This window comes from Loxodonta africana, chromosome X (genome assembly GCF_030014295.1).
Source record: "Loxodonta africana isolate mLoxAfr1 chromosome X, mLoxAfr1.hap2, whole genome shotgun sequence".
In the NCBI taxonomy this organism is placed as follows: Eukaryota; Metazoa; Chordata; class Mammalia; order Proboscidea; family Elephantidae; genus Loxodonta; species Loxodonta africana.
This window is the reverse complement of record NC_087369.1, coordinates 93554672-93626760: the sequence shown is the minus strand read 5'-3', so window position 1 is coordinate 93626760 and position 72089 is coordinate 93554672.

Below are 72089 nucleotides of genomic sequence, written 5' to 3'. Positions count from 1 at the left end.
CTTGACGCTGAGCGTGGGGCTGGAAGCGGAGGATCTGACCTTGACTCCAGTGGGCCAGACCCCCCGGGGGCAATCTCCACACAGCCAGCACACATAGGCGATGCGCCCGCGGGAATCTCAGATATAATAGTCATTCCAAGCAAGACAAGCAACTCTGGCTATATTCTGAGGTGCTACTCCCTATCTCTCTGTTCCCTCCCCCACCATCCCCAGGCGGCTTCATTAACATCCGAATAGCCTGAGCCAGAGGGAGAACTCTGATAGGGGTCTGACTGCATTTTTTTTTTAGCGGATTTTCTGGAAAAACTAGTTTCCCAGTGATGGCTCGGAGAAAACAATCCATATCAAACCACTTAAAGAAGCAGACCATGACAGCTTCTCCAACCCCCCAAACAAAAGAATCAAAATCTTTCCCAAATGAAGATACAATCTTGCAATTATCAGATACAGAATATAAAAAACTAATTTACAGAATGCTTAATGATATCACAAATTAAATTAGGATAACTGCAGAAAAAGCCAAGGAACACACCGATAAAACTGTTGAAGAACTCAAAAAGATTATTCAAGAACATACTGGAAAAATTAATAAGTTGCAAGAATCCATAGAGAGACAACATGTAGAAATCCAAAAGATTAACAATAAAATAACAGAATTAGACAACGCACTAGGAAGTCAGAGGAGCAGACTCGAGCAATTAGAATGCAGACTGGGACATCTGGAGGACCAGGGAATCAACACCATCATAGCTGAAAAAAAATCAGACAAAAGAATTTAAAAAAATGAAGAAACCCTAAGAATTATGTGGGACTCTATCAAGAAGGATAACCTGCAGGTGATTGGAGTCCCAGAACGGGGAGGGAGGACAGAAAACACAGAGAAAATAGTTGAAGAACTCCTGACAGAAAACTTCCCTGACATCATGAAAGACGAAAGGATATCTATCCAAGATGCTCATCGAACCCCATTTAAGACTGATCCAAAAAGAAAAACACCAAGACATATTATCATCAAACTCACCAAAACCAAAGATAAACAGAAAATTTTAAAAGCAGCCAGGGAGAAAAGAAAGGTTTCCTTCAAGGGAGAATCAAAAAGAATATGTTCTGACTACTCAGCAGAAACCATGCAGGCAAGAAGGGAATGGGACAACATATACAGAACACTGAAGGAGAAAAACTGCCAGCCAAGGATCATATACCCAGCAAAACTCTCTCTGAAATATGAAGGCGAAATTATGATATTTACAGATAAACACAAGTTTAGAGAATTTGCAAAAACCAAACCAAAGTTACAAGAAATACTAAAGGATATTGTTTGGTCAGAGAACCAATAATATCAGACACCAGCACAACACAAGGTCACAAAACAGAACGTCCTGATATCAACTCAAATAGGGAAATCACAAAAACAAACAAATTAAGATTAATTAAAAAAAAATACACATAACAGGGAATCATGGAAGTCAATAGGTAAAAGATCACAATAATCAAAAAGAGGGACTAAATACAGGAGGCATTGAACTGCCAGATGGACAGTGATAGAGGGCGATATAAAACGATACAAGTTAGGTTTTTACTTAGAAAAATAGGGGTAAATAATAAGGTAACCACAAAAAGGTATAACAACTCTATAACTCAAGATAAAAACCAAGAAAAACGTAACGACTCAACTAACATAAAGTCAAACACTGTGAAAATGAGGATCTCACAATTTACTAAGAAAAACGCCTCAGCACAAAAAAGTATGTGGAAAAATGAAATTGTCAACAACACACATAAAAAGGCATCAAAATGACAGCAGTAAAAACTTATTTATCTATAATTACGCTGAATGTAAATGGACTAAATGCACCAATAAAGAGACAGAGAGTCACAGACTGGATAAAGAAACACGATCCATCTATATGCTGCCTACAAGAGACACACCTTAGACTTAGAGACACAAACAAACTAAAACTCAAAGGATGGAAAAAAGTATATCAAGCAAACAACAAGAAAAAAGAAGAGGAGTAGCAATATTAATTTCTGACAAAATAGACTTTAGACTTAAATCCACCACAAAGGATAAAGAAGGACACTATATAATGATAAAAGGGACAATTGATCAGGAAGACATAACCATATTAAATATTTATGCACCCAATGACAGGGCTGCAAGATACATAAATCAAATTTCAACACAATTGAAAAGCGAGATAGATACCTCCACAATTATAGTAGGAGACTTCAACACACCACTTTCGGAGAAGGACAGGACATCCAGTAAGAAGCTCAACAGAGACACGGAAGATCTAATTACAACAATCAACCAACTTGACCTCATTGACTTATACAGAACTCTACACCCAACTGCTCCGAAGTATACTTTTTTTTCTAGCGCACATGGAACATTCTCTAGAATAGACCACATATTAGGTCATAAAACAAACCTTTGCAGAGTCCAAAACATGGAAATATTACAAAGCATCTTCTCAGACCACAAGGCAATAAAACTAGAGATCAATAACAGAAAAACTAGGGAAAAGAAATCAAATACTTGGAAAATGAACAATACCCTCCTGAAAAAAGACTGGGTTATAGAAGACATTAAGGAGGGAATAAGGAAATTCATAGAAAGCAACGAGAATGAAAATACTTCCTATCAAAACCTCTGGGACACAGCAAAAGCAGTGCTCAGAGGCCAATTTATATTGATAAATGCACACATACAAAAAGAAGAAAGAGCCAAAATCAGAGAACTGTCCCTACAACTTGAACAAATAGAAAGTGAGCAACAAAAGAACCCATCAGGCACCAGAAGAAAACAAATAATAAAAATTAGAGCTGAACTAAATGAATTAGAGAACAGAAAAACAATTGAAAGAATTAAGAAAGCCAAAAGCTGGTTCTTTGAAAAAATTAACAAAATTGATAAACCATTGGCTAGACTGACTAAAGAAATACAGGAAAGGAAACAAATAACCCGAATAAGAAATGAGAAGGACCACATCACAACAGAACCAAATGAAATTAAAAGAATCATTTCAGATTATTATGAAAAATTGTACTCTAACAAATTTGAAAACCTAGAAGAAATGGATGAATTCCTGGAAAAACACTACCTACCTAAACTAACATATTCAGAAGTAGAACAACTAAATAGACCCATAACAAAAAAAGAGATTGAAACGGTAATCAAAAAACTCCCAACAAAAAAAAGCCCTGGCCCGGACGGCTTCACTGCAGAGTTCTACCAAACTTTCAGAGAAGAGTTAACACCACTACTACTAAAGGTATTCCAAAGCATAGAAAATGACGGAATACTACCCAACTCATTCTATGAAGCCACCATCTCCCTGATACCAAAACCAGGTAAAGACATTACAAAAAAAGAAAATTATAGACCTATATCCCTCATGAACATTGATGCAAAAATCCTCAACAAAATTCTAGCCAATAGAATCCAACAACACATCAAAAAAATAATTCACCCTGATCAAGTGGGATTTATACCAGGTATGCAAGGCTGGTTTAATATCAGAAAAACCATTAATGTAATCCATCACATAAATAAAACAAAAGACAAAAACCACATGATCTTATCAATTGATGCAGAAAAGGCATTTGACAAAGTCCAACACCCATTCATGATAAAAACTCTTACCAAAATAGGAATTGAAGGAAAATTCCTCAACATAATAAAGGGCATCTATGTGCAAAGCCAACAGCCAATATCACTCTAAATGGAGAGAACCTGAAAGCATTTCCCTTGAGAACGGGAACCAGACAAGGATGCCCTTTATCACTGCTCTTATTCAACATCGTGTTGGAAGTCTTAGCCAGGGCAATTAGGCTAGACAAAGAAATAAAAGGTATCCGGATTGGCAAGGAAGAAGTAAAGTTATCACTATTTGCAGATGACATGATTATATACACAGAAAACCCTAAGGAATCCTCCAGAAAACTACTGAAACTGATAGAAGAGTTTGGCAGAGTCTCAGGTTTTAAAATAAACATACAAAAATCACTTGGATGCCTCTACATCAACAAAAAGAACACCGAAGAGGAAATAACCAAATCAATACCATTCACAGTAGCCCCCAAGAAGATAAGATACTTAGGAATAAATCTTACCAAGGATGTAAAAGACCTATACAAAGAAAACTACAAAGCTCTACTACAAGAAATTCAAAAGGACATGCTTAAGTGGAAAAACATACCTTGCTCATGGATAGGAAGACTTAACATAGTAAAAATGTCTATTCTTCCAAAAGCCATCTATACATTTAATGCACTTCCGATCCAAATTCCAATGTCATATTTTAAGGGGATAGAGAAACAAATCACCAATTTCATACGGAAGGGAAAGAAGCCCCGGATAAGCAAAGCACTACTGAAAAAGAAGAAGAAAGTGGGAGGCCTCACCTTACCTGACTTCAGAACGTATTATACAGCCACAGTAGTCAAAACAGCCTGGTATTGGTACAACAACAGACACATAGACCAATGGAACAAAATTGAGAACCCAGACATAGATCCATCCACGTATGAGCAGCCGATATTTGACAAAGGACCAGTGTCAATTAACTGGGGAAAAGATAGCCTTTTTAACAAATGGTGCTGGCATAACTGGATATCCATTTGCAAAAAAATGAAACAGGACCCATACCTCACACCATGCACAAAAACTAACTCCAAGTGGATCAAAAACCTAAACATAAAGAGTAAAACGATACAGATCATGGAAGAAAAAATTGGGACAACCCTAGGAGCCCTAATACAAGGTATAAACAGAATACAAAACATTACCAAAAATGATGAAGAGAAACCCGATAACTGGGAGCTCCTAAAAATCAAACACCTATGCTCATCTAAAGACTTCTCCAAAAGAGTAAAAAGACCACCTACAGATTGGGAAAGAATTTTCAGCTATGACATCTCCGACCAGCAACTGATCTCTAAAATCTACATGATTCTGTCAAAACTCGACCACAAAAAGACAAACAACCCAATCAAGAAGAGGGCAAAGGATATGAACACACATTTCACTAAAGAAGATATTCAGGCAGCCAACAGATGCATGAGAAAATGCTCTTGATCATTAGCCATTAGAGAAATGCAAATTAAAACTACGATGAGATTCCATCTCACACCAGCAAGGCTGGCATTAATCCAAAAAACACAAAATAATAAATGTTGGAGGGGCTGCGGAGAGATTGGAACTCTCATACACTGCTGGTGGGAATGTAAAATCGTACAACCACTTTGGAAATCTATCTGGCGTTATCTTAAACAGAAATAGAACTACCATACAACCCAGAAATCCCACTCCTGGGAATATACCCTAGAGATACAAGAGCCTTCACACAAACAGATACATGCACACCCATGTTTATTGCAGCTCTGTTTACAATAGCAAAAAGTTGGAAGCAACCAAGGTGTCCATCAACGGATGAATGGGTAAATAAATTGTGGTATATTCACACAATGGAATACTACGCATCGATAAAGAACAGTGACGAATCTGTGAAACATTTCATAACATGGAGGAACCTGGAAGGCATTATGCTGAGCGAAATGAGTCAGAGGCAAAAGGACAAATATTGTATAAGACCACTATTATAAGATCTTGAGAAATAGTAAAAACTGAGAAGAACACATACTTTTGTGGTTACGAAGGGGGGAGAGAGGGAGGGAGGGAGAGGGATTTTTATTGATTAATCAGTAGATAAGAACTGCTTTGGGTGAAGGGAAAGACAACACTCAATACATGGAAGGTCAGCTCAATTGGACTGGACCAAAAGCAAAGAAGTTTCCGGGATAAAATGAATCTTCAAAGGTCAGCGGAGCAAGCGCGGGGGTCTGGGGAACATGGTTTGCGGGGACTTCTAAGTCAATTGGCAAAATAATTCTATTATGAAATCATTCTGCATCCCACTTTGAAATGTGGCGTCTGGGGTCTTAAATGCTAACAAGCGGCCATCTAAGATGCAGCAATTGTTCTCAACCCACCTGGATCAAAGGAGAATGAACACTAAGGACACAAGGCAATTATGAGCCCAAGAGACAGAAAGGGCCACATGAACCAGAGACCTACATCATCCTGAGACCAGAAGAACTAGTTGGTGCCCAGCCACAATCGATGACTGCCCTGACAGGGAGCACAGCAGAGGACCCCTGAGGGAGCAGGAGATCAGTGGGATACAGACCCCAAATTCTCATAAAAAGACCAAACTTAATGGTCTGACTGAGACTGGAGGAATCCCGGCGGCCATGCTCCCCAGACCTTCTGTTGACACAGGACAGGAACCATCCCCGAAGACAACTCATCAGAAATGAAAGGGACTGGTCAGCGGGTGGGAGAGAGACGCTGATGAAGAGTGAGCTAATTATATCAGGTGGACACTTGAGATTGTGTTGGCAACTCTTGTCTGGAGGGGGGATGGGAGGATAGAGAGAGAGGGAAGCAGGCAAAATTGTCAAGAATGGAGAGACTGAAAGGGCTGACTCAAGAGGGGGAGAGCAAGTGGGAGTAGGGAGTGAGATGTATGTAAACTTATATGTGACAGACTGATTGGATTTGTAAACGTTCACTTGAAGCTTAATAAAAGTTATTAAAAAAAAAAAAAAAGAACATCAACCAACTTGACATCTTAAGGGCTTCCAGTGCCTGTGCTGTAGTGGAAGGATATGATTCCAGGGAAAGATATTGAAGAAACTCAGTGCACAACCAACAGAACACAGAGGTACGTTGAAAACACATAGCCATTGAATTTACTCCTGAAGACATATAAAATATTCTTTGGGAACCCAAAAACAATGCAAAGGTGTTTTGCATTGATGGAGGTCCAATGTGAGTTGATAGGGAAGAAACCCTGTAGAATCTGAGTTATTGTTAGCATAACCCACAGGCTGGTGAGTTTAAGGAAGACTCAATTATTACCAAATCCTTTCCTTTAGTCTCAGAGGAAGATATGATATTTTTCCCCACTAGAGTCATATTTTTTGACAATGATCTTGATCTGATTTCCTCCTCTCTTCTCCTGAACCTTATTCCAATAATTCATTCGTGTATATCCAACCTCTCCGTCGCTATTGGCTCTTTCTCCTTTTATTCTTAGCAAATAAGTCCATTGAAGTATGCATTAATCTCTTCCATTAAGAAAAGAAAGAAAACAAAAATACCTCCCATGACCCTACATAACTTTTCAGCTACTGCCCTATTTGCTCAGCTTCAACCACTGATCTATGAATTTGGTTTACTTGGCTACCACGCCACTGAAAAAATTTTTGCAAATATGAATGTACTTCAGATTGACACATTCAATTATTTATTTTCCATTGTAGTATCCTTGACTTTCTTCTGGTGTTTGATGTGCTGTTCATCTGAAATGCTTTTCTTCGTTAACTCCACTGAGAAAGATCACTATCTATCTCCCCATTCCTTATTTACTTATTCATCTTCTTTTGTTCACATATTAAATGCTGAGATTTCCTAAAGTTCTGTGTTTGATCCTATTCTCTCCTCATTCCATGTGGTTATATTGAGGATCTCATTAACTTTTATGACTTCAAAATGCTTTACATTTTGATAACTTCTAAATATCTCTACCTTAAACCTGTTTCATGAGCTCCAGACCTATAACAAACTTCTTACTGAATATTTCTACCTGATGTCCTATGAGAATTTCAAAAGCAACATATTAAATTCTATCTAACTTTGCCATCAAACTCACTCCTCCTATGCCCCATGTCTTCCTTAAAGTACATAATACTATCAATAAACAGTCCTCAAGCCAGAAAACTGTACCTAACTCATCCTTATCCACATCCAGTGGATATCACTATATCCATTAGGATTCTACCTGTAATTTCATGAATCCATATTTTTCAGTACATTATCATTGCTAACAATAGTGCATAGAAGGGCTGTTAGGAACACTTTGTTTCAATGCTATTGCTAAAATAATCTGAAGTCTTGCCGTCAACATCTGTCAATTGAAATTACTACAGTAGTTTATTAACTGGTCTCCTTATCCTTAATTTAGTGCCTTTGCCATTGATTGTTCATATTATTTCAAGAATTTACTTACTGAAAAATTAATTCTAATTATACTGTTCTTCAGCTTCACACTCTTTAATGGCTCAGTAATAGCAAAATGAAAAAGCCCAAACTCTTTAACTTGATATATTAAAGTCTTTCATTTTTTGAATTGTACTTAGTTTGGCAGACTCATCTGCCATCAGCTTTGCATACATTTTATCCAGTCATACTATGTAAAAATTTCCAGTTTCCAGAATGTACCCTGAAGGATATCTAGAATATGATAGTTACTAAATAAATATTTGCTGACTGATTAAATATTATCACATTGTGAACACATAATGTTAGCTGCAATGATAACGAGTTTAAATCAATGTTAAGCCTTAATTAAAAGAGGGCAATGTAATTTTTTCCCTTTAGGACCTCAGGTGCACAGATGCAAATTATTAATAATTCTTGCAATGTAACACACTCTAATTATTGGCCTATATGTGGACTCTTTATTTGTTTATTTTTTTTAATATGGAATGAATACCTGAGAATTTACCACCCCACGTAGAAACTAGAGAAATGACAATAACTAACACTACAATTAAATTATTTTTCCACTTTATCTCAACATGCATTTTATCAATGTTTTCAGCAGGTCTTTTATCAAAATTAACTTCATTTTTAAGTGTGTAATTTTCTGTCATAAAAGCTACCCACTTTAATCTGTAATTAGAATATCGTTCCATCAGGTTATTGAGAAGAGATAATTATTATAATATGAATGAGAAAAAAGTTACTTGTCTTTCACTTTACAGTAGAAGTGTATAATTTTATAGCTAACAGCAAGGGATGGTCATTAGCTTATATCCTAGAGTCTATGATGCCACTCCTAATATGTATTCCCCTTTTTAATAATGAAGAAATAAATACTGCAGAGAGGTATTTTTCAAGATGTTTAAGTTGTGTGGTGAAAATGATATCTACATTCATTACATTTAAAAATAAGTACCGGTTTATCCAACAAGCTTAGGGAATTAGAGAGTATGGCTAATAAAATATTTATATTATAGACAATCTCCACTTACATCACTCATTTTGTTGTTGTCAGGTGCCATCGAGTCAGTTCCGACTCATAGCAACCCCATGAACAACAGAAAGAAACACTACCTGGTCCTGAGCCATCCTTACAATAGTTATGCTTGAGCCTATTGTTGCAGCCACTGTGTCAATCCACCTCATTGAGGGTCTTCCTTTTTTCCACTGATGCTGTACTTTACCAAGCATGATGTCCTTCTCCAGGTATATCACTCACAGAGTGTAAATTATTTAAAAAAGAAATAGAATTCAGTAAAATGTATATCTCTAATTGCACTCAATAACACTGTGATTACAGAGCACTTAGTGAGCCACCATCTCATTTATATTAAAATAACCCTTCACTATATTGCCCCACTTTAGAGGTGAGAAATCTCAGGCTCAGAAATAATAAATGATTTCTCCAAAATGAATCATATAGCATTGGTGTCCGGGTGGGACTCGAAGTTCATAACATCTATGAACATAGTCTACTTCTTTGATGATTAAGAAGACACTCCAGGACCTTTCAGAGTTTCTTTTATTCATTCATTCATTCATTCAATACACACTGACTAAGTAAGCGCTTTATATTCATCAGCCCCTGTGATAAGCTCTGGATATATACCGGTGAAGAAAACAGACATGATGCCATGGCAAGTATGGAAGTATAGAAAACAAATAGCAGGTGAAGCTGAACAGCACTTGAATAATAGCTTGAATAAGCTAAAACCTGAATGATGAAAAAGAGTTTACTATGTGAAGGGAGATGGGAAAGACATCTACCTGGCCAGCTCACTGGAAGACATCCACATTGGTATTCATTTCAAAGAAAGGTGATGCAATGGAACCTGAAATTATCGAACAATATCATCACTATCTCATACAAGTAAAATTTTGCAGAAAATAATCCAAAAACAGTATCAGCCATAGATTTACAGGGAACTGCTAGAAATTTAAAGCTGGATTCAGAGAACGACATAACACAAAGGACATCATTGCTGATGTCAGATGGATCTGGGCTGAAAGCAGAGAATGCCAGAAAGATGTTTACCTGTGTTTTAGTGACAACGCAGATCATTACAAATTATGAATAATATTGTGAAGAATGGGAATTCCAGACCACTTAATTGTGCTCATGCATTTGAATTATGCTGTTGGTGAAGAATATTGACTATACCATGGACTTCCAGAAGAATGAACAAATCTCTCTCAGAAGAAGTACAGCCAGAATGCTCCTTAGAAGTGAGATATTCGTCTTCCTTACTTTGGACATGTTATCAGGGAGGACCAATTCTTGGTAAAATACAGGGTCAGAGAAAAAAGAAGACATTCAACGAGATGGATTGACACAGTGGTTGCACCTTGGGCATAAATATAGCAAGGATTGTGAGGGTGGTGGAGGACCAGGCAATGTTTCATTCTGTTGTGTGTGGAGTCGCTGTAAGTTGGAACTGACTCGGTGGCACTTAACAACTACAGCTTCTTTTGAAACAGCAGACATGCAACAGCCTTTGCCTCTACCCACCCCCATGCTCCCAGGCTACAAATGGCTATAGTCCAATCTTTCATTTGTATGTTGGTTGCACTATGACTTATAATGCTTGTTATTATACACACTATAAAGGCAGTTAGGTCCTTAAGTCAGGCCACAAAAGCATCTTTAATCCACATGCAGCTGAGTTAAGGTATTTGAAAATCTCACCACCACTTTTCCTTTGGTTCAATCTCCTAGTATTTGTTTGTGCCAGTTGTATGGTTGGAGCCCTGGTAGCAGAGTGGTTAAGAGCTATGGCTGCTAACCAAAAGGTCAGCAGTTCAAATCCACCAGCTGCTCTTTGGAAATCCTATGGGATAGTTTTACTTTGTCCTACAGGGCTGCTATGAGTTGGAATTGACTCGACAGTAATGGGTAGTTGTATGGTATTTAACAATGTCTTGCCTTGTTTATAGTTACGATTAAGTCTGAGGAAATAAAACATGTTTTATTCACCTCTCTCTCCTTAATTGAACCTGGCACAGTGCCCTTATATTTAAAGGTGGGAATAATGTATGGTAAATAAGATAATTTAGTAAAAATAGCACAGTGCCTAGTACACTGTATATTAATGAATATCATTGATAGTTATTAATAAATATTATTATTTCATTCCTCCTTCCTGAAAAACTACATACATATGCACATGAGGAGTCTTTGCAGCACAATGGTTAAGCACTTGGCTGCTAACCAAAAGGCTGGCAGTTTCAACCTACCAGTGGCTCTGCAGGAGAAAAGACCTCACAATCTGCTCTCAGAAAGATTATAGCCTAGAAAAACTTATGGGCAGTTCTACTCTGTTCTATAGGGTCACTATGAATCAGAATTGATTTGACGGCACACAACTACAACAGTATGTATGTATGTATATAAAGTATATATTTGTTGAATTTAATCAAATGCATCAAATATTTTACACAAAACTCTCCACAAAGTTCTCCACAAACAGGCAGTCAGCTGTCTGTTCCTATTGCATAACACCTTTTTTATTCCTAGGGTGTGTGGTTATGGAATAAAAGACTTCTTTAGCCACCACCATCTTTCTTTTTTTTTTTTTTAACATATAACCTATAACAAAATAATAGAATAATATTGTTGTTGTTGTTGTTAGGTGCTGTTGAGCCAACTTCTACTCATAGAAACCGCATGTGTTACAGAGTAGAACGGCCCATAAGGTTTTTTAGACTGTAATCTTTACTGGAGCAGATTTCCAGGTCTTTCTTCCATGGAGGTGCTGGGTGGATTTGAACCACTAACCTTTCAGTTAGCAGTTGAGCTGTTAACCATTGCACCACCAGGGCTCCTTAGAATAATAATAATTAATATTCATTGAGTGACTACCATGTGTTGGCACAATGCCAGGCACTATGCATACATAATCTCATTTAATGCACACAGCAATTCTGAAAAGAGGAATGCTATGAATTCCATTTTAAAGAAAAGGGAGTTGAAGATCAAAGACATTTAGAAAATTCCTCATTTTCAGTTTGTAGATGGAGAATCTCTGTTCAGCTTGTTTCTTAGGTTGTAAAGCTCATGCTAATTCTACTACATCCAGTGACCAATTGTGTTCATGGGCATTAATCATGAATCTTTGTGTGCCTAAAGAAATAAAGCAATATTGATTCACATTTCAGAAAAATAATCCATACTCATAAGTATTCATTTTTGAAATTTTTTTTTTCCAGAAAGAAGCTAAGAGTTTAAAGGATGAGCATAAAAATATCCTAAGCGTGGAATGATGGTACATGAGTGAGACAGGTGCTTCAGTTGGTATAAAACAAACTGTTGGTAATGTTATAAGGGAGACAGTCTTGGGTTTCCCTCTCCTATTTTAATCCCCAGGATCTGCCATGGCAGAATAAGGCCAGTTTTTAGGGATGGAGCATATGGATGCAGGTTCAGACCACAAGGAAAAGAGGGAAAGAAGACTGGAGGCTACTTCCAAATTGTGGAAGCAAAAGAAAAATGAGAGCTTCTATAAAGTGATATAATATTTAATTACAAGTGTTTTGTAGTCAGACAACCTGTGTTTCAATCCTTGCTTTGCCACTTTTTAGTTGAATGAATTTGAAGAAATTGCTTTATTTATCCGAACCCAGTTTTCTCAACTGTAAAATATGAAAACCAGTGGTACCTACTACATAGGATTATTGTGAGGAATTAAATGAGATAGTGAATGCAAATAATTTAGACAGAAGCTGGCACAGAATAAGCACTCAATAAATGGTAGCCATTATAATGATGATCATTACCATTATTATCACAATACAGTTTATTACAATGGCAGTCTAGGATATTTGGAAGTCATTTATATGTAAGGGGCACAAGTCTGGTGTACGCAATATAAACCATAGGGATTGCTTAAATGAGGCTTTTATATCATATTTTCTGTGTTTACATTCTCTGAGTATACAGAATGCTGGGAAGAATGGAAAGACAAGAAGGAGGAAAGCTAGAATGGGGCCCTAAATTTGTCCGTGGATGTTCCATAAAGTGAATAATTAATTGACAGTGAATTTAGATGCTCTTTTCAGCATTAACAATAAATTTTCTAAAGATCTAAAAAAGAAGGCTCTAATTTTTTGTAAAACGCTAAAAAGAACAAATATTTCACATAATAAAAAATGTGGTAATAGAAGAGGTACAGTTATTTGAATGAAAGAAAAGCTCACAGGAGGTGATACCAGGAGATGAATTTCAACACTGCTACTGTGTGATATATTATTTGCCTCTCACCTCAGTTATAAACATATTCTGACATACTGCTCATAATAACAGAACTTGGAATACAATCTTGTAATAACTTCCATGAATTATACTGTAGCAATGTATTCATTAATATGAGAAGTGTCATTTTAGGTTGCTTAATGTCTAACAAATGACAAAAATGTCAGGGCAAAGAAGTCACTTAGAAAGAGGGAGGAGCCAAGATGGTGACTAAGTCAGACATGCCATACTGTCCCTTCACAGAAAAGACCAGGGAAACCAAGTGAAACAGGTGCACATACCAATCCTGGAAACCTGACCCTCAAAAAGGAAGAATTGAATTGAACACCAATTGGAAATAAAAATTGAACAAACACAGTGAAAAAGGAATAACAAGGAGGGAATGAGCTCTGTTAGCTAACCCAGCACAATGTGGCCATCTTAAGACAAAGCCAATGGTGACCCTGGGTTAGGAGCACAGGAAGGCAACTTCATGGCATTCCCATAACAAACAGAGAAACTGTATAAACACACCCAGAGAGAAGCAAGGTGAGCAGATCATGATCCGGATCTAAGGAAGGAAAAGGAGGCAAAAATTCCAGAGATCCTGCCATCCACAGAGCAGATCTTGCCTACCCACACAAATAGTGGTAATAAGCACTCACCCCCCTGAGCTAGCAAGTGGTGGTGACCTCGTGACCTCACATATGCCCATCTACCACCCACTCATACCTCCCTGAACCAACAAGCATTGGTGAATGTGTGTGTGCATGCCTGCCACTCACTCCTTGTCCCAGACGCAATGAGCAGCAACAATCATGTGACTATGCAAGCACATGCTCAACACCCACTCTTCCCTTCCAACTAGCAAGTGAAGGAAACCGTGCACCTGCACACACACCTGTATGCCACCCACCCCTTGTCCCATACCTAGCAAGCTATGACAACTGCATGACTGTGCAACAGCAAATGCACACCTGCAAACCACCCACCCCTCCTCTCAACATGGCAAGAGGCGATGACCACACCATCCACCCACCCACCACACCCAGCACACCTAACACCCCATCCACTTGGAGAGTAACACCACCCACTCCTGCACCACTGAACCAATGACAGATGGCAGCCAATGTCTGCCCCCTTGCACAGCCAGAGAATAGAGACCTGCTGCTCACACTGCAGCCACTGACCCACCCACCTGGAAACAGGTGGTGAGCGCTTCAGTGTTGTCAGACTAGTGACCAGAGTAGCACACCAATCCTACCTGCCTGGATATATCAAAATAAAACAAAAGTACAAATCAAACAAACAATCAATAAAATATAACACTTTAATATCTCAGAGACAACAGACAATATCAAGTCACCTGAAGAAATGGGACAAAATAGCTCAAGCAAGTGACCAAAATAAAGGTCCAGACAAACTTCCTGACTAAGAAATGGTAATAGAACTGATAAGGAATTCAAACGGCTTATATATGGGACCCTCCAAGGGATCAAGAAAGAGATCATGAAAAACCAAGACAAAAACAAGAAAAAACACAGATGAAACTCAAGAAGCATTCAGGAAAAGAATACAAAAGCAAAATGATAAAATAGACAATTAGAAATCTTTACAAAAACAGCAACTAGAAATGCAGAAGATTGACAATAAAATTTCAGAAATAGATAACTCAAAGGAAGAATATACGAGTAGAATTGAATCAATGGAAGACAGAATCAGTGAAATAGAGGGCAAATTTCTTGGTACTAATTTGTTTGAGGAACATTCAGAGGAAAAAAGTGAAGAAAGACTAAGAATTATGTGGGGCACTATCAAGAGGAGTAATTTACACATGATAGGGATTCCAGAACAGGAGGAGACAAAAAAAGCACACAGAAAATTTTTGAAGTTTTGCCAGCAGAAAACATCCCTAATATCATGAAAGATGAAAAGATGTCCATCCAAGAAGCTCAACTGACCCTACACAGGACAGACCCAAAAAGAAAGTCACCAAAACATATCATAATCAAACTTTCCAAAACCAAAGACAAAGACAGAATCCTGAGAGCAGCTCCAGAAAAATAAACTGTCACCTACAAAAGGGACCCAATAAGACTAAACTCTGATTTCTAGGCAGAAACCCTGCTGGCAAGAAGGAAATGGAATGACATATATAAAACCCTGAAAGAAAAAAAAAATTGCTGACCAGGAATTATCCAGCAAAACTGTCTCCCAAATATGATGGTGAAACTAAGACATTTCCAGATAAATAGAAATTAAAGGAATTTATAAAAACCAGACCAACCCTACAAGAAATATTAAAGGGAGTCCTTCAGACAGAGTGCCAATAATATCAGACAATAACCTGAGATTAAGACACATGACAACATCACCCAGATACCAATCAAGACAAATAATTCTCAAAAATAAAATAAAGCAACCAGACTGAAAACAGAACCAGACATGCCAATCTGTAAAAATGGCAACAACTTCAAAATAAAAAGGGGGAAGATGTGTTGTAGCTACAGAACTTCCATATGGAGAGAAAGCCAAAGCAATATCAATATACAGCAGAATGCTTTAAACTTATGAAGATGAAGGTAAATTTCAGGGTAGCCACAGAGAAAATTAATGAACCTGGTCACCGAAATAAAAAGAAGAAAATAGTAAGACTCAGAAAACACAAAATCAACAATAATGAAGGAAATGAAAATAAAATCCATAAACAAAAAGAAATCAGTGCAGAAAAGCAAGTGGAACAAAAAAACTGCCAACACCACAAAAAAGTACAACAAAATGACAGCAGTAAATTCATATTTATCAATAATCACCGAAAATGTAAATGGCTTAAATGCACCAGTGAAGAGACAGGTAGTAACAGAATGGGTATAAAAACATGACTCATTATTATGTTGCCTACAAGGGACACACCTTAGACACAAAGATAAAAATAAGCTAAAAATTAAAGGTTGGAAAGAAATATATCAAGCAAACAATAACCAAAAAAGAGCAGAAGAGGCAATATGAATCTCTGATAAAATAGACTTTGAGGCAAAATGCAGCGTAAGAGAGAGAGAAGAGCACTATATAATGATTAAAGGGTCAATCCACCAAGAGAACATAACTATAATAAATATTTACACACCCAATTACAGAGCTCAAAATACATAAAACAAACTCTAACAGCACTGAAAAGAAAAATAAACAATTCCACAATAATAGTAAGAGACTTTAACACACCACTTTCGATGAAGGACAGAACAGCTAGAAAGAAGCTCAACAAAGATACAAAAGATCTAAACATCACAGTCAAGCAATTTGACCTCATAGACATATACAGCACACTCCACCCAACAGCAGCACAGTACACATTCTTCTCCAAAGCACATGGATCATTCTCCAGAAAAGGTCATATTTTAGGCCACAAAAGGAAGCCTCAATAAATTTAAAAATATTGAAATAATACAAAGCATGTTCTCAGATCACAATGCTATAAAATTAAAAATCAATAACAGGAAGAACAATGAAAAAAATCAAATACATGGAAACTAACACCTTGCTTAAAAACCACTGGGTATTAGAAGAAATTAAAAGTGAAATAAAAAAAAATTCCTAGAATCAAATGAGAATGAAAACACAACATACCAAAATCTTTGAGAAATAGCAGCAGTGCTAAGACATCAATTTATAGCAATAAACACATGTCTCTAAAAAGAAGAAAGGGACAAAATCAATACTGTCATGGATTGAACTGTGTCCCCCCAAAATTCTGCCAACTTGGCTAGGTCGTGATTCCCTTGTATGATTGTCAACCATTTTATCTTCTGATGTGATTTCCTTATGTGTTGTAAATTCTATCACTATGATGTAATGAGATGGATTAGTGGCAGTTATACTGATGAGATCTACAAGATTAGATAGTGTTTTAAGCCAATCTCTTTTGAGATATAAAAGAGGGAAGTGAGCAGAGAGACATGGGGACCTCATACCATCAAAGAAACAGTGCCAGGAGCAGAGCGCATCCTTTGGACCTGAGGTTCCTGCACTGAGATGCTCCCAGACCAAGGGGAGACTGATGACAAGGGCCTTTTCCCAGATCCGACAGAGAGAGAAAGACTTCCCCTGGAGCTGATGTCCTGAATTTGGACTTGTAGCTTAATAGATAGTGACAGAATAAATTTCTCTTTGTTAAAGCCATCTACTTGTGGTATTTCTATTACAGCAGCACTAGATGACTAAGACAAATACCTTAGCCCTACAACTCAAACAAATCTAAAAAGAACAACAAAAGAAGATCACAGGTGCCAAAAGAAAGGAAATAATAAAGATTAAAGCAGAAAAAAATAAGTCAGAAAACATAAAAACAATAGAAAGAATCAAAAAGACTAGAGGTTGGTTCTTTAAAAAGATCAATAAAATGGACAAATCTCTGGCCAAATTGATAAAAGAAAAAAAGGAGAAGATGCAAATAATCCAAAAAAGAAATGAGATGTGTGACATTACAACAGTACTAAATGAAATAAAAAGAATTGTAAAAGAATATTGTGAAAAATTGTACTCCAACAAATTTGAAAACCTAAAAGAAATGGACAAATTTCTAGAAACACACTACCTACCCAAACTAACACAAACTGAGATAGAAGTTCTGAACAGATCCATAACAAAACAAAAAAAAAAAAAAATTGAAGAGATTGTTAAAAGAAAAAACTCCCAACAACAATAAAAAAAAAAAAAAACACCTGGTCCAGACGACTTCACTGGGCAATTCTACCAACATTCAGAGAAGAGTTGACACCAATGGTATTCAAACTATTCCAGAACATAGAAAAGGAAGGAATACTCCCAAATTTATTCTATGAAACCAGCATAACCCTGATACCAAAACCAGGCAAAGACACTAAACAAAAATAAAAACCAACCTGTTCCCATTCAGACTCATAGTAAACATATAGGACTAAGTAGAAATGCCCCATAAGGTTTCCAAGGAGTGGCTGATGGATTCAAACTGCCAACCTTTTTGTTAGCAGGCCTACCTCTTAACCATTGAGCCACCAGGGCACCCTCATGAATATAGATGCAAAAATTCTTAACAAAATTCTAGCCAACAGAATTTAACAGCATATCAAAAAATAATACATCATGACTAAGTGGGATTCATACCTGGCACGCAAGGATGGTTCAACCTTAAAAAAATGAATCAATGTAATTCATCACATAAATAAAAATAGAACAAGAATCCCATGATCGTCTCAATCAATGCAGAAAATGCATTTGATAAAGTCCAACACTCATTCTTGATAAAACCTCTCATGGAAATAAGAATAGAAAGGAAACTCCTCAGCATAATGAAGGGCATATATACAAAACCAAAAGCCAACATTATTATAAATGGAGAGAGACTGAAAGCATTCCCCTTGAGAACAGGAACCAGATGAGGATGCCTTTTATCATCACTCTTACTCAACATTTTACTGGAAGTCTTACCTAGAGCAAAAAAAAGGGCATACAAATTGGGAAGGAAGAAGTAAAACTATCCCTATTTGAAGATGATATGATCATATATATAGAAAATCCCAGAGACTCCACAAGATAGCTACTTGAACTAATAGAAGAACTCAGCAAAGTGGCAGGGTATGGGATCAACATACAAAAATCAGTTGGATTCCTCTACACCAACAAAGAGAACTCCAAAAAAGAAATCAGGAAAACAATACCATTTATAATAGCCCTCAAAAACACAAAATACTTAGGAATAAATCTAACTGGTGACATAAAAGACTTATGCAAAGAAAATTACAAGTAACCAAAGAGAGGTACATAAATGGAATAACATACCATGGTCACAGATGGGATGATTTAACATTATGAAAATGTCATTACCCAAAATGATCCAGAAACATAATACAATCCCAATTAAAATTCCAACAGTCTTTAATAAGATAGAAAAACTAATCACCAACTTTATATGGAAAGGAAGGAGGTCCCAGATAAGCAAATTATTACTGAAGAAGTATAAAGCAGGAAGCCTCACACTTCCCGATCTTATAAATCTACTACACAGCCACAATAGTCAAAACAGCCTGGTACTGGTATAATGTCAGATACATAGACTAAGGGAACCTGATTGAGAACCCAGAAGTAAATCCATCTACCTATGGAAAGCATATCTACGAAAAAGTGTTGAAGTTCATTAAATGGAGAAGAGAAATTCTCTTTAACGTATGGTGCTGGCAAAACTGGACATCCGTTTGCAGAAAAATGAAAGAAGATCCATGCCTCACACCATACACAAAAACAACTCAAAATGGAACAAAGATCTAATTGTAAAACCTAAAACTATAAATATAATGGAAGAAAAAATAAAGACAACGCTGTTGTTTTTAGGTGCTTTCGAGTTGGTTCCAACTCGTAGCGACCCTATGCACAACAGAATGAAACACTGCCCAGTTCTGAGCCATCCTCACAATCTTATGCTTGAGCCCATTGTTGCAGCCGCTGTGTCAATCCACCTCTTTGGGGGTCTTCCTCTTTTCCACTGACCCTGTACTTTACCAAGCATGATGTCCTTCTCCAGGGACTGATCCCTCCTGAGAACATGTCCAAAGTATTAAGACGCAGTCTCTTCATCCTTGCTTCTAAGGAGCATTCTGGTTGTACTTCTAAGACAGATTTGTTTGTTCTTTTGGCAGTCCTTGGTATATTTAATATTCTTTTTCAACACCACAATTCAGAGGCGTCAATTCTTCTTCAGTCTTCCTTATTCGTAAGGACAATGCTAGGGACCCTAATATATGGCATAAATAGCATAATGAAAGTAACTAAAAATGCACATACAGAAGATAAACTAGACAATTGGAATCTCCTAAAAATTAAACATTTATGCTCATCAAAAGAGTAAAAAGGGAATCTACAGACAGGGAAAAAAATATTTGGCTAAGACATATCTGACAAAGGCCTAATCTCTAAAATTTACAGGAAACTCGAACACCTCAACAACAAAAAGACAAACAACTCAATTAAAAAACGGGCAAAGGACATAAACAGATACTTCACCAAAGAAGATATTCAGGCAGTGAAAAAACATATGAAGAGATACTCACAAATCATTAGCTATTAAAGAGGTACAAATCAAAACTACAATGAGATACTATCAGTGACAATAACGACACCAATTAAAAAAAATAAAAGCAACAAATGCTGACGAGGTTATGGGGACATTGGAACTTTTATACACTGCTGGTGGGAATGTAAAATGGTACAACTACTTTTGGTGGTTATGGGGGGGTTGTGGATGTAAAAACACCAAATAGACAATAGAAAAGTGGTAACTTTGGTGAAGGGTAAGACAGTACACAATACTGGTGAAGCCAGCACAACTTGTACAAGGCAAGGTCATGAAAGCTCCATAGATACACCCAAACTCCCTGAGGGACCAAATTACTGGCTGAGGCCTGTAGGGACCATGGTGATGGGGAACTTCGAACTCAATTGGCATAACACAGTTTATAAAGAAAATGTTCTACATTCTACGTTGGTGAGTAGCATCTGAGATCTTAAAAGCCTGTGAGCGGCCATCTAGGATACTCCACTGGTCTCACCCCTTTGTGAGCAAGGAAGAATGAAGAAAACTAAAGACACAAAGGAAAGATTAGTTCAAAGGGCTAAAGGACCACAACTACCACAGCCTCCACCAGTCCGTGTCCAGTACAACTAGATGGTACCCAGCTACCGCGACTGACAGCTCTGACAGGGATCACAGTAGAGGGTCCCGTACAGAGCTGGAGAAAAATGTAGAACAAAATTCAAACTTACAAAAAAGACCAGACTTACTGGCCTGACAGAGACTGGAGAAACCCTGAGAATATGTCCCCCAGACACTCTTTTAGCTGAGTAATGAAGTCACTCCTGAAGTTCACCCTCCAGCCAAAGATTAGACAGGCCCGTAAAACAAAATGAGACTAAAGGGGCACACTAGTCCAGGGGAAAGGACCACAAGGCAGGAGGGTTCAGGAAAGCTGGTAATAGGAAACCCAAGGTCGAGAAGGGACAGTGTTGACATGTGGGGTGTTAACCAACGTCATAAAACAATATGTGTACTAACTGCTTAATGAGAAACTAGTTTGTTCTGTAAACCTTCATCTAAAGCACAATTTAAAAAAAAAGCTAGAAATAGAAATACCATATGATAGAGCAATCCCACTCCTGGGTATATATCCTAGAAAAATAAGAGCCATGACAAGAATAGACATATGAACACCCATGTTCATTTCAGTATTATCTACAACAGCAAAAAGATGGAAGCAACCTAAGTGCCCATCAACAGATGATTGGAAATACAAACGGTGGTTTATACACACAATGGAATACTATGCAACAATTGAGAATAACGGTGAACATGCCAAACATCTCACAACATGGATGGATCAGGAGAATATTATGCTAAATGAAATAAGTCAATCACAAACAGACAAATATTGTATGAAGCCACTATTGTAAATAGTGAAGAAAATATTTAAACACAGAAAAAAACTTTTTTGTTGGTTACCAGGAATGAGAGAGGGAGGGAGGGAAAATCACTAATTAGAGAGTAGACGCGTGTTAACTTTGGTGAAGGGAAAGGCAGTACACAATATAGAGGAAGTCAGCACAACATGATCAAGGCAGAAGAAGACACTTAGAAGTAGGCAAGAACAAGAAGCAATGACAGTAAATGCTGTAACAGATACAATCCTGCAACAATAGCAATTACACTGATAATTTATGAGTGGATACATAGGTAGATGTGTATGCTGAATGGGTGTGGGAGGGCGTATGGGAGTACACCCACATGCATACATAGTTTAGACTGTGAATATTTCTACATACATATTTGTATGTGCTGCATGTATATACGTATATATAATAGACTACACGGTGGCACAGTAATGGAAACATACTAGACACAACCAAACACCTAGTGGGGCTAAGTCACTGGGCTTGAAGGCTAAGGATCTTTGTCTTGGGGGACAACAAGGTCAATTGGCATAACAGAGTTCATAAAGACAACTTTCTCAATCCTACTTTGGTGAGCAGCAACTGGGGTCTTAAAAGCTTCCAAGTGGCCACCTAAGATAGAGCTATTAGTCTCTGTCTGTCCAGAGCAAAGGAGAGTGATGAAAACCAAAGACTCAAGGAAACAATTAGTCCAAAGGACTAATGAACCACAGGAACCTAGCCTGAGACCAGAAAAGCTGGATGGTACTCCCAGCTACCACTATCTACTGCTCTGACCAGGATCACAAAAGAAGGTCCCAGTTAGAATGGGAAAAAATGTAGAACAAAATTCAAATTCATAAAAAAAAAAATTTACTGGTTTGAGAGATACTGGAGGAATCCCCACGACTATGGCCTTTAGACACCCTTCTAACTTGGAACTGAAATCATTCCTGGAGATCACCTTTCAGCCAAATTAGAAGCAGCCCTATAAAATAAACAATAATACCCGTGAGGAAGTGCTCCTCAGAACAATCATCTATATGAGACCAAAATGGCAGCATCTGTCCAAAAGCAAAAATGAGAAGAAGGCAGGAAGTGGCAAGAAAACTGGACAAATGGAAATGGGGAACTCAGGAGGTAATGTTTGCACATTGCAGGGATTGCAACTAATGTTATGGAACAATTTGTGTACAAACTATTGAGTGGGTAAACAATTTTTAAAAATAATAATAAAAAAAAGAAATCTTTTGAGAGCCTACAAATTCAAGCTGCCCACTACCTCCTAACTTTAATGAAATGGTCAGTCAGCTTCTTTCTAGAGGAGAACTTTTTTACAACTGGGGAAGGAAATAGGGAGAAGGTTGTAATGAAAGGACTAATACTTTCCACACATCGCTGCAAAATTATAGTTATTGTTTATCCCCGCTACAAACACTTCACACAGCTTTATACAGTCCATGCCACAAAACATACCAAGAAAACATCTGACACATTAGTTAAGAGGCCTTCTATTTTACTTTGACAGTTCATAATAATGGAATTTAATTGTGGAAAAAGCAGAATAATTTTAGCTGAATGTCATTTGGTTCATTCAAACTGGGAATCAGGGGCATTTTTTAACAAAGGTTTTGAAACTTCTTTTGAAATCCGGAAGCTGCTATGCACAGATAAGAGGAGAGGTTTGAGGATTCTCTATCAGAAAATTTCAAGGTTTTTTCCATCTGCTTTTTCACATTAACTGGTAATTATCCAGAAAGGCACATAATAGTGCAGAAATGACAGAAGCCAACAAAGGTTTTCCTAAGATATGTAAATTGTCAATGATCGTGCAACAGAAAGGTTTTCTACAACACAATTATTTATGCCAGTTCAGTTTGCTTTTAGGTAGCAGTGATGGCCTGCTACAGAGCAGCTCCTTATCACAGGCCCTGCACATTAGCTTCCACTAGTCACTAAAAAACTGTGGAAAAAAAGGTTGCTTAAAAGGCTGGTGTTTGCCCCTTATTTACAGACAGTTTTCTGAAAAATAGTATTTTGATGATCAGGCTGTCATATTAAACATTAAAATTTCCCTTATTTTTAGAACATGCCACAACTATTGAACACTTTACAGTATATATATTATCACACTATGAATATAGATCTTATATATATTTTATATATAATCAAACCACCTATTCCGTGGATAATCCATGGAACACTTCTTTAGTGTTCAGTACAGTTTGAATTTTTTCAGAGCTTCTTTTAGCACACAAAGATTTCCTAGGGTGCACAAGAAGGAATAGCTCAATAAATCTAACTTATCCAGAACCCTGGCTTCATTCACGTCATACTTTCTATGGTCTGTTTTTTTTTTAATTGTGATGAGTATATATAATAAAAAACTGACATTTCAACATTTTTATATGTGCAATTCAGTGACATTAATTATGTTCATCATGTTTTGCAACCATCACCATTGTCCAAAGATTTAACAAAGTGCCTGACACACAGAAAGAGCCTGATAAGCAATAGTAATAATATTTTTTTAAAAATAACAACAATACTATTTACTTACTGAGCGCTTACTAAATGTCAAGACATTAACTCACTTCATCCTTACAACCATATGAGATGTATAGTATTCTCCCAATTTACAGAGGAGGAAAGAGATTCACAAAAATTCAGTAAGTTGCCTGAAAACACAATTTGTAGATTCCAAATTAGAGTTAGATCCTAAATCTTATTTGTCACTGAAATCTGTTCTCTTAATCACTAGACGATAACATTTCTACCATGAGTATTTGTTGAATGAATGGATAAATGGCAGTCCTTATAACTTACCTCTCTCCAGAAGTTCCTTGTTTCTACCTCTATCTTCTTCACTTGAGTACTCCATTAATTTTCTCTCCACTCCCAGACTTAACACTTCCTTGTGGTTCTGTATCTCTCCTCAGCTTAATGATTTCATGGCCAACCTTCGAGTTAGACTTGACCTGACATTCAAAATCTCTCCCCTTGAATTCTATCCTCATGTGTTGTCAAACATTCAATCTTCCCCAGTTTTGTATGTGGGGTCTAAATATGTATACAAAATATATCTGATTCCCAAGAGAGGTTTAAAGTACTTCTTTGAATCTCTATTTTCCATTAATAGAATATTCATAATAGACTAAATTCTTCTCCACTAACCCTCAGAAGAGGTGAGCACTAGTATACAAAATCTATCCTCCGTTTAAGAAAGACTGTGTAATGGCTCCACGATATGCTTTGCCAAGACAGATTATATTCACAAAAATTGATTTAATTTCATTTATTTCCCTTGTTTCCTAAGATAGCACCAGCTCTAAAGATATTCCAAATGTTTCTAAGAGGAGCAGTCAAAGAAATAAGCTTTAGGCTAAGATTTAATAACAAGTTCGGCTACATGCATAGATATTTGTCTAATGCACTAGTATTTGAAGGTTTCCCTCCTTACAGTGTCATTCACATTGCCTAAAGTTGTACTTTGGTCCTTCTAGAACATTTGAGTAGGAGGGGATAGGAATTATCAATTTCAAGTCATTTAAATTTTTATGGCTGAGGTAAGTGAAGTTAATAAAGGCAAAGGAGCACAGCTCATCAGTGGCTGAAGAGACAGGATGTACAACATATGTCAAATATAGTACTTGACATACACAAAATCTCAATCTACCTTAATTTGCCCTATGCAAATTCCCTGCACAAGAAGTCATGATGAGTGGGTGTTTGTGTGTGTGTGTGTGTGTCTGTGTGTGTGTGAAATTTGGTTATACAAAGGCAAACATAGAACCAGGAGTGGTCACACGACCCAAGGGAACATGATCCATGATGTAATTAACTAAGCCAATTACATTAAACATTAGATGTGTTTAATACCTGAATTTAGACTGGAGAATATAAAAGTAATTGGTGAGTTGGAAGCACAAGATCAGGCACACAGAGAAAAGTTAAAACTCTATGACAGAAATAGCCAAGCCATGAAAGAAGGAGACCACAGAGAGAGATGGAACAAGTACTCATCCATAGACTTGCTATGGTACTAGTTTTAGTCATCTACTGTGGCTGTAACAGAAATACCACAAGTGGGTGGCTTCAACAAACAGAAGTTTATTCTTTCACAGTCTAGTAGGCTAGAAGTCCAAATTCAGGATGCCAGCTCCAGGAGAAGACTTTCTCTCTCTGTCGGTTCTGGAGGAAGGTCCTTGTCATCAATCTTCCCATGGTTGAAGAGCTTCTCAGCACAGGGACCCCAGGTCCAAAGGATGTGCTCTGTTCTGGTGCTGCTTTCTTGGTGTTATGAGGTCTCCTTGTCTCTCTGCTCACTTTTCTTTTTTATATCTCAAAAGAGATTTGTTCAAGACAAAATCCAATCTTGTAAATTGAGTCCTGCCTCATTAACATAACTGCTGCTAATACCATCTTGTCAATATCATAGAGATAGGATTTACAACCCACAGGAAAATCACATCAGATTAAAAAAATAGTGGACAATCACACAATACTGGGAATCATGGCCTAGCCAAATCAATACACATATTTTGGGGGGACACAATTTAATCCATGACAGTACCTGAAGATTTTCCACTTCTAATTCCATTTCGTATGGATTCTGATAATGAATTCACTTATTCTTAACTTTGTCTCAGTGACTTTCGAGGAACTCTAGAGAGTTTAAAAAACATACATAGGCCAAGGTCACTTGATTTTGTGGATATAAAAAGATGACACACGTTTTACCCTAGAACCAATAGATATTGACTTTTGCTTTGTCGTATTATCGCCTTTCTTTTGCTAGTCACTAGTTACCATCAGGATGCATAGTGGCGCAGTGTTTAAGAATTCAGCTGCAAACCAAAAAGTTGGCAGTTTGAATCCACCAGCTGCTCCTTGGAAACTCTATGGGGCAGTTCTACTCTGTCCTATAGGGTCGCTATGAGTGGGAATCCACTCGAAAGCAATGGGTTTTGTTTTTTGCCATTAAGTCAATTCTGACTCCTGGCAACCTCATGTGTGTCAGAGTAGAACTATGCTCCACAGGGTTTTTAGTGGCTGATTTTTTTGAAATTAGATTCAAGGTGTCTCTGTTAAATCGTTTGTTCCACCCTGATTGTCCCTCCTTAATTCAAGTATTCCTTGAATGGCAGAATATCTAAGCAAAACCTTGTCTCATATCTCTGAAACAATTGCTATGACATAGAGAAAACAAGATAAAATCATTTATAAAATGGCTTTATCCAACAGTTGGCAGTTCTTTTCTGTGTGGTAGCAGAAGTTAGAAATGATGACTTTTTTGCTGATGCCTAGAATATAGGGTCTCAAAGCATCATGGTTATGTAGAATATGAACTTTTTAAAGCGACTAGAGGAAAAGACGTTACAGAAGAAAAACTAGTCCTGAGTTTCTCAACTACTATTAAAACAATGCCAATTAAGCCAAGTTAGTGCCATCTATATCCTTTGCCATCAAGTCGAGTCCGACTCACAGTGACTGTAAAGGACAGAATAGAACTTCCCCATAGGGTTCCAAGAAGTGGCTGGTAGATTTGAACTCCCGACATTTTGGTTAGCAGCCAAATTCTTAACCACTGCACTACGAGGGCTCTGTCATCTATATAGATTCTTTAAATTTTTTCTAGGAAAATGACTTCTTATATTTCTGTAGGTCTTTTAATTCAAAACACCTTCACCTGCATGTCTCTTTGGATACAAAACCAAACCAAATAAACTCATATTGTCTGTATTTTAGGATCTAAGTAATGATGCAGCTTAGCATGGTTCATCTTTAAATCTTTTGCAACTCAGTTAACTAGAACCTTTAATGAACCAGAATTATGGAAGTCAATTGTTTTCCCAAAGGAATATCAGATTATGGGTAAAAATTGTAAATTAGTCAAAACTTCATTTTTCTACTTTTCAGGATGTCCTTAGGTCAGTAAATATTCAGCTCAACTTCTTATAAATCTTAACACAAATATATATACATAAAATAACATGACCTTTTATTTGTCCTAGTAGGAGGTACTACAGATTGTCAAATAATGCAACACGTCTATCATCAATTATAATTTATTCCAAAAAACAGCGTTTTCATTTGTTTGTCTAATATGCACCTGAATATATTATAACTCACCCAAGACTTTTGGGTCTATTAAAAAACCAAAACCTGTTGCCGTCAAGTTGATTCTGACTCATAGCAAACCTACAGGACACAGTAGAACTGCCCCATAGTGTTTCCAAGGAGTGGTTGGTGGATTCAAACTGCTGACCTTTTGGTTAGCAGCCAAACGCTTAACCACTGCACTACGAGGGCCCCTTTGGATCTATTAGTTGTGATATATGGTCTCAAGTCATAAATTTGATTTTTTGTGTAGACATTAACTTACTATGGCTATGAATTTGGATAAGTTTACACTAGCATTGTGCTCTACACAGAGCAGGCACCTAACAGATGCTCGACTGAATGAAGTCATTACTTTCTCTGTTCCTTAAGGACTATGTCTATTCTTCTATCCTGCCAGCTCAGTGACTTCTTGTAGAGAATGAGTCCTCCAAATACAGTTCCCCAGATTGAATTCCATGGAGAGTTTGGCTCATTAAAAGATTAAGGACAGTGACAGAAGAAGTTTAGCCCAAATTATCAAACTTTATAGGAAGCATTCACTCAAGTTATGAGGTGACAATAACAAGAATATGGGAATAGGGCATATGGTTGAAAGGTTGGTGGCTTGAATCAACTCACAGGAGCCTCAGAAGACAGACCTGGATATCTGCTTCCAAAACAGGTTTGGTTTGGGGTTTGCTTCTTCTTTTAGCACTGAAAATCCCATTTCCCATGAAAACTGGGTTGGTTGATTACCCTAGAGTTGTGGGAGACATTAAAAGCACAAAAGAAGAAGAATTTGGAGTAGACACTAAAAAAAAAAAAAAAAAAAAAAAGACACTAGGTTAAAAAAAAAAAACAGTGCCATAGCGACCCTATAGGACAGAGTAGAACTGCCCCGTAGAGTTTCCAAGGAGCGCCTGGTGGATTCGAATGGCCGACCCCTTGGTTAGCAGCCCTAGCACTTAACCACTACGCCACCAGGGTTTCCTCTAGGAAAAAAGGTTAAAAGCAGAAGAAAAAGAAAATTTCTTATAAGCAGCATTGCAAGCCTACAATATTCCTTTTGGTCACAGCCATCCTACAATCATGTGCACATTTTTTCACCCTTTTACGTATTTTTTAAATTCTCAAACATATTCAAAGGGAGAGAGAACAATGAACTTCTTGTACTCATCACCCAGCTTCAACAACAAAATAGATTTCTCCCTTACTTTTCTCCCACTTCCCTTGCTACTCTTCAAACTTATCAACCTTTCTGTTTCTTTAGCATATTCTTTAATATATCTCTTCTTAGAGGAAACCCTGGTAGCCTAGTGGCTAGGCCCTATGGCTGCAAACCAAAAGGTTGGCAGTTTAAATCCACCTGGTGCTCCTTGGAAACCCTATGGGGCAGTTCTACTTTGTCCTACAGGGTCGCTATGAGTAGGAATTGACTCGATGGAGGAGGGTTTGTTTTTGTTTCTGCTTAGAGGCTTCAGGTAGCTAATTGTCATTCAAATCTTAGTTTAAACGTCACCTGGTCAGTCTTCACTGACCACCATTTCAAAGTCTCTATAACGTTAAAAACTCACTGCCATCGAGTGGATTTTGACTCATAGTGACACTACAGGACAGGATAGAACTGTTGCATAGGGTTTCCAAGACTGTAATCTTTATGGAAGTGGATTACCAGGTATTTTCTCCCTCAGAGCAGCTGGTGGGCTAGAACCACCAACCTTTTGGTCAGCACGCATGCGCTTAAACCACTATGACACCAGTATCCACCTATCACATTACTCTGCATTATTTTTTATCCTAGCACTTATCAGTACCTAATCATTTCCTTAATTTTTTTATTTTTTAATCATTTCCTTATTTATTCAACAGTGCCTGACACTTAAAAATATCTTATATGTCTGACTAACAGGCAATTTCCTCATTTTCCCATAAGAAATCGCCCCAATAAATTGTTTTTGGCCATCTTGCGTGTATTAAAATTTAATATCATAGATGACATAGACAAATGTGTTTTTATAATATTTAATGTATTGTGTAGCTATCTACACATTTAAAACATTAAGTGATAAGGTTGCAAAATATGATGAACATAATTAATGTTACTCAATTATATATGTAAAAAATGTTGAAAGGGAGAATATTTTATTATACATAAGCATACTATGATAAAAAGGAATATATTAATTTACAAACACTGTTTCATTCCATTTCAAGAAACAGTTTTATTCAGGCTCCTTCCCTGCACCCTTGACACATGCGTCTCCTTCATGACTAAAAAAAAAAAAGTCTCTTTCATGACTAGAGCTGCTTTACGAATCACCTAACACAGTTTCCAAAGCACATCATCTTTCCAATCACCTAAGTTGTTTAAGACACAGTGCATGACATTCTTCATGAAAATTTATTCCAAGCCACAGGAACCATTCTTTTAACATCAGGATATTTGTTTCCATCATTTAATCTAGAAATAAATATTCATGATCTCTACAACATCACCACTTAATGTGTTGTTTTAAAGTGATACTTTATTTGTGAGTCCATATCCTCAGGGAGACTCCCCTTTTGTCTGATTCTGCCAAGTGACCTCCACAAACTTCTCAAATTATTATTGATTAAGGTCGTTTTAGTCAAGTAGTTGTTCAAAATAAAATAATTGGGAGAGAAAGGTATAAATTGAGAGATTTTCTTAAGGACTCAGTCATAACTGATTACGTTTTTTCTGAGTAATAATTTCCGGGGAGAAAAAAAGACTTGTTCTATATTCAGATATATATATATATATAATATTAATTAAACAAATAATGTAAATGCATAGAAAAGATGTAAAAAAAACAGGTAATAGTTGTTACCTTTTGTAAGAAGAATAGGATGGCTTGGATGGATGGTTAGGGTGGAGGTGATGAGGAGAGATTTTGTTGATGGTTTTTTTTAGGCATATGTATGACTTGTATAATCTAGAAGGAGAAAGAAACTATATGTGAGATCCAGCTTTGCTTCTGACTTACTGTGTGATCTTGAACTTCTTTTCCTTCTCTTGGCTTCAGTGCCTATCCGCACATTTTAAAAGCCTCTCTCAGGACAATAAGCCCCAAGAAAGACAATACAAGGGGGAAATGATGAGGAAGTCTAAACAAATTCTAAGCAGAGGTGATAAAAATTAATGGAGAAGAATCTATTCTAGAGACTCAAAAATATTCTTTCAGTAATCCATCTGTGTTTATTTGACTTCTTATAGCTCACTGAAATATTTAAATACCTCTGTATCTTAGCATGGTGCAGAGAAATTAACACATTATTCAGCAATAACTCTTCTAAAAATAGCAAGGAAAAGGACACATGACATGATTTTACAAATTTTCCTCAGTGAAGTTGGAAGGTCAAAATTCCTCTCAAAATTTGTTTGGCCTCTAAGGGTTTTGCTACAAGTCCCTCTACAATTAATTGTAACTTGATTTTATCCTCTATAGTACAAACATTAAGGGGCCCTAAGTGGTGGAATGGTTTCGAGCTTGACTGCTAACCTAAACATTGGTGGTTCGAACCCACGAGTGGCTCAGTGGAAGAAACACCTGGCGATCTAAAGATAGATAAAGATTAACAACAACAAAAACCTGTTGCCCTTGAGTCGATTCTGACTCATAGCGACCCAATAGGACAGCGTAGAACTGCCCATCCAGATCAAAAGGAGGAAAAGCATAGAACTGAATTTCAGACTCATATAGATACCAGACTTACTGGACCCACTGAGATTGGGGGAACCCCCAAATCTAATGCCTGGACATAATCTTTAAACTTTCAGCCAAAACTACCTCATGAACCCAAACCAAAAACCAAACCCTTTGCCCTGGAGTTGATTCTGACCTATAGTGACCCTATAGGACAGAGTAGAACCACCCCATAGAGTTTCCAAGGAGGACCTGGTGGATTCAAACTCCTGACCTTTTGGTTAGCAGCTGTAGCACTTAACCGCTACGCCATCAGGGTTTCCAGATAAAGGTTTCCAGTGCTCTCGACTACCCAAACCAAAAAACCAAACCTACTGCCATTGAGTGGATTCTGACTCATAGCGACCCAGAGAAAGACTAAAAAAAAAAAAAACTAGAGCCTAGGAAACCCTGTGGGATAGTTATACTCTGTCCTATAGGGTCGCTATGAGTCAGGATTGACTTGATGGCACACAACAACCACAAAATGTACAAACATCAAGGAACCAGAAAGTTAAGAGACAAACTTTTTTGTTAAGACACTTTAAAGCCAGGCATGAGGAATGTACAAGAGAAGCTAGCTACAGAGCAGCAATTTGATTATACATAGTGAATTCCAAAGCCATAAAACTGATGGATTCAGTTTTACTCTACTTGAATAGAAGAAATCCTCAATTTTCGTTTTGTTTTGTTTTCCTTTTGAAAGTATGTATAATAGTTAGGGATATAACTAAAAGGTCAGCGTTTCTGATCCACCAGCCACTCCCAGGGAGAAAGATGTGGCAGTCTGCTTCCGTAAAGATTACAGCCTTGGAAACCCTATGGGGCAGTTGTACTCTGTCCTGTAAGGTTACTGTGAGTCAGAATTGATCTCACAGCAATGGGTTTTAAGAATATAAACCACAATATATTCTGTGGGTAAGAATTTTTGGTTTCTGACTAGATGGAAGTTGTAGACCCTTATATATTTATTCTTATTTTATTGTGCTTTAAGTGAAAGTTTACAATTCAAGTCAGTTTCTCATACAAATACTTATACACACATTGTTATATGACCCTGGTTACTCTGCCTACAATGAGACAGCAAAGTGCTTCTCTTGACCTTGTATTTCCTGTCCCCATTCAACCAGCTCCTGTCCCCGTCTGCCTTCTCATCTTGACTCCAGACAGGAGCTGCCCACATAGTCTTTATACCCATATATTTTGTGAGACAGTTATTTCTCTCTACTTTTCCCATCACTCACTATACTCCAGCCACACTGGTCTTTTCAGTTTCTCATACATAACAAAGCTCTTCCCTACCTCAGGGGTTTGTTACATACTGTTTTTATAGTCTGAATGTCACCTTTCTCCTTCCTTTAATACAGTGCTTGTCACATGGTAGTCCCTCTTTACACATGTACTGAATACATGAAGAAATGAGTTAGTGAATAAGTGAATAAATTCTCTGCAAGAGAGAAAAAAGATGATTGAGATCACTATAGAATCAATTAAAAGAATGAAGTGGGTAGGGAGGAATGTATTGAGTATCAGAAATAAAGCACTTATCACTGAGATGAAGTACTATGTAGTCTTATCTCTTATAACAAAAATCTTTAGGATTTCAAAGGCAATGTTTTGCATGCTTTTTTAATTATTAATTTTATGAAAGTACAAAAAAGGTTATTTAAAAAAATAAACATACAACATTTAAATAATCCTAGATTATTTACCTAACAAAAAGAATACCAATAAACTACAACTAGAGTGGGCTTCTGTTGTAGACTGTCATACTTTTCACACTAGGATCTTGGTAAAATCCTTAGGTAGATTTAACTAGACAATGGGTTTTTGTTTTAGTGTCTCTGTGGAAACCCTGGTGGCAAAGTGGCTAAGAGCTATGACTGCTAACTAAAAGGTAGGCAGTTCAAATCCACCAGGTGCTCCTTGAGTCCTACTCTGTCCTATAGGGTCACTATGAGTTGGAATAAACTTGATAGTAATGGGTTTGGTTTGGTTTTGGTTTACTGCCTCTTTAGAGACTGGATTCTCTCTTCTTTCTCTTTTTGTTCTCCTCCTTCTTCTGTACTTCCCACCATCCTCTCTCTCTCAGGTTCATTTCTGTGTCCTACATTGATTTAGGTTTCATGTTGTTTCACATTAAATTAATTAGTTCCGTATGTCAGAGCTGAGGTATTAATTATAGAGATTTCTCTTTTTTTTTCTGCATCCACTCAAAAAAATCTTTTAAAAGAGAAGAATTCTGTGAACTGCCCAATAGAGGCAACCTCAACTGTATTTCTATGGCTCTAATCATTTCTGTTCCAATTTACTTTTGCAAATTTTTTTTTAAATTAAAGAGATTATTTAAAAAAAAAAAAAGGAAAAACTTTGAGGCTGGGTGATACCTGAAACATATTCCACCATCATAAAAAATGCTCTCTTCCTTGTTGTTCTCTCTGCCTACCAATATCAAACAACTCTCATATGTAGAACCTAATATTTTATTATTTAAAAGTTTCAAACACAAGTGGATTACATTAGTCAAACTAATTAAAAAGAAAGGCATTTTTATTTATGTTTATGCATTTTAAGTTTTCCAAGTTCAACAAATCTTATGAAAAACTAGGACATTGTGTCATAGTTCTGTTGAAAATGTAATCAGTGGATGAAGAGTACTGTAAAACATAAAAATAAGCCACATAAATCATATATGGAATATAATGAAAATAGAGATAAAATTATACAAGTAGCAAACATGATGAATGAGGAATTCTACTAAAAACAATGTTAAAAAACAAATACCATCATGTTAAGAATAGTGAACAAGTAAAATTTGTAAGAATCAGTAGATGTTCACAGGGCATATTGCTGAAATGGTACAACAAATTCTAAAACTGAAATGATCGCTACTTATTTCTAAAATTCTCATATAAATTGCCTATGACTGGGAAAAAAAGTTTTTGTTTTCTGTGATAATCATCTTAACCCATAGGGAGTATCTTAAAATTTACTCTGAGATATTTTAGAAATAATTATATCTAAATATTGACCTTGAAAGCTCCAATTTCAAAGGACAAATGTCAGAGATGGAAGGGAGCTCAGAGATCATATCACATCTCATTATAAAGAAAAGTTACTTGAAATTCAATGAAAGAGCAAACTTGTCCAAAGTCACACAGCCACACAGCATTAAATTAAAAGAAATTTTTTTTTTTTTAAATAGAGAGATGCAAATCTAGAACATACACTTTCTTGGTTTTTACTTTCTTACAACTCTCTGAGATAAGTGGCTAATGACTAACCTGGTCTTAATTGCTACTTCTCAGTTTTGAAGTGAATGCTGTTTTTCTTAGATGCTATTGAGGTATCTGACCCATAGAGACCTCAAGTACAAGAGAACACAATGTTTTCCCGTTCTGCACCATCCTCACAATCCTTGCTATGATTGAGCCCATTGTTGTAGCCGCTTTGTCAATCCATCTCATTGAGTGTCTTCCTCTTTTTCAGTGATCTTCTACTTTACCAAGCATGATGTCCTCCTCCAGGGATTAGTCTTTCTTGATAACATGTCCAAAGTAAGCAAGAAAAAGTCTCACCATTCTCACTTCTAAGGAGCATTCTGCCTGTGCTTCCTCCAAGACAGATTTGTCTGTTCTTCTGGCAGTCCATGGCATATTCAGTATTCTTTGCCAACACCACAATTTAAATGCACCAGTTCTTCAGTCTTCCTTTTTCCTCATCCAGGTTTTGCATGCATATGAGGTAATTGAAAACACTGTGGCTTGAGTCAGGTACACCTTAGTCATCAAAGTGACATTTTTGCTTTTTAACACTTTAAAGAGGTCTTTTGCAGCAGATTTGCCCAGTGCAAGACATCATTTGATTTCTTCATTGTTGCTTACATGGGCATTGATTATTGATCCAAGTGAAGTAAATTCTTTGACAACTTCAGTATTTTCTCTGTTTATCATAATGTTGCTTATTGGTCTAGTTGTGAGGACGTTTCTTTATGTTGAGATGTAGTCCATACTGAAGGCTGTTGTCTTTGATCTTCATCAGTAAGTACTTCACCATGGAATAAAAGACAACAAACAGACACTTCATCTTGCTATCTGCTGCTATTTCTGTGTAAGAGCATCAACTCAATTCAAGCAGAACAATATGCTTCTTTCTGAAGCCTCTTGCTATTTCAAAGAAATATCAGGGAAACAAGAATAGAAGTTTTTACAAACATGCAGGATATGTATGTTTAAACCTAGAGCATCCATAAAGTCTTTACCATGTTATAAGGATTGAATGTCAAACGCGTTAGCTTTTTCAGGGAAGTAAAATATAAACACTTCTTAAAAAATATTATAAAATATGAAGTCTCAGAAGGTCTAATATTATTCTTATGTTTCATCTACCATAAACCACGGACCTCTACTGAATGTACACTACGCATAAAGCAGATTACATAAAAATGAATTTCCTTTGCAGGTAATCATATCTAATTAGCCTTGAATTTTCTTCTTACTACGCCTTGGGAGATGAGATAAAAAGCAAAGAGTAGTGTACAATTACATGACCTCTTTTAAATGAAGATATGTAAAAATGGTGCAAGTATTGTCTTGAGTATTAAATAAGGGTAGCCTTTCTATAACTAGATATGAGGCTACTGATCCTCTACCCAGAAATATTGACTAGTTCATTACTCTCTAAAGAATGAAGTCCAAAATCCTTACCCAAGTATTGAAAGGGAGGTCTCTATGGCTGGATCCCAAACCGCTTTTCTAGATACAACCTCCAACTCAACACCGTTTTATTCAACTTACTTTTCAACCATAACATTTCTTTCCATTTTTGAAATACTCCATACACTTACTTGAATCTGATCTTTTACTGATACTATTCACTCTTTATATAATGTCTTCCTTTTTCATAATTGCCAGATGAAACATTATGAATCCTTCATTTTTCAGTTTAAAAATCATATCTTCAATATGCCTTTTCTGTTCCTTGTTTAGTTCTTTCATAGTGCTTTATTTACCCTTCTCATATGAAACTAGTATATTGAGACTTTTAATAGTTATACATCCCACTAAATTGTCAAGCTTCTTAGCATTTGTGAGTTAATTATCAATATATTTATATATCCCCAGAATCTAACACAGCATTTAACCCTGGTGTCCAAGAAGACAGTGCACATACACAAAGCTGCACCCTCTCAGGAAATGTCAGATTGAGAGCCTCCAAGCTACTACTCCATGGCTGAATGTGGGGAAAAATCATAAACTCCTGAACTGTGATTAAAAAAAAAAAACCTCTAGCTCTTGAGTCAATTCCGACTCATAGTGACCTTACAGGACAGAGTAGAACTGTGCCATACAGTTTCCAAGGAGCCCCTGGTGGATTCAAACTGCTCACCTTTTGGTTAGCAGCCATAGCGCTTAACCACTATGCCACCAGGGTTTCCCCTGAATTGTGATAGCAGTATCTAATCCAGTCACACATGCAATGGTAAAAGGTAAAATTATAACTGGCCAAGGGAATTTCAAACAAAATTTTACCAGGTGGCTTATGCTGAACCATGGGCAAAACCAAGTGAGCCAAGTATGAAGATCAAAGAAAGGAAAAAGAGAGAGAGAACAAGGACATAAGAGGCTGCAAAGGTTTAGTTCAGCCTCATCATTAATCAAATAAATCAATGGTGAAGCAAATGACAATAAGCCCTGTGAGGGAGATGTCAGGATCCAAAATTGCTACAATATATTGTCTAAAATATGCAGATTTCAAAAATTATGACACATGTAAAGAAATAGAAAAGTGTGACACAAACTTTAAAAAAGCAGAAAATAGAAACCATCTTTGAGAGAGGTCACATTTTGAATTTAGAAGACATAGTGTTTAAAGTAGCTATTATAATAATGTTAAAGAAACCAAAGGAAACTGTCAAAGGAAATTAAAGGAGGACATTATGGCAATGTCTCATAAAATAGAAATTATCAATACAGAAAAATTATAAAAAATAAAATGGAATTTCTGGAGTTTAAATGTATAATAAATGAAAATGTAACTAGAAGGATCAACGGTAGATTTGAGATGGCAGAAAAAATAATCAGCAGACTTGATGATATATCAATAGGAACTAAGCAATCTGAAAAAGAGGGAAAGAGGAATGCAAGAAATTGAAGAGTGTCAGAGACATATCAGACACCATTAAACACACCAACATATGCATATAATGGGAGGACCAGAACAACAGAACACCCAAGAAGGAGAGGAGAGAGAAAGAGAAAGGAACAGAAAAAATAATTGAAAAAATAACGGCTGACATGATAATAAAGCAAAATAAAACTGGCTGAAACTTCTCAAATTTGAAGAAAAACATTACACATCCAAGAACCCAACAAATTCCACGTGGATAAACTCAAAGAATTCCACATCCAGACACATTATACTTAAAATGTTAAAACTCAAAAGCAAAGAGAAAATCCTGAAATCAGCAAGAGAAGAATGACTCATCATGTATAAAGGTCCACCAATGCAATTTCAGCGGACTTTTCATAATAAGCAAAAGAGGTCAGAAGGTATACAGAAAGTGCCAAAGGAGAAAAAAACAAAAGGGTCAAAGAAGTCTATGTCCATGAAGATGACCATTATTACTTCTTAAACTGAAACTCAAAGAGAAAAATAAAGGAAAAATAAAAACAAAGACAGGATTGACCAACAGAACACCCGAGAACTGTGGAACAATATCACAGAGTATAATATATGCAAGGAGCCCTGGTGGCTCACTGGTTAAGAGCTTGACTGCTAACCAAAAAGTTGGCAGTTTTAATCAACTAGCTGTTACTTGGAAACCCTATGTGGCAGTCCTACTCTGTCCTATAGGGTGGCTATGAGTTGGAATCAACTCTATGGCAATGGATTTTTTTAACATATGCAGCATTGGAGGAAAAAAAGAGAATTAAGCAGAAGAAACGTTTCAAGCAATAATGTCTGTGAGAACTTTTCAAAAATTAATGACAGACGTGAAACCACAGATGCAGAAAGATCAGAAAACCCTGAGAAGAATAACTACCCAAAACACCACAGCTAAGCATATCAGGTTCAAATTGTAGAATACTAAAGAGATAACCTTTAAAAAGAAAAATGAAAACACCTTACCTGTAGAGAAACAAGAATAAAAATTACAGCAGACACCTCATTAGTAATCATACAAACAATAAGAGTGTAGAGTGAAATAATTAAAGTGCTGAAAGAAAAAAAAATTAAACCAACAAAAACAAGTTACAATTATAAATCCAGCAAAATTGTCCTTGGAAAGTGAAGAAAAAGGACTTCCTGGAAAATGGCAGTGCGAGCAGGTCTTGGTCTCCAAATCTCCCCCCAAAATCACCAAGAACTCCAACAAAAATCTGTGCCTGGCCCAGAGGATCTCTGAATCAGTGGGCAGAGGACAGCAGCAAGAACTTGCAGAAGGACTCAAGTCAACATGAACCCCATAAAGTAAGTGAAGTGCTTCGTCCACTGTACCCACTCCTCCTTTCCCTGATGCTGAAGACTCAGTAATGGCTGCAGGCAGGTGTGTAGACTGATGGCTCCAGCAGAACCCACTCCCCTAGTGAGCACACAACTTGACTATGCACATACAAAGGCCACAAACTCCAGCCAAAATTAAAAGGACACATTCCCTGAAAGCCTGTTTGAGGTGTGCCTGCCCTTACCCCTCCCAGCCCAGTGGACAGATGGCTATGACAACCCCAGTTGATCCATGGCTGCCTGAGTAGAGGAAAGGGACTCAGTTTTAGCTACAAGTAGGCCATCACAGAGAGGGGGAGGGAGTTCCAAGCAAGGACCTAGGGATTTACTGAGCCCCACTGGCAATTCATTTGGTCTGGGCTCCCTGGTCAGTCTCAGATGTTGGAAAAGGACATAAATGTAGGAGAGCAGGGGAGAGAGCAACAACCAAAGAATGAAGACTGTCCCCTCTGGTGGACAGATTGATTAGTGCATGTTCTCTGTTCTGTTTGAGAGCCATTGAAAGATGAAAACCTTGGCCTGAATTATTCAAAAAAGAGTTATCACAGAGAGGCAAAGCGAACAATAAGCAAATTCTGAAGGCTACCCACCTAAGGGTTTCTTTCAGAAAATGGTACTGTTGAAAACACCAAATTCTGGGGAAAATTGAGAAAGTTGACATCTTGTGAAATGACAATGCCCCAGCTTCAACAATAAATTACAAGATCCACTAAAAAAAAAAAAAAGAAAACAATGGCTCATCCGAATGAACAAGACAAAGGTAGAGACATCATATCTATGGAAGCCAGAATAATGAATAAATTGGAAGAATGCAACAACAACATTAAACAAGTGCAAAGAATTAAAGGAAAACATGGACAAAGAGCTAAAGATAATCTGGAAAACAATGAATGAACAAAAGAAGAAATTAAATAAAGAAATACCCAATGCCATCAAGTCATTTCCGACTCATTACAACCCTTTAGGACAGAGTAGAATTGTTCCATAGGGTTTCCAAAGCTGTAATCTTTATGGAAGCAGACTGCCATATCTTCCTCCTACAGAGTGGCTGGTGGGTTCAAACCACCAACCTTTCATTTAGCAGCCTAGTGCTTAACCATTTTGCTGCCAGAGCTCCTTAAATAAAGAAATAGACACTATACAAATAAAACAAACAGAAATACTGGAACTGAAAAAAGACAATAATTGAAAAGAGATTCTCCACGGAAGGACTGAACAACAGATTTGGTCAGGCAGAAAAAAAAATCATTGAACTAGAAAATAAAATGATAGAAAATATGGGGGCTGAAGAGTAAACAGGGAGAAGACTCAAAAATGCTGAACACAATTAATGAAACTATGGGACAATGTTAACCGAATCAACATATGCTTCATGAGAATCACAGTAGAAGATGTGAGGGAGAAAAAAAAACAGAAAGAATATTTAAAGAAATAATGGTAGAAAACTTTCCAAATCTGATGAAGGGCATAAACCTACGAATCTAAGATCAATGACCTCCAAGTAGGATAAACCCAAAGATATCTACATTAAGCAACTTTATAATCAATCAAAAATGGAAGATAAAGGAAGAATCCTGGAAGCAGCCAGATAAAAGTGAGTAGTCAATAAAAAGGATCAGCATAAGATTAAGTGGTGAGTAAAATAAGTCACAAAATGATAAATATTGTATGACTCCACTTATATGAACAATCTAGAAAGGCATACATATATAAACATAAAGTTATTAGAGGTTACTGGGAGTGGATGGAAGGGATGGGGAAAAGGGCACACTCACTGCTTAGGAGACACTGAGCTCCTAAAGTAATGGAAAACTTTGGAACCGAATAATGGTGATAGTTTGCTCAACATGATGAATTTAATTAATGTCACTAAATTGTACTTGTGAAGAGTGTTAAAGTGGCAAATATTTTGTTACATACCTATTTACCACAACAACAACAACAAAAAAAAAGAAGACAGTAAAAGCAAAAACAGGATTAAGTGCAAAATTCCCCTAAGAAACTTTGGAGGCCAGAAGGCAATGAAATGACAATATTGTCCTTTATTGAAAATATTTCTTTCCATATACGACTTTGAGTTACTTTTCTAGTGTCCTTTCTTTCCCATCTGAAGGACTCCCTCTAGCATTTCTTGTAAGGCCAGTTCAGTGGAGATGAACTTTCTCAGCTTTTGTTTATCTGGGAATATCTTAATTTCCCCCTCATTCATGAAGGACTGTTTCATCAGATATAGAATTCTTCACTGATGGTTATTCTCATTTTTTTAAATAATATTTTGTTGGGATTTTGTTGGAAGTTTACTCAGCACCTTAGGTTCTCATTTGATAATTTCCACACAAATTGTTCTGTGACTTTAGTTACATTTATCACAATGTGTCAACTTTTCTTTACTTGTGTTCTCTTTGTTCCATTTCCAGTACTCCAGTTTCCCTGTCCCCTTGTCTTCTTATTTTTGCTTTTGAGTAGTTGTTGACTTTTTTGTCTTATAGAGATGGTTTGTAAGTAGGGCACCAATCCTATGAGTAATATACTTTATTTTGTGTGCCACTCTGCTATTTCTCTAAATGGTGATCTCAGGATAGGCTCCATTCAAGGTTTAAAGAATGTCTCAGGGAGACAGAGAGTCCTCTCTTCTCTATTGTTCCGGTTTCTCTGGCTTTTTTTTTTTTTTAAGAATTTGAGTCCTGCTCCACATTTTTCTCCCATTCTATCTGAGTCCATCTACTGTGGCCCCAGTCAGAATGATCAGTGGTGGTAACTGGGAACCATCTAGTTCTTCCTGTCTCATGGTAAACGAGGTTGTGGCTCGTGTAGACTTATTTCTTCTCTGAGCTTTTGATTACTTTCTTACTGTTTTGTTCCTGGTGAGTAGGTACCAGCAGTTATGTCTTAGATTGCTGCACACAAGCTTTTAAGATCCCAGATGCTACTTACTTCACTAGGATGCAGATCTTGATTTTTGTGAATTATGTTATGCCAATTGACTGAGTTGTCCCACGAGACTGTGGTCCTAAATTTTCAAACCCAGATAACGATACGCCTATACCTATCCATATGTGCTCAAACACTCATTTTTACCTTCATTGTACTGTGCCAACTACATCCACATTCAGTGCCACTTCTCCCATTACCAATCTAAAGCATACTTTGCCCTCTCCCCACCTCTCCCTGGAAACCACCAATGAACATTGGTCTATCTATGTATATCTATTCTTGTCATCTTATAAAAGAGGCATCACAATATTTGTCCTTATATGCTTGACTTATTTAACTTAGATTTATGCCCTCAGGCCCATCCATGTTATAATATGTTTCATGGATTCATGATTGCTCTTTTTGGTTATATGGTATTCCATCGTATGTATGTATCACAATTTGCTTACCCATTCGTCTGTTGATGGGTACTTTAGTTTTTTCCATTTACTATTGTGAATAAAGCAGCAATGAACATAGGTGTGTATATGTCTGCTCTTGTCATTATTTTTAGATCTCTAGGGTATATGCCTAGGACTGGGATTGCTGCATCATAAGATAGTTCTATTTCCAGTTTTTGAGAAAGTACTATACCATTTTCCATAGTGGTTGCACCATTTTATCCTTCCACCAGCAATGGATAAGAGTTTCTATCTTCCCACACGCTCAACAACATTTGTTATCTGTTTTTAATCAGTGCCATTTTAGCTGGGGTAAGATAGTATCTCATAGTAGTTTGATTTGCATGTATCTAATGGCTAATGGGGAAAAGGTACAACCCTGATTCACACCTTGCCTGATTTTAAACAATGCAGATTCTTCTTATTATTTTGGAACAACTGTCTCTCAGCCTATGTACACTTTCCACATAAGCGCAATTAACTGTTCTGGAATTTCAATTTTTTGAAATGTTATTCATAATTTGTTGTGATCCACATGGTCAAATGACTTTGCATAGTCAAGAAAACACAGGTAAATATTTTTCTGATGTTCTCTGTTTTCAGCCAAGATCCATCTAACATCAGCAATGATATCCCTTGTTCCATTTCCTCTTCTGAATCCGACTTGATTTTCCAGCAGTTCTCTGTCGATGTACTACTGCAATTGTTTTTGAATGATCTTCAGCAAATTTTTCTCACGTGTATTATTAACAATATTGTTTAATAATTTCCACATTCTGATGAAACAGTTTTCTTTAGAATGGGAAGGAACATGTATCTCTTCCAGTCATTGGCCAGATACCTCTTTCAAATTTCTTTGCACAGGCGAGTAACTGCTTCCAGCGGTGCATCTGTGTGTTGAAACATTTCAGTTGGTACTCAGTTGATTCCTGGAAACTTGTTTTTTGCCAGTGCCTTCAGTGCAGCTTGGACTTCCTTCTTCAGTATCATCAGTTCTTGATTATATGCTACTTCTTGAAATGGATTAATGTCTACCAATTCTTTTTGTTAAAGTGACTCTGTCTTCCTTCTGCCTTCTTTCTATGCTTCTTGTGTCATTCAATATTTTGCCCAGAGAATCCTTCAATATTGCAAATCAAGGCTTGGATTTTTTCTTCAGTTCTTTCAGCTTGAGAAATTATGAGCTTGTTCTTCCTTTTTTGTTTTCTAACTCCAGGTCTTTGAACATTTCATTTTAATACTTAGTCCTCTCAAGCTGTTCTTTGAAATGTTCTGTTCAGTTATTCTAATTCATCATTTCTACGTTGTTGTTGTTAGGTGCCTTTGAGTTGGTTCCCACTCATAGTGACCCTATGTACAACATAATGGTACACTGCCCGGTCCTGTGCCATCCTCACAATCATTGCTATGTTCAAGCCCATTGTGGCAAGCCACTGTTTCAATCCATCGTATAGAGGGTTTTCCTCTCTATTGCTGACCCTCTAATTTACCAAGCATGATGTCCTTCTCCAGGGACAGGTTCCCCCCGATAACATGCCCAAAGCATATGAGACGAAGTCAAACAATCCTCACTTCCAAGGAGCACTCTGGGAGTACTTCCTCCAAGACAAACTTGTTCGTTCTTTTGGCAGTCCATGGTATATTCAATATTCTTCACCAACACCATAACCATAATTCAACGGCATCAATTCTTCTTTGGTCTTCTTCTTTCATTGTCCCACTTTCAAATGTGTTTGAGGAGATTGAAAATATCATGACTTGGGTCAGGCTCACATAAATCCTCAAAGTAACATCTTTGCTTTTAAACACTTAAAGGAATTCTTTTCCAGCAGACTTTCCCAATACAATACGTCATTTGATTTCTTTACTGCTACTTCCATGGGCATTAATTGTGGATCCAAGTAAAATGAATCCCAGACAACTTCGATCTTTTCTCCATTTATTGTGATGTTGTTTATTGCTCCAGTGTGAGGATTTTTGTTTTCTTTATGTTGAGATGTAATCCGAACTGAAGGCTGTGGTCTTTGATCTTCATCAGTAAGTGCTTCAAGTCCTCTTCGCTTCAGCAAGCAAGGTTGTGTCATCTGCATATTGCAGGATGTTAATGAGTTTTCTCCAATTCTTATGCCATGTTCTTCTTCATATAATCCAGCTTCTCAAATAATATTTGCACAGCATACAGATTGAATAAGTATGGTGAAAAGATACAACCCTGAAGCACACTTTCCTGACTTTAAACCACACAGTATCTCCCTGTTCTATTCGAAAGACTGCCTTTGGTCTATGTACAGGTTCCACATGAGCACAATGAAGTGTTCTGGAATTCCCATTCTTCACAACGTTATCCATAATTTGTTATGATCCACACAGTCGAATGCCTTTGCATAATCAATTAAACAGAGATAAACATCTTTCAGGTATTCTCTGCTTTCAGCCAAGGTCTATCTGACATCAGCAATGATTGTCTTCATTCCACTTCTTCTTCTGAACCCAGCTTCAATTTCTGGAAGTTTCCTGTCAATGTACTGCTGCAGGCATTTTTTGTATTTTTTTATTTTTCATTTTCCTTTAGACTAAGGTTTACAGAGCAATTTAGCTTCTCATTAAACAATACATATATTTTTTTGTGACATTGATGGCCAATCCCACAGCATGTCACCACTCTCCCCTTCTTGACCTTGGGCTCCCCATTACCAGCTTTCCTGTCCCCCCCTTCCTTCTCATTCTTGCCCCTGGGCTGGTGTGCCCATTTTGCCTCATTTTGCTTTGCATGCCTGTCTAATCTTTGGCTCAAGGGTAAACCTCAGGTGTAAATTCAGTACTGAGCTAAAAGGGTGTCCGGGAGCCATACTCTGGGGTTTTTTTCAGTGTCTGTCAGATCAGTATGTGTTTTTTTCTTTTTGGGAGTTGACCTCAGTTCTGCATTTTTCTCCAGCTCTGTACAGGACCTTCTACTGTGATCTCTATCAGAGCAGTCAGTGGTAGCCAGGCACCATTTTGTTGTGCTGGACTTAGTCTGGTGGAGGCTGTGGTAGTTGTGGTACATTATTCCTTTGGACTGATATTTCCCTGTGTCCTGGGTTTTCTTCATTCTCCCTTGTTCTAGACGGGTTGGGACCAGTGGAGTATCTTAGATTGCCACTCTTAAGCTTTTAAGACCCCAGATGCTACTCACTAAAGTCGGATGTAGAACATTTTCTCTATAAACTATGTTAGGTCAATTGAGCAAGATATCTGGTCCATGGGCCCCAGGCCTCAGCCCACTAATTCAGTCCCTCAGGGAGTTTGGATGTGTCTCTGAAGCTTCCATGACCTTGCCTTGTCAAGTTGTGCTGACTTCACCAGTATTGTGTACTGTCTTATCCTTCATCAAAGTTACCACTTATCTATTGTCTAGTTAATGCTTTTCCCTTCCCACCCCTCCTCTCCCTAGTAATCATCAAAGATTATTTCTTTCTGTTTGTAAACCTTTTCATGAATTTTTATAATAGTGGTCTCATACATTATTCGTCATTTTGTGATTGACTTATTTCACTCAGCATAATGCCCTCCAGATTCATCCATGTTGTGAGATGTTTCTCAGACTCATCATTGTTCTTTATTTTTGCGTAGTATTCCATTGTGTGTATGTACCATAGTTTGTTTATTCATTCATCTGTTGATGGGCACTTAGGTTGTTTCCATCATTTTGCTATTTGTGAATACTACCTCAGTGAACATGGGTGTGCATATGTCTATTTGAGTGATGGCTCTTAGTTCCCTAGGACATATTCCTAGGAGTGTGATTGCTGGATAGTATGGTATTTCTATTTCTAGCTTTTTAAGGAAGCTTCTATTTCTAGCTTTTCATGGATTTCCAAAATGGTTGTATGCTGCAATAGTTTTTGAATTATGTTCAGCAAATTTTACTTGTGTGTGATATTAGTGATATTGGTCAATAATTTCTGAATTCTGTTCAATCATTTTTCTTTGGAATGAGCACAAATATGGATCTCTTCTACTTGGTTGATCAGCCAGCTGTCTTCCAAATTTCTGCATCCACTTGTTAAAGATCTCAATTGGTATTTTGTCAATTCCTGGAGCCTTGTTTTTGCCTGTGTCTTCAGTCATCTTGGATTTCTTCCTTCAGTATTATTGGTTCTTGATCATATGATACCTCCTGAAATGGTTGACCATTTACCAATTTCTTTTGGTACAGTGATTCTGTGTATTCTTTTCATCTTCTTTTGATGCTTCCTGCATTGTTCAATATTTTGCCTGCAGAATCCTTCAAAATTGTAACTCGAGGCTTGGATTTTTTCTTCAGTTCTTTCAGTTTGAGAAATGCTGAGCCTGTTCTTCCTTTTTCATTTTCTAACTCCAGGCTATTGCACATTTCATTATGATACTTTACTTTGTCTTCTCGAGCTGCCCTTTGAAATCTTTTCAGCTCTTTTACTTCATCATCTCTTCCATTCACTTTAGCTACAATACACTCAAGAGCAAGTTTCAGAGTCTTTTCTGACATCCATTCTAGTCTTTTCTTTCTTTCCTGTCTTTTTAGTGACCCTTTGCTTTCTTCATGCATAATGTCCTTCGTGTCATCCCACAACTCCACTGGTCTTTAGTCGTTATTGTTCAATGCATCAAATGTATTCTTGAGATGGTCTCCAAATTCCAGTGGGGTATGCTCAAGGTCTTATTTTAGTTATCATGGACTTGTTTTAATTTTATTCAGCTTCAACTTAAACTTGCATATGAGCAGTTGTGGTCTGTTTAACAGATGGCCCCTAGCCTTGCTCTGACTGATGATATTGAACTTTTCCATTGTCTCTTTCCACAGGTGTAGTTGATTTGCTTCCTGTGTATTCCATCCTGCGAAGTCCATGTGTATAATTGCCATTGATGTTGTTGGAAAAAGGTATTTGTAATGAAGAAGTCATTAGTCTTGCAAAATTCTATCATGAGATCGCTGGCATTGTTTCTGTCACCAAGTCCATATTTTCCAACTACTGATCCTTCTTCTTTGTTTCCAACTCTCACATTCCAATCACCAGTAATTATCATTGCATCTTGGATCCATGTCTGATCAATTTCAGACTACAGAATTTGGTAAAAATCTTCAATTTCCTTGTTTTTGGCATTAGTCATTGCTGCGTAAATGTGAATAATGGTCGTATTAAGTGGTCTCCCTATCACTGACAGGATAACATAAGAGTTGATCTTGAAATGTTCTTTTTGATGATAAGTGCAACACCATTTCTTTTCAATTTGTCATTCCCAGCATAGTAGATCATAGATTGTCTGATTCAAAATGGTCAATATCAGTCCATTTCAGCTCACTAATGCCTAAGAATAAGGAATCCCAAAGAAGAATTGATGCCTTTGAGTTACGGTGCTGGCATATTGAATATACCATTGACTGCCAGAAGAACGGACAAATGTATCTTGGAAGAAATACATCCAGAATTCTCAAGCAAGGATAGTGAGACTTCATCTCACATAATTAGGACATGTTGTCAGGAGGTACCTATTCCTGGAGAAGGACAACATGCTTGGTAACGTAAAGGGTCAGCGAATAAGAGGAAGAGCCTCAACGAGTAGATTGACACAGTGGCTGCAACGGTGGGCCCAACATAGCAATTATGAGGATGGTACAATACCAGGCAGTGTTTTGTTATGTTGTACATAGGGTTGCTATGAGTCAGAACTAACTGAAAGACAACTAACAACAACATATTATGTTTCAATATAGGGAAGTGTGAGGCCTCTTTTTTAGTTCTTTTTCTTCAATATTGCTTTGGTTATTCAGGGTTCCTTTTCTTTCCACTTAAATTTGGTCATTAGTTTTTCCATTTTACTAAAAAATGTTGTTGGGGTTTGTAACGGGATTGCATTGTATTTGTAGAACACTTTAGATAGAATTGACATTTTCACTGTATTAAGTTTTCCAATGCATGAGCTTAGGGTGTCTGTTCATTTTTGTAGGTCTCTTTTGGCTTCTTGCAATAGCACTTTGTAGTTTTCTTTGTGTAGGTCTTTTACATCCCTGGTTAGATTTATTCCTAAGTATTTTATCTTTTTAGGGGCTATTATAAATGTCATTATTTTCTTGATTTCTTTTTTGGAGTAGTCTTTGTTGTGTTGAGATATCCAACCGATTTTTGTGTGTTGATCTTGTACCCTCAATGTTGCTAAATACTCCTATTAGTTCCAGTAGTTTTCTTTGAAATCTTTAGGGTTTTCTAATGTATAGGATCATATCATCTGCCAGTATAGATAGTTTTACTTCTTCCTTTCTGATCTGGGTACATTTTATTTTTTTATTTTGTCTTATTACTTTAGCTAGGACTTCCAGTACAATGTTGAATAAGAGTGGCGATAATAGGCATTATTGTCTCACTTCCATTCTCAAAGACAAGGCTCTCAGCCTTTCTCCATTGAGTAATTTGTTGAGTAATTTGTTGTTAAATATGTTGAGAAATTTCCCATATGTTCCTACTTTGCTGAGAGTTTTTGTCAGTGAAGGTGTTGGATTTTATCAAATGCCTTTTCTGCATCAATTGACATGCTCTTATGTTTTTTTTTTTTCCTTTGTTTAATTTTTGTGGTAGATTACATTGATTGATTTTCTAGTGTTCAACCAACCTTGTAATCCTGGTATTAATCCCACTTGATTATACTATATGGATTTTTGATATCTTGCTGAAGGCTGTTCGCTAAAATTTTATTGAAAATTTTTGCATCTATGTTCACAAGCCCCCATGTGTCTGTCAGTTTGTCGTACTGTGGAGGCTCGTGTGTTGCTGTGATGCTGGAAGCTATGCCATATTCAGATACCAGCAGGGTCACCCATGGGGGACAGGTTTCAGCTGAGCTTCCAGACTAAGACAGACTAGGAAGAAGGACCCAGCAGTCTACTTCTGAAAAGCATTAACCACTGAAAACCTTATGAATAGCAGCAGAACATTGTCTGCTATAGTACTGGAAGATGAGCCCCCCAGGTTGGAAAGCACTCAAAAGATGACTGGGGAAGAGCTGCCTCCTCAAAGTAGAGTCAATCTTAATGACGTGGATGGAGTCAAGCTTTCAGGACCTTCATTTGCTGATGTGGCACAGCTCAAAATGAGAAGAAACAGCTGCAAATATCCATTAAAAATCAGAACCTGGAATGTACGAAGTATGAATCTAGGAAAATTGGAAATAGTCAAGAATGAAATGGAATGCATAAGCATCGGTATCCTAGGCATTAGTGAGCTGAAATGGACTGGTATTGGCCATTTTGAAATGGACAATCATATAGACTACTATGCTGGGAATGACAATTCAAAGAGGAATGGTGTTGTGTTCATGGTCAAAAAGAATGTTTCAAGATGTATCCTGAAGTACAATGCTGTCAGTGATAGGATAATATCCATACTCCTACAAGGAAGACCAGTTAATACGACTATTATTCAAATTTATGCACCAACCACTAGGGCCAAAGATGAAGAAATAGAAGATTTTTATCAGCTGCTGCAGTCTGAAATTGATTGAACATGCAATCAAGATGCATTGATAATTACTGGTGATTGGAATGCAAAAGTTGGAAACAAAGAAGGACCAGTAGTTGGAAAATATGGCCTTAGTAATAGAAACAATGCCAGAGATTGAATGATAGAATTTTGCAAGACCAACGACTTCTTCATTGCAAATACCTTCTTTCACCAACATAAACGGCGACTATACACATGGACCTCACCAGATGGAACACACAGAAATGAAATTGACTACATCCATGGACAGAGACGATGGAAAAGCGCAATATCATCAGTGAGAACAAGGCCAGGGTCCGACTGTGGAACAGACCATCAATTGCTCATATGCAAGTTCAAGCTGAAACTGAAGAAAATCAGAGCAAGTCCACGAGAGCCAAATTATGACTTAGAGTATATCCCACCTGAATTTAGAGACCATCTCAAGAATAGATTTGATGCATTGAACACTAGTGACCGAAGACCAGACGAGTTGTGGAATGACATCAAGGACATCATCCATGAAGAAAGCAAGAGGTCACTGAAAAGACAGGAAAGGAAGAAAAGACCAAGATGGATGTCAGAGGAGACTCTGAAACTTACTCTTCGGTGTCGAGCAGCTAAAGCAAAAGGAAGAATTGATGAAGTAAAAGAACTGAACAGAAGATTTCAAAGGGCCTCTCAAGAAGACAAAATGAAGTATTATAATGACATGTGCAAAGAGCTGGAGATGGAAAACCAAAAGGGAAGAACACACTCTGCATTTCTCAAGCTGAAAGAACTGAAGAAAAAATTCAAGCCTCAGGTTGAAATAGTGAAGGATTCCATGGGGAAAATATTCAACGATGCAGGAAGCATCAAAAGAAGATGGAAGGAATACAGAGTCATTATACCAAAAATAATTAGTCAATATTCAACCATTTCAAGAGGTAGCATATGATCAGGAATCGATGGTACTGAAGGAAGAAGTCCAAGCTTCTCTGAAGGTATTGGCAAAAAACAAGGCTCCAGGAATTGATGGAATATCATTTGAGATGTTTCAACAAACAGATGCAGTTCTGGAGGTGCTCACTCGTCTATGCCAAGAAATATGGAAGACAGTTTCCTGGCCAATTGATTGGAAGAGATCCATATTTATGCCTATTCCCAAGAAAGGTGATCCAACCGAATGTGGAAATTATAGAACAATATCATTAATATCATATGCAAGCAAAATTTTGCTGAAGATCATTCAAAAGTGGCAGCAGCAGTATATTGACAGGGAACTGCCAGAAATTCAGGCTGGTTTCAGAAGAGGACATGGAACCAGGGATAATATGGCTGATGTCAGATGGATCCTGGCTGAAAGCAGAGAACACCAGAAGGATGTTTACCTGTGTTTTATTGACTATGCAAAGGCATTTGACTATGTGGATCTTAACAAACTATGGATAACACTGCGAAGAATGGGAATTCCAGAACCCTTAATTGTGCTCATGAGAAACCTTTACATAGATCAAGAGGCAGTTGTTCGGACAGAACAAGGGGATACTGATTGGTTTCAAGTCAGGAAAGGTGTGCGTCAGGGTTGTGTTCTTTCACCATACCTATTTAATCTGTATGCTGAACAAATAACATGAGAAGCTGGACTATATGAAGAAGAACAGGGCATCAAGATTGGAGAAAGACTCATTAACGACCTGCATTATGCAGATAACACAGCCTTGCTTGCTGAAAGTGAAGAGGACTTGGAGCACTTACTAATGAAGATTAAAGACCACAGCCTTCAGTATGGATTACACCTCAACATAAAGATAACAAAAATCCTCACAACTGGACCAATGAGCAACAACATGGTTAATGGAGAAAAGATTGAAGTTGTCAAGGATTTCATTTACTTGGATCCACAATCAACAGCCATGGAAGCAGCAGTCAAGAAATCAAAAGACACACTGCACTTGGCAAATCTGCTGCAAAGGATCTCTTCAAAGTGTTGAAGAACAAAGATGTCACCCTGAAGACTAAGGTGCGCCTCACCCAAGCCATGGTATTTTCAGTCGCATCATATGCATGTGAAAGCTGGACAATGAATAAGGAAGACCGAAGAAGAGTTGACGCCTTTGAATTGTGGTGTTGGCGAAGAATATTGAATATACCATGGATTGCCAGAAGGACGAACAAATCTGCCTTGGAAGAAGTGCAGCCAGAATGCTCTAGAGGCAAGGATGGCGAGACTGCAGCTGACATACTTTGGACATGTTGTCAGAAGGGATCAGTCCCTGGAGAAGGACATGATGCTTGGCAGAGTATAGGGTCAACGGAAAAGAGGAATACCCTCAACAAGGTGGATTGACACAGTGGCTGCAACAATGGGCTCAAGCATAACGATTGTAAGGAGGGCGCAGCACCGGGCAGTGTTTCATTCTGTTGTGCATGGGGTCGCTATGAGTCGGAACCGACTCGACAGAACCTAACAACAACAACATGTTCACAAGAGAAATTGGTCTGTAATTGCCTTTTTTGTCTGTGTGTGATGTCTTTGTCTGGTTTAGGTATCAGGGTTATGTTGGCTTCATAGACAGAGTCTGTTGCTGTTCTCTCCTCTTCTGTGTTTTTGAAGAGATTGAGTAGGATTGGTGTTAACTTTTTCCTGAACGTTTGTTTGGTAGATAGAATTCTCCAGTGTAGCAGTCTGGTCCTGGGCCTTCTTTTGTTTGTTGTGTTCACAGATTTTTGATGATCTCTTCAATCTCTTCTTTTGTGACGGGTCTGTTTAAATTTTCTACCTCTGTTTGTGTTAACTTGGGTAGGTAGTGTGTTTCTAGTAACTTGTCCCTTTCATTTAGGATTTCAAATTTTTTGGAGTACAATTTTTCATAGTAAACATTTATGATCTTCTTTATAGCTGTAGGATTGGATGTACTGTCACCAATTTCATTTCTTAATTTGCTGATTTGCCTTTTCTGGTTTTTTCTTTTGTCAATCTTGCCAGTGGTTTTTCTATGTTATTGATCCTTTTCAAAGAACCGACTTCTGGTTTTGTTGAAGCTTTCTATAGTTTGTCTATTTCATTTATTTCTGCCCTCATCTTTATTGTTTCCTTTTTTCTGGTGACGTTTGGCTTCTTTTGGTTTTACTTTTCTATTTGTTCAAGTTGTTGGTTTAAGTTAATGATTTTGGATCCTTCTTTTGTAATGTAGGCATCACTTTTTGCTATGAATTTCTCTCTAATCGCTGTTTTTGGTGTGACCCAAAGGTTTTGATATGTTGTATTTTCATTTGAATCTTAGAATTTTTTTAATGTCACTTTTGATTTCCTCTGTGACCCAATAGTTTCTTAGTAGTGTATTGTTTAGTTACATGTATGTATTTACTTTTCTGGTTTTTGATTTCTAGCTTCATATTGTTATGGTCAGAGAAAATGCTTTGTATTATTTCAATCTTTTTAAATTTATTGAGACTTGTTTGGTGTCCTAGCATATGGTCTATTCTGTAAAATGACCTATGTGCTTTTAAGAAGAATGTGTATTATTCTGATGCTGAGTGGATAGTCTTAGTTATCTAGTGCTGCTATAACAGAAAGACCACAAATGGATGGCTTCAACAAACAGAAGTTTATTCTCTCACAGTCTAGTAGGCTAAAAGTCCGAATTCAGCGCATCAGCTCCAGGGGAAGGCTTTCTGTCTGTGTCAGCTCTGGCAGTGGGTCATTTTCATCAATCTTCCCCTGGACTAGGAGCGTCTCATCACAGTGACCCCAAGTCCAAAGGACATACTATTCTCCTGGCTCTTGTTTCTTGGCAGTATGAGGTCCCCATGTCTCTCTGCTCACTTCTCTCTTTCTTATCTCAGAAGAGACAACCTAATCGTGTAGATTGAGTCCAGCCTCATTAACATAACTGCCTCTAATCCTGCCTCATTAACATCATAGAGGTAGGATTTACAGCACAGGAAAATCACATCAGATGACAAAATGGTGGACAATCACACAATACTGGTAATCATGGACTAGCCAAGTTGACACATAATTTTGGGGGGACCCAATTCAATCCATTACAGTGGAGTGTTCTCTATATATCTGTTAGGTCTACTTGGCTTATGGTTTTATTTATGTTCTCAATGTCCTTAATCTTCTTTTTAGAAGTTCTGTTTATAATCAAAAGCAGTGTGTTGAAGTCCCTTACTATTATTGTGAAGTTGTCTATTTCTCCTTTCACATTAGTCAGTATTAGTAGTTTCATGTATTTTGGAGCATTGCTGTTAGTTGCATATATATTTATAACTATCTCTTCTTGCTGGATTGGCCCTTTTATTCTTATGTAACATCCTTCTTTATCTCTTGTAGTAGATTTTGATTTAAAGACTATCTAATATCAGTATGGCCACCCCTACTCTTTTTTGTTTATCAGTTGTATGAAATATTTTTCTCCATCCTTTTATTTTCAGTTTGTTTGTGTCCTTATGTCTTGTAGACAGCAAAAGGATGGATCATATTTTTCTATCCATTCTGCCACTCTCTTCCTTTTGAAGGAGGGCATTTAAACCATTTACATTTAAGGTTATTATTGAAAACAAAATGTCTGCCCTACTCACTTTGCTATTCATTTTTTGAGTGTTTCATATCTTCTTTTTTTTTTTTAATTCTTATTTTTCTGTTTTTGTTTGTATTTGGCTGTTTTCTTGTGATGAGCCTTTTTGCTTTCTTCCTTCTTTTCTTCTGATTATTTTTTTCTCAGTAATTTCTTAGTGGTTACCACATATATTACATTACACAACTTAAAATTGCAACAGCATTTAACATATGAATAACAGTGAACATACAACCTTAACATAATAAATCTATTCCTGATATGCTCCTTCCTCTCCCACTTCTGTTGGTGTGTCTCCATTAACATCAATATACAACCTATATTCAATAAGTTTACTTTGTACTTATTTCTTGCAAAATTGGTATCGCGTTGTTTGAGGGATTTAATTATTGATTTTATTCCCTGAAAATATGATATACTTGGTCCTTACGATTGTCCATATTAGTGTGTTTTTTTGGAGATCTCTGTCTTAATTTTTTAATTATTTATTTTTTCCCATGTATAGATATGGGTATTTACTTAATGTTCTTACCTTTCCATTTGGAGTACTCCCCTTAGAAATACTTGAAAAGCTGGTCTGGCAGTGGCAAATTCCCAGATGTTCTGTTTGTTCAGGAATGTCATTTTGAATAGCAACATTGTTGGTTAAAGAATACTTAGTTGGCTATTGTTTTTATTCAGTATTTAATAATGCTGCTCCATTGTCTTCTGGCCTCCAGAGGTTCTGGGGAGAAATCTGCACTGACCCTTACGAAAGACCCTTGGTATGTTATATTGTGTTTTTCTCTTGCTGCTTTCTGAATTCTCTCCTTACCTTTGGTATTCAAGAATTTTATTAGGATATGGTGGCAGCTGATCTTTTTTTGTTTCTTCTAATTGAGGTTTTTGTAGCTTCCTGTATTGGCAGTCTTGGTTCTCCATTCAAATCTGAGAAATTCTCTTTGATTATCTCTTGGAAAATTGTTCTATGCCTTTATTATTGTCATGATGCTCTGGAATTTCGCTAATTATAATGCTAAACTTCTTAATTGAACCCCATATTTCCATGTTAGTTTGTCCACTTTTCTTTGTTCTTTACTCTTATTTCTTTTCAGAATTGATAAATTCAATTATTTTGTTTTCTAGTACATTTATTCATTCTTCCTCTTGTTCCATTCTATCATTGTTTCTCTTGCTTTTTCTAATTCAGTTGCTTTATTCTTCAGTTCTAGTAATTCTCTTCATTTTTGTTTTGTTTTGTTTTTGATGTTTTCAATTTCCTTGTTGAGTCTCTCATTTTGTTCCTTTATTTTTTTCCTGACCTCTGCTAGTTTGTTTTCTGTGTGCTTTTTTTTTCTTTAAACATATTTAGCAGCATACTCTGAAAATTATCAATTCTTTCCATTAGTCTGGCATCCATAGGAGAAATTTCCTCTTCTGCATGTTTTGCTTTTGATTGGTCCTTCTTTTGTTGTGATTTTGTGTGTTATACTATTTTTTTTGTTGAACTTGGGTCATTTTGTTCTTTTTTTTTTTACTTCAAATTGTTTTCTGGTTTTTGTGGGAAGATTTTCTGTTTGGGTGCCCTGATCGTACAGTGACCAAGTGCCCAGCCACCAATCTAGAGGCTGGGGACCACACCCACCAGTAGCTCTGTGGGGGAAACATGTGGCAGCCTGTCTCTGCAAAGACTTATACTCCTGGAAACCCCATGGGGTAGCTCTACTCCACCCCATAGGGTTGCTATGAGTCAGAATCAACCCAGTGGCAGTGTGCTGGGTATCTTATACTTAGGATCACTAGATAGCACTCTTATTCTTAGATTTTTTTCAGTGCTGATTCAGGAGTGCTGGATCCTTGCTCTTGGGAATTCAATACGCATGCATGGGGGTGGTTAACTGGTCCCACATGCTGTCATAAGCTGTGGGGCTCGACTTTCCTGTAGAAAAGGTGGAGGGCATTCTATGTCTTTCCCTCATAGGTGCACTGGCACAGGCTCTCCCACAGTGTGTTGCTGTGGGCAGGGAGCCATTGATTTCCCTCTGTGGTGCTCGTCTGTCCAAAGTGTTCCCCTTTCCCTGTCTTTCTTGAAGTTTCTCCTGGTCCTGGTTCCTGTCCATCTCAGGCCTCAGTGAGATTCAACAACACTCTCTCACAGAGCTGTGGTCTCCCTTTGTCCCTCCCAATTCTGCAGCTTATGGACTTCCGTGGCCAATCTATGCTGCTTTAAAAATTGCATTACAGCTTCCTCAAATTAGCTCCCTTCCTGTGTTGCCTATTTGTGGTCTTGATCAGTCCTGTTCCAAAATGGCTGCAATGAACAAGTGCCCCAGATGTAAATTGGTAGGTTCTCCCAGCTTCTGTGTCATCCTTGTTCCTCCTCTTCCTCATTTCTGGACTCACCCCAACTCTCCAACACCTCAACTGCCATCCAAAGTTCTGAGATTTTAATCTGTGCTTGTTTATATCCATTGTTCAGTGGGTTAGTTGTTATGGAAGTAAATGGGAGCATACACTCACTTCACCTTCTTGCTCCACGCTTTCTGATAGTTACTGTCTGCCTTTATTGGGAGTGGTGTATTGAAGTCTCCAACTACTATTGTAGTGCTATTTCTACCTTCAATTCTTTCAATCTTTGCTTTATTCATTTAGGTGGTTCAGTGTTAGGTGTATGTTTATTTACAACTGTGATAGCTTCTTGTTGAGTTGGCTCTATAATCTTTGCATAATGTCCTTCTTTGTCTCTTATAACAGATTTTGACTTAAAGTCTATTTCATCTAATATTAAGTTCACCACATTCACTCTTTTTCATACTATACCTAATAGACATATACAGAACATTCCACCCAATGATAGCACAATGTACATTCTTTTCCAGTACACATAGATCATGACCGCATCTTAGGCCACAAAGCATATCTCAATAAATTTAAAAAGTCTGAAATCTTATATAGCATTTTCTCAGATTACAATGGTATAAAATTAGAAATCAATAGCAAAATGAAAGCTGGAAAATGTACAAATATATGGAAATTGAACAACATATTATTAATCAACAAATGGGTCAAGTAAGAAATCAAAAAGGAAATCAGAAAATACTTGGAGTTGAAAGAAAATGAAAGTACCCAACATATAAAAATTTATGCAACACAACCAAAATAGGTCTCAGAGGCAAATTTATAGTCATTGTTTTTAGTTGGAATTAAGTTGACTTTGACTCATACTGATCTTATGAATAACAGAACAAAATGTTGCTTGGCCCTGTGCATCTTCATGATTGTTGGTACGTTTGAGTCACTGTTGTGGCCACTGTATCAATCCATCTCATTTACAATTTCTCTCATTTTTGCTGACCCTCCACCTTACCAACCATGATGTCTTTTTCTAGCAATTGATATTTCCTGATGATGTGTCCAAAGTAAGTGAGTTGAAGTCTTGACAGCCTAGCTTCTATGGAGCAAAAAACCACCTATATTTAATAAAAGAATGATGACAAATTTACAGCCTAAACAACTTGAGCAATTAGAAAAAGAAGAGCAAAACAAACACAGAGCAACTACAGGGAAGGTGATAACAGAGATCAGAGCAGAAAGAAACAAAATAGAGAATGAAAAAACAATAGAATCAATGAAACCAAGATTTCTCTTTCTTAAAAGAGCAATAAAATTGACAAGCTTTCTGCTAGACTGACAAAGAAAAGCAGAGAAGATGCAAATATCTAAAATCACAAACAAAAGGGGTAGCATTACAACTGACCTTAGAGAAATAAAAAGAATAGTAAGAGAATACTATGAACAATTTTTTACCACCATGTGCCTGTCAGTTTGTTGTACTGTGGTGGCTTGCATGTTGCTGTGATACTGGAAGCTTTGCAACCAGTATTTCAAATACCAGCAGGGTCACCCTGGGTAGATAGGTTTCAGTGGCACTTCCAGATTAAGACAGACTAGGAAGAAGGACCTGGCAGTCTGCTTCTGAAAAAATTGGCCAATAAAAACCTTATGAATAGCAGCAGAACATTGTCTGATGTAGTGCCAGAAGATGAGCCATTTAGGCTGGAACACACTTAAAGTATGACTGGGGAAGAGCTGCCTCCTTAAAACAGAGTCAGCCTTAATAACATGAATGGAGTCAAGCTTTCGGGACCTTCATTTGATTTGCTGATGTAGCATGGCTCAAAATGAGAAGAAACAGCTGCAAACATTCATTAATAATTAGAACCTGGAATGTACGAAGCGTGAACCTAGGAAAATCAGAAGTTGTCAAAAATGAAATGGAACATAATCCTAGGCATTAGTGAGCTTAAATAGTCTGGTATTGGCCATTTTGAATGAGACAATCATATGGTCTACTATGCTAAGAATGACAAATTGAAGAGGAAATCACATGATAGAATTTTGCAAGACCAATGACTTCTTCATTACAAACACCTTTCTTCAACAACATAACTGGCTGCTATACATGTGAACCTTGCCGAATGGAATAAAATCAACTACATCTGAGGAAAGAGATGATGGAGAAGCTCAATATAATCAATATCAAGGCCAGGGGCCTACTGTGGAACAGACCATAAAATGCTCATATACAATTTCAAATTGAAGTTGTGCATTATAACAAATTATGGATAACATTGCTAAGAATGGGAATTCCAGAACACTAAATTTTGCTGATGAGGAATTGTACATAGACCAAGAGGCAGTTGTTCGGACAGAACAAGGAGATACTGTGTGGTTTAAAGTCAGAAGGTGCGTGTCAGGGTTGTATCCTTTCACCATACTTATTCAGTCTGTATGCTGAGCAAATAATTAGAGAAGCCAGTCTATATGAAGAAGAATGGGGTGTCAGAATTGGAGGAAGACTCATTAACAACCTGCATTATGCAGATGGCACAACCTTGCTTTCTGAAAATGAACAGAACTTGAAGCACTTACTGATGAATATCAAAGACCACAGCCTTCAGTATGGATTACACCTCAACATAAAGAAAACAAAAATTCTCACAACTGGACCAATAAGCAACATCATGATATACCGAGAAAATATTGAAGTCAAGGATTTCATTTTACTTGGATCCACAATTAATGCCCATGGAAGCAGCAGTCAAGAGATGCATTGCATTGGGAAAGTCTGTTGCAAGGGACCTTTTTAAAGTGTTAAAAAGCAAAGATGTCATTTTAAGAGCTAAGGTGCACCCAACCCAAGTCATACTGTTTTCAATCACCTCATATGCATGTGGAAGCTGGACAATGAATAAGAAAGGCCAATGAAGAATTGATCCCTTTGAAATATGGTTTTGGCAAAGAATATTGAATATACCAAGTACTCTCAAAAGAACGAACAAATCTGTCTTTCAAGAAATAGAACCAGAATTAACTTAGAATCAAGGATGGTGAGACTTCATATCATGTATTTTGAACATATTATCAGGAGGGACATCATGCTTGGTAAAGTAGAGGGTCAGTAAAAAAGAGGAAGACCCTCAATAAGATGGAATGACACAGCAGCTGCAACGATAGGCACAAGCATGACGATTGTGATGATGGTGCAGGACCAGTGTTTCATTGTGTTGTACATAGGCTCGCTATGAGTTGGAACCGACTCAACAGCACCTAACAGCAACAAAATAGGTAACTTAGAGAAAACTGAAAAATTCAAAAAAAACATAAACTTCCTCCATTGACTCAAGAAGAAATAGAAGATCTTTATATACCCATAACAAGTGAAGAGATTGAATCGTTAATCAAAAACCTCCCAACAAAGAAGGTCCAGAGCCAGATGGGTTCACCGATGAATTCAACCAAACATTTAAAAAAGAATTAACATGAATCCCTTAACTTTGTGCAGCGACCCCATTCTCCTGGCCCATTGACACAGGAACTCCATTCCCTAAACTTTGGGTGGCAGCCCCATCCTCTTGGCCCTGAGTGGTAGCCCCACCCTCTGGAACCAAGGTGGTGGTGGCATCTTTACTCTTTGAAACCTCGAAGGCAGAAGCTTGACCCTTTGAATCCAAGGACATGGCAGCCCTGACCTCATACTCCTTCTGACAGTTCTGCTGATCTAATAACTGCTCCTGAGATGGTGCCTTCCTTTACCTGAAGGGGAACAGATATTTATAACTAAGTAGCTGAATTGGCCCATTTTCTGCCTGTAGAATTCCATGAGGTTATTGCTGGTTCAGTAGTAGAAATTTTGCTCCATGGGGGAGACCTTCATTTGATTCCCAGCCAATACACCATATGTTCAGCCATCACCCATATGTCAGTGGTAGCTTGTGTGTTGCTATGATGCTGGATAGGTTTCAGTGGAGCTTCCAAACAAGGATGGACTAGGAAAAAAGGCCTGGCTACTTCTAAAAATCAGCCAGTGAAAATCCTATGAACCATGACGTTCCAATCCATATCATAGGGATGATGCTGTACTCGTTAGCATTTCATTCCACTGTGCGTGGGGTCACCATGAGTCTGAGGCCAACTCGATGTCAGCTAACAACAACAGAATTCCGAGAGGCAGATGGCTTTCCTTTGCTTCGTCCTGTCTCTGTCCCTTTTAGTCTAAGCTGATAGGATTTCTCCTGAGGTTGTCAATTAAATCTATCAGTCACAGGTCTGATCTTTAGCAAAATGTTGTATAGCCACACACTTGGTATCCTTTCCAGATCACACTCCATTAGTATTTACAAAATAATTTTCCAAATCCTTAAGTTCTGTTTTTTTTTACACAGTTTATTTCTAAGTCTGTCTCTTTTTCTCCATTTTACTATAAGCAGCAAGGATAAACTCTACTGCCCCTTTAAGCTCTTCCTTAGACATCTCCTCAGCCAAATATTCAAGTTCATCACTTACAAGTTCCACTTTCCACCAAACATTCAAACATAATTAAAATAAGTTCTTTGACATTGCAAAAAAGGTGTCACCTTTCCTCCAGTGTCCAATAACATGTTCATCATTTCCTTTTAAAACCTTACCAGAGCCATATGTAACATCCATATTTCGAGCAACCTGTTCATGGTGATAGAAGCTTTCTCCACAGGTCTCAATTCTTTCTGAGCCCTCATCAAAATCTCCTTTAATGGCCATAATTCAACAACCAGTCCCTTCAAGGCAACCTATGGACTTGCTATCAAGCACATAGAAATTTCTTCAGTCTTTATCTATTACCCAATTTAAAAACCATCTTCACAATTTAGGTATTTGTTAGAACAGCATTCCACAAAGATAAAATTCTATCTTAGTTACTGTTATGAATTGAATTGTGTCCCCCCAAAATATGTGTTGTAAATCCTAACCTCTATGTCTGTGGTTATAATCCCATTTGGGAATTAGTTTTCTTTGTTATGTTAATAAGACAGGATTAGTGTAGGGTGTACTCGAGCCAATCTCTTTTGAGATAAAAAAGAGATAAAATAAGCAAGCAGAGATGGTGGAAGAAAGATGCCGAGGCACATGAAGATTTCCCAGGAGCAGAAGCTCAGAAGAGACAAGGACCTTCCCCCAGAGCCAACAGAGAGAGAGAGAAAACCTTCCTCTAGACCTGGTGCCCTGAATTCAGACTTCTAGCCCTCTAAATCTTGAGAAAATAAATTTCTGTTTGTTAAAGCCATCCACTTGTGGTATTTCTGTTATACCAGCACTGGATAACTAAGACAGTTACCTAGTACTCCTGTACCATAAATACCACAAGTGGGTTTCTTTAAAGAACATACAGGAATTTTCTCATATTTCTGGATTCCAGAAGTCTAAATCAGGGTCTTGGCTGTATCAATTTCTTCCTTGTAGGTAGTTGCAGGAGTTCCTGGATTCCTTGGCTTGTAGACAAACCTCACATGGCATCTGTTTTCCCCAAGTGTGCTTGTCTATTTGCCTAATCTGTTTATAATTCAGAAGCTATTATATTTAGAATCCACCCTACTTGGGTATGATCTGACTAACATAAAACAAAAACTATTTCCAAACGTGATTACTTCCACAGTTATAAGGGTTAGGATTCTAACATATATTTTTGGAGGACAAAATTCAATTCATAACACTAGGTAAATGGGCTGCAGTAGCACACCAAATGCAGAATATGTTGCTTCCAAAATCCAAAGAGTTCTACTAGGCACTGTGCTTTTTTTTTTTTTTTTTTTTTTGGTGGCAGTAGAGGCCAGATTCAGTAACTTATCTTTCACCTTATAAAGTATACCTCAATCAGCTCCACCCCACTGGACCTACAGAAATTCCATTGAAGTGGAAGGCCCCTGAATTTTTGGCATATTTATTTCTCACACACAAATGTCTTAACAATATTTTTTGAGTAGTTGCTACTTCCTGTTCACTATATCCAATCAGCTTGATATCATCAATGGAATGGACCACTGTGATGGCCTGTGGAAAGAAAAAGTGACCATGTTCATAAAAAAAAAAAAAATTTTTTTTTTTTTTTTTTATGTTCATAGGGCTAGAAAATTGACATACCTCTGAGGTAAGACAGTGAAGGTGTATTTCTGGCCTTGTCAGCTAAAAGCAAACTGCTTCTGGTGGTCTTTACTAATAAAAACTCGTTGCCATTCTGACTCTTACTGACCCTATAGGACAGAGCAGAACTGCCCCCATAGGGTTTCCCAGGAGCACCTGATGAATTTGAACTGTCCACCTTTTGGTTGGCAGCTGAACTCTTAACCACTGTGCCACCAGGGCTCCAGTTTTACTAATACTGCTGTCCAGTTGATTCTGACTCATAGGGAGCCTATAGGACAGAGTAGAACTGCCCCATAGGGTTTCCAAGGAGTGTCTGGTGGATTTGAACTGCTGACCTTTTGGTTTCCATTACTAATAGGTACCAAAAATAAATAAAGCATTTGCCAGATCAATAGCTGTATACCAGATACCTGAAGATGTGTTAATTTACTCAAGCAATCAAACCATACCTGCAACAGCAGCTGCAATTGAAGTCACCACTTGGTTAAGTTCATGATAATCTACTGTCAGTCTTCAAGAGGCAAGTTGAATGAAGATGTGGGGATCATCAGCCCTGTATCTTTCAAACTCTTGATGGTGGTACTAATCTCTTCAGTGTCTCTAGGAATGAAGTATTGCTTTTAGTTTACTACTTTTCTGGGTAGAGGCCTTTCTACTGTCTTCTACTTGGCTTTTTATACCATAATAGCCACCACTCCACAGGTCAGGAAACCAAAGTGGGGATTCTGACAGTTGCTGAGTAATCCATTCCAACGGTGCATTCTGCAACTGAGTAAATCAATATAAGATGAGTTCAGGGACTAGTAGATCCAAGACTGACTTCAGCTAAAAGTTTACTGAATATCTGACCTCCATAAGCCCCTACTCTATAACCGTTTGGACCACAGTAACATTTTGGTTCTCCTGGAATTAGTGTCAGTTCAGAGCCAGTGTCCAGTAAACCACCAAAATTCTGATCATTCCCTTTTCCTCAGTGCACACCCATCTTGGTAAATGGCTCTAGGTCTCTTTGGGGAATGTTGGGAGAATAATTAACAGTATATATTTTTGAATGTGTAGTCAGACCCTTACTTAAGGGAACCCAGCCTTACTTTTATTCATGGGGTTGTGGATCTGTAAATTGCTTCAATTCTAGGAATTGATTGAGGGGCTGTGGCTCTATGTTTTGGCGGCTCAAGTTATATTTCTGTTCACTTGACCTAAAATTCTTCTTATACAGACCAAGTAAGAATTTAGTACACTTCCCATCTTTTTCACTTTTAGGGGCACCATAATCAACTAACCAATACCATAGGGTTCTGTGAGTCAGACTATTCTGATTACTGCATTCACTCTGCTGTCCATTATGGTAACCACACACACTTTGTGTTTGGCAATTAAGTGCTACCACATAACTCCTGCCACCAAGGGCTCCAATTATCTCCATTACATTTAGTTTTCCCAATTCAGGGGGAGACCTTCTGTATTTAACAGTCATTAAAGCTTACAACATAAATATCTTACAACTTAGAGGCAAAAAATAGTTTATTTCATGGGATATAAGGATGACTTTTATCACGTAATTTTTTGCTTTTTCTGATCCACAACATCAAGCGCTTCAATTACATCAAAGTATCTACTTATTCAGAGTCATGGTTTAGAGGTTACATGCAAAGATAAGCTATTGTTCTTTTCCTAGGCTTCTGCTGCAATTCCTAGACAAACCAGATAAACGAAATTGTTTCTTTTTGTTCTAAACCTACCAGCACCAACATCATAACATGCTTCAAAAAGACCAATTATTTGGTGATAACATGTGGAGCCAATACCTAATCTGTTAACTCACAAATGGTCGTATGAAAAGTGTTACCTGTGCCATTTGTGGGTTGCAAGAATTTTACGATTTCTCCCAATGAATAAGATCCTTATAATCTACACCAATAAAAGGCACAGAAATATAAGACATTGATGAACTCTGTACCTCAAAATTACAGACCTGACTTCTATATAACATTACTGACAGAGTAGATAACGCACCAAAGCATCCATAGAAAACTACAGAAAGGCTGAAGAAATAATTTTCCAAATTCTCTTAAACAGTTATTCCAGTTTCCTCCACATCCCATCTCTGTTTCTGATAAACAGTGCTCAAAATGCAAAATAAAAACACCACCTAGAGCCTACAAAATATAAGTAAAAGCAGTTGGATTTGGAGGGGAATAAAAACTTGGAGAAGTGACCCTCACAGAAGTGAAAATTTGGGAGAAAAAAAGAGAGAGAGAGAATCAATGAAACAAAAAAAATTTAAATATAAGCGTCCAGCAAAAGTAACAAAAATGAAAAGATACAAGGCAAAAATTACCAAGATCAGGAATAAAAAAAAAGACCTGCAGCCATCAAAAGGACAAAGGAGCACTATAATGTTCAACCATTTCATGAGGTAACGTATGATAAAGAACTGATGGTACTGAAGGAAGATGTACAAGCTACACTGAAGGCCTTGATGAAAAACAAGGCTCCAGGAATTGGTGGAATCCCAGTTGAGATGTTTTAACAAGTGGAGGCAATGCTGGAAGCACTCACTCATTTATGCCAAGAAATTTGGAAGTCAGCTACCTGATCAACTGACTGGAAGAGATCCATACTTGTGCCTATTCCAAAGAAAAATGATCCAACAGAATGCGGAAATTTAATATCACACACAAGTAAAATTTTGTTGAAGCTAATTAAAAATGGTTGCAGCAGTATACCAACAGAGGATGAGGAAGGAAGGAGGTCACTGCTGATGTCAGACAGATCTTGGCTGAAAGCAGAGAATACCTGAAAGATGTTAACCTGTGTTTTGCTGACTATGCAAAGGCATTTGACTGTGTGGATCATAACAAATTATGGACAATATTACAAAGAATGGGAACTCCAGAACACTTAATTTTGCTCATGAGAAACCTGTACATAGACAAAGACGCAGTTGTTCGAACAAAACAAGGGAATACTACGTGGTTTAAAGTCAGAAAATGTGTGCTTCAGGGTTGTATTGTTTCACCATACGTATTCAATCTGTATGCTAAGCAAATAATCAGAAAAGCTGGATGATATGAAGAAGAACACACCATGAGGATTGGAGAAGACTCATTAACAGCCTGCAATATGCAGATGACACAACCTTACTTGCTTAAAAAGAAGAGAACTTGAAGCACTTACTGATGAAGATCAAAGACTTCAGCCTTCAGTATGGATTGCACATCAACATAAGGAAACAAAAATCGTCACAATTGGACCAATAAGCAACATTATGATAAATGGAGAAAATAATGAAGTTGTCAAGGATTTCAGTCTTACTTGGATCCACAATTAATGCCCACAGAAGCAGCAATCAAGAAATCACATGAGGGAGGCGGAGCCAAGATGGTGGAATAGACAGACGCTTCCATGAGCCCCCTTTACAACAAAGACCTGAAAAAACAAGTGAAACAAATATATTTGTGACAAGCTGGGAGCCCTGAGCATCAAAGGCAAACTTAGACAACGAACTGAGGGGCAGGGTAATGAAGAGACCATTCAGAAGCAGAAAGGAGTTACCAGACCTGAATTGCGGGGAGCCCTCAGGCACCATTCCTGGGGTGGCGGCGGAGGCAGCGGCGGTGGGCTGGTCCTAGGTTCAGCCACAGTTTCCGCAGGGAGAAGCAAACAGCCACACAGCCAACTCACAACTCTGGAACCTGAGGAGAAGGGCGCTATCGGCAAAAGCTAAGTACTTCCATATATTTTACTGCGCCCCCCACCCACCCAACCCCAAGCCAGCTTCAGCAGCTGAATCCCTAGGCCTGAGATAGACCTTGGTGAGAACCTGGAGCCATACTCCTGGCCTTGGGGAAGGAAAAAAATTGCAACTGAGAGGAAAAGATAATTTGCTAGCTCCACTAATTGGGGGAGCTCAGGCCAGAAGCGGCTCCTGTCCAGGCATAAACCGTCCATGGATCTTGAGCACCTTTCCCTTCTGCACGGACCTGTGTGGGCCTACTTTGGAAGAATAGGCCCTTGTTGGCAAACTCCAACCATTTCAGCTGTGCAGTGGAGAGGTGGATGTTTGACATTTGACATTGCTTTGCCTATTAAACAGGTCCTCACCTCACCTACCCACAACAGGGACCTAAGGACTGGTGGCTCCACTTGGGTAGCCCAGCCACGCATGACACGGGTCCAGAGATAACTGGTACCTCCCAGTCCTTACAACAAAAATTTTGGGTGCCCATGGTCCCTCTGCAGAACCCACCCACCAGCACACTCTAGGGAACAGAGAAGCATTTTCCTCAGAGACACTTGGGGGTAGGTTCATAGCCCCCTGCCTTGTTCAGAGCATGACCCCGTGCTGCAATCAGATACGGGTATATACGCCAGTCACCCCTGCCCCTCTAAGACTGTAGGACAGAGCCTGTACCACACACTTGATATCAGCTACCTGGAAACCTGAGCTAAATTCATACAAGAAAACTGAATGGACTCCTAGACTGATATACCTGATAACAGCTCTAGCCAGCTGGGGACAGGACACCAGAGCACCAAAGGTGAAAATAATCAAGCTAGCTCACTCAAGCAACCCATAGAGGTATACCAAAACAAAACAAAGCAAGCAGCTACAACACAGTAAGCAAGCATAAATTAATACAATAACTTATAAATGGCTCAGAGACAACAGTCATATCAAGTTACATAAAGAAACGGGCCATGATCACCTCAACAGGCTCTCAAAACAAAGAGTCCAGGGATCTTTTAGATGAAAGCACATTCCTGGAATTACCAGATGAAAAATACAAAAGTTTAATCTACAGAACCCTTCAAGACATCAAGAATGATATGAGGCAATATGCAGAACAAGCCCAGGAACACACAGATAAAGCAACTGAAGTAATCAGAAAGATTATTCAGGAATGTAATGAAAAGTTTAACAAGCTGGAAAAATCCATAGACAGACAGCAATCAGAAATTCAGAAGATTAACAATAAAATTACAGAATTAGATAAGTCAATAGAAAATCAGAGGAGCAGAATTGAGCAAGTAGAAGCTAGAATTTCTGAACTCAAAGATAAATCACTTGGCAGTAGCATATTTGAAGAAGAATCGGATAAAAGAATTTTTAAAAATGAAGAAACCTTAAGTATCATGTGGGATTCTATCAAGAGAAATAACCTACAAGTGATTGGAGCCAGAACAGGGAGGAATAACAGAAAATACAGAGAAAATTGTTGAGGATTTGTTGGCAGAAAACTTCCCTGATACTGTGAAAGATGAGAAGATATCTATCCAAGATGCTTATCGAACTCCACATAAGGTAGATGTTAAAAGAAAGTCACCAAGACATATTATAATCAAGCTTGCCAAAACCAAAGATAAAGAGACAATTATAAGAGCACCAAGGGATAAAAAAAAAAAAGTCATCTACAAGGGAGAGCCAATAAGAATAAGCTCGGACTACTCGGCAGAAACCATGCAGGCAAGAAGGCAATGGGATGACATATTTTAAAAAATTGAAGGAAAAAAATTGCCTGCCAAGAATCATACATCCAGCAAAAGTCTCTTAAATATGAAGGTGAAATTAAGACATTTCCAGATAAACACAAGTTGAGGGAATTTGTAAAAACCAAGCCCAAACTACAAGAAATACTAAAGGGAGTTCTTTGGTTAGAAACTCAATAATATCAGGTATCGACCCAAGACTAGAACACTGGGCAGAGCAATCATAAGTCAACCCAAACAGGGAAATAAAAAAAAAAAAAGGCAAGATTAAAAAAAAAAGCCCAATACAGGGTAACAGCAATGTTATTATATAAAAGAAGAAAATACTAAAATAATAAAGAAGGACTAAGAAATGTAATCATACACCTTCCGAACGGAGAGGAAGAGATAGCGATATAGAGAAATAAAAGTTAGTAATAAATTTAGAAAAATAGGGGTAAATAATAAGGTAACCACAACGGAGAAAAACTATCCTACACATCAAAATAAAATACAAGGGAAAAATACAGACTCAGCATAAACAAAATCAACAACAACAAATATGAGTAAAGGACAATATATAAAGAAAATCTACTCAGCACGTAAAATCAAGTGGGAAAAGGAAGCTGTCGACAAAAAAAAAGACATCAAAATGATAGCACTAAATTCATAAAAAAAAAAAAACCTATCCATAATTACCCTGAATGTAAATGGACTAAATGCACCAATAAAGAGACAGAGTGGCAGAATGGATTAAAAAACAAGATCCATCTATATACTGCCTACAAGAGACACACCTTAGACTTAGAGACACAAACTAAAACTCAAAGGATGGAAAAAGATTTATTAAGCAAACAACAATCAAAAAAGAGCAGGAGTGGCAATATTAATTTCTGACAAAATAGACTTTAAAGTTAACTCCATCAGAAAGGATACAGAAGGACACTATATAATGATTAAAGGGACAATATACCAAGAGGATACAACCACATTAAATATTTATGCACCCAATGACAGGGCTGCAAGATACATAAAACTAACTCTATCAGCATTGAAAAGTGAGATAGACAGCTCCACAATAACAGTAGGAGACTTCAACACACCACTTTCGGTGAAGGACAGGACATACAGAAAGAAGCTCAATAAAGACACGGAAGATCTAAATGCCACAATCAACCAACTTGACCTCGTAGACATATACAGGACACTCCACCCAACAGCAACCAACTATACTTTCTTTTCTAGTGCACATGGAACATTCTCTACAGCAACCAACTATACTTTCTTTTCTAGTGCACATGGAACATTCTCTACAATAGACCACATATTAGGTCATAAAGCAAGCCTTAGCAAATCCAAAACACTGAAATATTACAAAACATCTTCTCTGACCATAAGGCCATAAAAGTGGAAATCAATAACAGGAAAAGCAGGGAAAAGAAATCAAACACTTGGAAACTGAACAACACCCTGCTCAAAAAAGACTGGATTATACAAGTCATTAAGGATGGAATAAAGAAATTCAGAGAATCCAATGAGAATGAAAACACTTCCTATCAGAGCCTTTGGGACACAGATCACCTATTTCGTACGGAAGGGAAAGAGTCGCCAGATAAATAAGGCATTACTGAAAAGAAGAACAAAGTGGGAGGCCTTAATTTACCTGATTTTCGAACCTATTATACTACCACAATAGTCAAAACAGCCTGGTACTGGTACAACAATAGATACTTGGACCAATGGAACAGAATTGAGAATCCAGACATAAATCTATCCACATATGAGCAGTTGATATTTGACAAAGGCCCCAAAACAGTTAAATGGGGAAAAGACAGTCTTTTTAACAAACGGTGCCAGCATAACTGGATATCCATCTGCAAAAAAATGAAACAAGACCCATACCTCACTCCATGCACAAAAACTAACTCAAAAGGATCAAAGACCTAAATATAATATCTAAAACAATAAAGATCATGGAAGAAAAAATAGGGACAACGTTAGGAGCCCTAATACATGGCATAAACAGTATAGAAAACATTATAAAGAATGTAGAAGAAAACCTAGATAACTGGGAGCTCCTAAAAATCAAACACTTACGCTCATCCAAAGACTTCACCAAAAGAGTAAAAAGATTACCTACAGACTGGGAAAACGTTTTTAGCTATGACATTTCTGATCAGTGCCTGATCTCTAAAATCTACATGATACTGCAAAAAGACAAATAACCCTATTAAAAAATGGGCAAAAGATATGAACAGACACTTCACTAGAGAAGACATTCAGGTAGCTAAGAGATATATGAGGAAATGTTCACGATCATTAGCCTTTAGAGAAATACATATCAAAACTACAATGAGATTTCATCTCACTCCCACAAGGCTGGCATTCATCCAAAAAACACAAAATAATAAATGTTGGAGAGGCTGTGGAGAGATTGGAACACTTCTACACTGCTGATGGGAATGTCAAATGGTACAACTACTTTGGAAATCGATTTGGCGCTTCCTTAAAAAGCTAGAAATAGAACTACCATACGATCAAGCAATCCCACTCTTTGGTATATATGCTAGAGAAATAAGAGCCTTCACAAGAACAGATATATGCACACCCATGTTTATTGCAGCACTGTTTACAATAGCAAAAACAAGGTGCCCATCAATGGATAAATGGATAAATAAATTATGGTATATTCACACAATGGAATACTACACATGGATAAAGAACAGTGAGGAATCTGTGAAACATTTCATAACATGGAGGATCCTGGAAGGCATTATGCTGAGTGAAATGAGTCAGTTGCAGAAGGACAAATATAGTATAAGACCACTGTTATAAGAACTTGAGAAATAGTTTAAACTGAGAAGAAAACATTCTTTTGTGGTTACTAGAGGGGGGAGGGAGGTAGGGTGGGAGAGGGGTATTCACTAATTAGATAGTAGATAAGAACTTCTTTAGGTGAAGGGAAAGACAATACACAATACAGGGGAGGTCAGCACAATTGGACTAAACCAAAAGCAAAGAAGTTTCCTGAATTCCTGAATAAACTGAATGCTTCGAATGCCAGTGTAGCAGGGGCAGGGGTCTGGGGAGCATGGTTTCAGTGGACATCTAAGTCAATTGGCATAATAAAATCTATTAAGAAAACATTCTGCATCCCACTTTGAAGAGTGGCACCTGGGGTCTTAAATGCTAGCAAGAAGCCATCTACGGTGCATCAATTGGTCTCAACCCACCTGGATCACAGGAGAATGAAGAACACCAAGGACACAAGGTGATTATGAGCCCAAGAGACAGAAAGGGCCACATGAATCAACGACTACATCATCCTGAGACCAGAAGAACTAGATGGTGCCCGGCTACAACCGATGACTGCCCTGACAGGGAACACAACAGAGCACCCGTGAGGGAGCAGGAGAGCAGTGGGATGCAGACCCCAAATTCTCATAAGACCAGGCTTAATGGTCTGACTGAGACTGAAAGGACCCCGGTGGTCATGACCCCCAGACCTTCTGTTGGCCCAGGACAGGAACCATTCCCAAAGCCAACTCTTCAGACATGGATTTGACTGGACAATGTGTTGGAGAGGGATGCTGGTGAGGAGTGAGCTTCTTGGATCAGGTGGACACTTGAGACTATGTTG